The sequence below is a fragment of the Gavia stellata genome, chromosome 21 (genome assembly GCF_030936135.1).
Source record: "Gavia stellata isolate bGavSte3 chromosome 21, bGavSte3.hap2, whole genome shotgun sequence".
Taxonomy (NCBI): domain Eukaryota; kingdom Metazoa; phylum Chordata; class Aves; order Gaviiformes; family Gaviidae; genus Gavia; species Gavia stellata.
In genome coordinates this window covers 870,718-942,428 of record NC_082614.1, presented here as the reverse complement: position 1 = coordinate 942,428, position 71,711 = coordinate 870,718, and the positions used below count along the sequence as shown (strand labels likewise).

Genomic DNA, 71,711 nt, shown 5'->3' with positions numbered 1-71,711 from the left:
GCCTCGCTCTATGTGGCTGCATCCTCTGTAGATGCCTAAAATAACCTTGCACCTTCAGAGGGAGGGATGGTTGCTGAGGATTGCTGATGTGAGCAAACAGGCTTTCACCTCGTCTTAGCCAGCAGGGATGTGATTAGATGGAGGCAAACTCAGCCGGGTCTATCGTGATACTCCACAGAGGAAACAAAGGCAGGAGAGGATTACTCATGCGGCAGTGGGTGGGATGCTGTGCGGTCCAGGTTGAAAGCACCTAATTGTTGGTCAAAGAAAAAGAGAGTCCAGAGAAGGGAAAAACTCTCTTGCAAGAGCACTAACACGTTTCCATTCCTCTGCCTGAAGCAATGCTGAGCTGGACAGACACCAAAGTACTCTGGGGCTTGCTACAAAGAGCTCCATTAGTGTTGCATAGGTGGTTATAATACCCTTGGAGGGGTCTAGCTGAACTTTTCGACCTACCCATAGAAGTGCTGCCCCCATAGACAGGGACAAGGACACATGACCTATGAGGAGAGAGGTAGCTGAGAGGTTTCATCTGGCAAAGAGCAGGCAGCTAAGTGGAGGGGGCAGATCTGACAGTAACCTTTGCTTGAAAAGGAGTTATAAAGATGATGCAGCCCATTTCTTTGACAACAGATCAAGGGATAATGGCCACATATTGCAACTTAGGAGGTTCAGGTTGGACATTAGGAAAAAAATTGTTCCCTAGCATAGTGGTGAATTCCTGGGACAGGTCACCAGAGAGGTGAGGGAACTGTCCTTCAGCAGCTGAATTGTCCTAGCTTAACTAGACACGGAAGCAGCGACCAGATCTAGTGTTGGTAACAGACCTGCTATGACCTCCAGGGATCCCTTCCAGCACAGACTTCCAGGACAAAGTGATCCCGGAGTAATTCCTGAGGGTAAGAGGTTTGTTGTCAGGAAAGGTGGTCCGAAGGAGGCAAAACATCAGAAGCGTGATGCACATTTCACCTCTCCTCCCAACTCCAGTATTAAATTCTGATGTCAACAGTTGCCCCTCCACGGGCCTGGCGGCTTGACTGGCCAGATGAGGAAGGTTGGTGATGGCACAGTGAAGTGTTCCCAGGAGCACTTGTTTTGCATAACATCCTGGAAAAGAAGAAGGACAAACAACCTGCAGAACAATTGCTTTTTTGGTGCTGCCACCAACGCAATGTGTTGCCCCGTGCCTAAACACTGTCTACAGGGTGCCCCGCTGCGCCACAAACACATGGTCTGATGGGTGCTCACATTCTAGTTTCTTCTCCCACTTTCTTCCCACTGTGCACACACGGGAAGTGTCTCTGCCCCATTTCTCCCAGGGATTGGATAGTTGGTATTTTCCAGGTCCCACATCTATCCCGAGCTTGCAGCAGCCAGCCCATGGCACCCAGCCCCTTCTTGCTGGTCACCAGCCGCTGCCTTCAAAAGGAATAAGACATGCAGACATGAAAAAAAGCTGAGTAAAGCTGTCATATTAGAAACATGCTCTGAGATCTTAAGAAAGAAGGTGGAAGACCAAGTTTTAATAATAAAGCAAGAGATATAAATAATTAAGCAGCAATCTAGCTGTTTCTTGACATCTTGTTGGGTGGTGCCACATTGCTGTCTGCTGCAGAAGTCCAGAGTGGGACTTCACAGTGTGTTCAGCTGCCTGATCCCAGCATCTCAGCCATAGAACAGCTTTAATGAAAATGCCCTTTCAAAGTGAACGTGCAAATTGAACCAACTTTCTGAGAGGAGCCGGGTCAAAGGCACTGCTCCACAGCATGAGATGCGTTGCATAATTCCTGTCAAGTCATTGCCCTCCTCCTCCCCATCTGCTTCCCTGCTCCCTCTGCCTCTGTCCTCTGCACACCCTGTCCTCTCACAGCAGCAGAGTCCCCAGCATACCCCAGCCTTCCTCCCCCAGGGCTCCTATATGCAATGCTCATTTGATTATTATGTATGTGACCTCTCGTGCTCAAGCTGTTGGTGAGCTTTGGCTGAAGGGTAGGCTCAGGAGAGAGTTTCTGCCGGGCATCTGTGACCTTTCTTGTGGCCTGAGCTTTAAGACACTAAAAAGCAAAGCATCTTTTGCTGATGAGCTGGTCCTGGGCTGGAAGAACAAGTCATCTCCACTCTTCTTGCCTCCCCCTCCCTCAGCCCCCAACCAACAGCGGCTGGAGCTGTGCTGAGTTGCTGGGCATTAGCATGGTGCCACAAGCAAGGGCTGGTGCAAATCCCAGACTATGTTGTGTGCAGAGACATGATACATGCACAAGGTTGGTAAAGGGCTAGAAACCCCAGCAGACCACTTGGAAAATCTTTTTTTTTTTTCTTTCTGATGATAGCTGGCTGCAGAGGTTCACCTTGTGGAAAAACTCAAATGCCCCATCTTCCTTGTGACTCTTCTTGAGGATTTTACCCTGAGGTAAACAACCTCAGCCCTTCCAGAAGTGAAGACAAGCAATAGGGACCTTTGAGGATGCTGAAAGTCATTTATGAAGCAGGATGAGTCACTCTGTGTTTTGTGGCTTCCCAAACTTTTTGTGTTGTAGCACCATATGTCCAAATAAATCTCCCAGGCCAGCACTGTGGGCATATTTGCTGATGTCCTTTTCAGGCCTGAAGTAAACAATGGCCAATCAGGCACCAAATCCCAAGACTTCCCAAATTGAGAAATCAAGTAACTCGCTCCCAAAATGTAGCAACTGTCAGGCAAGAGCCCTGTAATGACTGCGCCGTAATGTCAGTGTCAAGGAGCACAAGAACTACACAGGCTGGATGGTGAAAGGTTCTGAATGTAATACACAACATGGGTCTTTACTGACACACACAGCTCCACCATATATCCCTGTTTGCTAGGACATTGTTTCTCAGCCTCCTTTAAAAATGTGTGGCATCTCCAAAGGCCACAGTGTGGTATGGACCACAAGGGCAATCGTTCTCATGTTTTCCCTCACAACACAAGTATGTGTGACCCACATAACCTGTCCAGCCCAAGGAGTTAGGAGGAACAGATGGGACCCACGGCCGATCTGCAGGTGCACATACCAAGCTAGCAAGAGAGGCCTCAAGAGGAGAGGACACTGTCATCAGTCTCCAGAAAGAGCAGCTACATCCCAGAGAGGTGTGAGCATTGCATGGCCCTTCTGGAAGCTGCGCCTCAGCCCATCACCCTGAGGAACAGTCTGGCTGCTGCTCTGCTGCTCATGGTAGACCCCTGCACTCTTCATGCAGATCCTAAGCAAAGCTGTGACCAGAAAACTCACTGAAGGGGAACCTGCAGCACTTCTCCTTGCAGAGGCGGAAAGAGTCCATATTCAGATATCTTTTCCAGCTGCTGGGAGCCAAGTATACCTCCTTCCTCCTCCTTGCTGTCAACACCTAGGAAATGCCTTGATTTCAGGCATTACTAGAATGCCTTTTTTATCTTTGACTTGCTCCTTCAAGTTGATCCCTCTTAAATGATTGGGTTTTCTTGGTTTCCCCAGTATTGAAGACAAAATTCAGGGCTCCTGGAAACTAGTGTACACTGTTGACAAAGCTGCCATGAGGGTTTCTCCGTGGTACAAGGGTCCAATAGTGCACTGGTAGATGTGACATTGTATTGGGCGTGGCTGAGACGGAGTTAATTTTCCTCATAGCAGCCCTCATAGTGCTGTGCTTTTTATCGGTAGCTAGAAAGGTGTTGATAACACACCAGTGTTTTGGCTACCACTCAGCAATGCTCACACAGCACCACGGCTGTCTCTCCAACATTCCCCCCTCACTGGTAGGCTGGGGGTGGACAAGATCTTGGGAGGGGACACAGCCAGGAGAGCTGGGGGTATTCTATATCATATGACGTCCGCTCAGCAATAAAAGCAAAGTGAAAGCAGGAGGGGGGGGGGCATTAGTTATTATGACATTTGTGTTCCAGAGCAACCACTACGTGCACTGGAAGCCCTGCTTCCTGGGAAGCGGCTGGAAATTGCCTGCCGATAGGAAGTTTTCCTTTGCTTCTCTGCATGGCCTTTTCTTTTGCTTTATTAAGCTGCCTTTATCTTGACCCACAATTTTTTTTCCATCTTATTTTCTCCCTGTCCTCTCCTGCTGGGAGGGGACTGATAGAGCGGCTTGGTGGGCACCTGGTGTCCAGCCAAGGTCAACCCACCACAGACATTCTTCCTGCAAAGGCAGAGACGTGCAGAAAATAGCACATACTGTAGTACTACTGAGTCTCCAACTACAGCGCTTTGTGATGGTGAATGTGTGGTTAAGGTGCCTGATCGTCTGCCCCAGCTGTAGTATCTGGTATCTTTGCTTCTTCAGCCATGCTCTAGTTTTTCTTAAGGAGACATCTGCCCACATGATGGAAAACATTCATGGATGGCTGCAAACTTGCTCCCCAGAGATCACCTGCTAAGTAAAAGGTGCTCTGGGGACTAGATCTTGAAGATCTGAGGATGGCTGAATCCAAATTCTTCAGGTCAAGCCCCTCTCAGCACTCAATACACATCTGCAACATAAGGTCTTTGCTCCTGTGCAAAAAACTAACAATCTGGCCTTGACATTCTTGCTGGTGAACAATCCTGAGCCAAGACATTGGAGGCAGTGTAAGAAATAGCCCTCTGTTGCCTGGAAATGCCCCTTCTGCCTCCTCCCAGGCTTTTTTTGCACTTCGGTTTGCTTCTGCTGCTGGGTGAATCCATTTTATTAACAGCTCTTCATAAAGCCTGGCAGCATTTGAAAGACTGCAATGTTTGCCTCTGAATATCAATAAGCAGCCGCCTTTCCAGCCTAGGGAAGATTTGATGGAAGAAAGAGTGAAGCTCTGAGGATCAGTGATCAATGCCAGGCCCACGGGGAGCCCGAGTTTAGGAGATTTGTTATTGAAATATTAACTGAATTCCCGCCCAGAGTGGGCTGAGCGGGAGCTCTGAGCTGCTACGCAAAGCTGCCCGGCAGCTGGGAGGATTGCAAAGCGCCGGGTCTCCAGTCACGATGTGCACTTCAGTGCCGGCAGCATCCCTGGGGCATCTCCTCCCACCCACCCCCTGCTGCCAGCGCCCACAGCCGTGGCCAGCTGGGCCTGCAACGCATAGAAATAGGTCTCTTCTTCCCATCCAGCCTGTTTTTTCCAGGTGAAGTGTTGGCAGAATTAGAGGTGAAATGGCCCTTCCTTCTGCCATCGAAAGGAAGAGGGGGTCAGGGACATGAATCTAGACAATGGCTAGCTTGGTTTCAGGCTCCTGTTGCTTGGGCTTAGCTCCAAGAGCCTAGCAGGACTCAGGAGGGCAATGGAGCCATGGCAGAAGTGGGGATGGGCAGGAGTTGTGTACTGAATTGTTTTTTGATGCAGCATGTGTTTGTTTTGTAGAAAAGACCATTTCTTTTTTTTTTTTTTTTTTTTTCCTTCCCCAGAGGAACACATTGGTTTCGATGAAATATTCATCGGAAAACAGTTTCTCTGGTCCAGGAGCAAACTTTCAATAGATGAGTGACCGAACCACAACAACATGTTGCTCAGTGTTTGAGACATTGACACAAGATGCAAGAGACCTAAATTTTAATCCCCCAAAAGGGACTAGAGCACAGAGCTCCTGCTACATGGCAAATCCTCTGCACGAGATACTTGATTTTTAGGCTAGCTCCCCAGCACATTGTTTTTGACCTGAGATCCCATCCCAGACCTTGGCAGCCTTCCCAGTTCAGGTTCGATGGAGTCTTTCCAGCAAGACATTTCACTTTTGACAAAAATAAACAAACAGACAAGGCTGGCAAAAAGATATTTTATTTAGTGAATTCCCCTATCAGCCTCTTGGCTGCCTCCATCCCATCCAAAATCTGCTTCTGTTCTTGCAAATAAAGCCTGCAGGCACCCTCCTTTGGCGAGCTACAGAGCTGCTCGTGCTCATACTTCCAAATGGATAAAGCTACAGCAATTAGGCATCTGGTTCTTCTGAGTTGCTGGTACCCCTGAGAGTAGGGATGCCCTGCTAAGCCTCTCTGCAGAGGAATGATTTGAGCTTAGTCCTGGACTGCAGAGTCTGCTTGGCCAAGAGGGGGCAACAACTTGGAGGTGATGAAGAAGGTCCCCTCAGGAGCAACCCCTTGCCTGGGGACATCATGGGGAGCAGCAAACAGACTGTCCTTGCTCACCCCTCTCTGAATACTTGCTGACTCACAGGTGCTGCTCTCCTGGTTTGAAGGGCTCTGGCAACAGAGGAAGGAGGCACTGATGACACAAGAAACACTGCTACAGCGGGATGAGTCTTTAGGGAGCCAGGGACTATGAGCTACAAGTACCAGGCTGGTCCCCAGTGTCAGAAACACATCTGCAGGGCTGCTTCAGGTCATGTCAGCTCAAACTAGTACCTGCTCCCCTCTGTGCAGGGACGGAAGCTCACAGAGTGAGTGTTTGTGCCAGCTGCCTTTGTGTCACCTGGAATGATCCCAGTGTCCCACTTAGACCACCTCCAAGGCCACATGGCTCTGCTGGAACAGGACACTGATATGGCACCACTGGGATGTGGCGCTTCTTGCTTTGCCTGTGTTACTAACACCACAGTGCAGAAGTGCTATGAAAGCCTGATGCCTCTTCCTTTCCAGCTATTTATTATCTTTTTGCATTTTCCTCATTGCAGACAATGAAAATAATGCAGTCAGGTTTGTTCTTGCTGGGAGCTGCTTCCTCTTTCAGTCCCTTGGAGCTCCAAATTGTGGTTTCATATGCAGCTGGAAAGATTTAATCCCTCATGGGCAGCTTCCTACAGTGGAATGTTACGTGAACATTGTGGAGCCCTTTCCTGGCATCCAAGGAGCGACACCTAAATGCTCTGCGTTGCAAAGGGTGAAGTGCCAAAGCACTATAATTGAAAATTGCAAAATGCCTCAGGGAGGATCAAGAAATGGAGGAGAAGATAGACATGGAAATGTCTAGACAGCTGCACAGAGAACATAGAATAGAAAAGCAAGTAGTAAATACAAAGAGAAGAATACCTCAAACACTGTTATCAAGGGCTGGAACATGAGCAGGACTGTAGACACCCTTGGTTTGGCAATGCTCAGTGATCAAAGAATCACAGAATCACTAAGGTTGGAAAAGACCTGTAAGATCATCAAGTCCAACCACCAACCCAACCCCACCGTGCCCACTAAAGCATGTCCCGCAGTGCCACGTCCAAATGTTCCTTAAACACCTCCAGTGATGGTGACTCCACCACCTCCCTGGGCAGCCTCTTCCAGCGTTTCACCACTCTCTCAGGAAAGACATTTTTCCTAATATCCAGCCTAAACCTCCCCTGGCGCAACTTGAAGCCATTTCCTCTTGTCCTGTTGCTTGTCATTTTGTCTCCTTTCAGCGAGTTGTAGAGAGCGATGAGGTCTCCCCTCAGCCTCCTCTTCTCCAGACTGAACAGCCCCAGCTCCCTCAGCCGCTCCTCATCAGACTTGTGCTCCAGACCCCTCACCAGCTCCGTCGCCCTTCTCTGGACACGCTCCAGCACCTCAATGTCCTTCTTATAGTGAGGGGCCGAAAACTGAACACAGCATTTGAGGTGCGGCCTCACCAGCGCCGAGTGCAGGGGCACGATCACCTCCTTAATGTGATGCCCAGTGATGGGCATCACTCCTCTGTGCTTCCTGCTGCACTCAGCACCTGGCAGAAGTGCTTCAACACTTCTTTCTGCCACCTTCTTCTGCTGCTGCTGGGCCACCCAAGGTGACAGTATAGCTGATGGCAACATCTGGAGGGTCACTGTTTTGAGGAACTGGACCAGCCTTTCCTCAAACAGGCTCATGCTAATCTGTCTCCCCACCAGCACCAAAAAAAGGAACGTATCAGCAGAGTTTAGACAAACTATATTTGGATAAGGAGAGGCAGTGGCAGTATCCTGCTTCCTCTTCCCTCTCCAGGTCGGTCCTGCTCCTCATCCAGAGCACGCACAGCTCGGAAATGCCGCCTGTTCCAGCTGAGTCTGCTCCGCCATCAACAAAGCAGCCAGATCAATGCCTTGCACAATCAGGTGAGGTACCTCCCTGCACAACATGGTTTCCCCGGTTTTTGGAATGGCTGAAGCATCCCAGGCTGCCGAGTTGCTGTGCTCCCCCTGTTTCTAAGAACAGCCAGCATGAAGAAACATCAAAGGGGACTTTCCAGTCTGCATTTCCTAAAACACAGCACTAGGCAACTGCAGATGGGAGCTGGCGTTATTAAATATGCATAACCTCACGGATCACAAGGTAGCACTTAGCTATCCTCTAATTAAAAGGCAGCTGCTTCCTAATACAGTGGAAAAAGCTTGCTAGAAGACACTAGATTTTTCCTGCGTGACGGTTGATTGATGAGGAGCCCTGTAGCTCTTTTCTGCCCAGCTCAGAGATGCCAAAGGGACCCTTCAACCTTCTGCAGCCTCCTTCCAGAGCCGCTGAGACCCTCTTTAGCAGAGACCCTCCAACCGGGCAGACAATTGGGATCTCACTTGATTTGCTAAACCAGTACTGAAAAGGTTAATGTGAGAATAGGTGGAAGGACTTTTGGACATCCATGCCAGCTACAGAGCTGCTTCCTGCACAGAAGAGCTTGGAATGAATAAAAGAAATATTGTTGCACTGAATCAGTCCCTCTAGCAATAAGCTCTGGCTTCCCACTAGTTATTTTCATTAATTAATTACATTTGTATTCATGGAACATGCAAGCGTCCCAATCATGGTCCAGGATCCCACTATGCTGGGGTCTGAAGAAACAAACAAAACAACATAGCTCCTTCTCCAAAGCGCTTCAAGTATGGAAAAAAGAGATGAGATGACTGCAGCGAGATTGCCTTGGCCTGGATGGTGCTGCGGTCTGAACATATTTTGGGGCACCACCGTGCTATTGCATGTCAGTGTAATGCCAGAGGTGCCTTTTGCATCATTCCCATGTGCCTGGGATACAGAAAACCCAAGTGGATCCTCCAAGTAATTTTCCTCTAAAGGACATGCTCCATGGGCTGAGCTGGGAGAGACAGGGCTTGCCCCCCAGGCTCAGCAACCCTTTTTTTCCTCAATGCAGAAGGCAGGTGGTGAAGGAGGCATTGCACCAGCTTTTAGGACCTTGGCACCTAAGTGCTGACCAGAGCCCAGGGGTGCTACCCAGAGCATCCCTCCTTGCCCCCCACCGATGAGCCTTCCAGAGGACAGAGCAGGTTTGAGATCCCACAGGAGGGAACTGCATACAGGTTCTCATGCTCAGCACTATCCTCTACGGCATTGTGGGATCAAAGAGACACTGACTCACAGTCAGCAAGATGCAGATTGCATGTTAAGTGGCTGCATACAGCTCCCAAATGAAACTTCCTCTTAAGAAGAACGGAGTCATTAGGGATGAGCCAGTTATTTATGCTACAGAAGAACAGAGACGATGCTGAGATAATATTCAGAGGTGCTTCCCTTTCTAGCAATAATGAATCACAACCTCTCCCCTGCCTCCCACTTTTTTGCCTCAGTTCCCAGCCCCTAGCTGAGAACATTTCCTGGTGGCTGGTGAAGCTAACGTGCCCCCCCCGCCCTCTTCCACCAGCCGTGAAACAATGCCTAAAAACCAGGCTTGGGTGGAGAGGGATAGGGAGGGTAAAAGAAAAAAAATCAACCTTGAATCATATATATTTTTAATGCGAAAAATTAAAAGCAAACAAACCCTGATCTATTTCAAAGCCAATGGGATGAAAAGAATTTGCAGTATAAATATACTAGGTCTTTTTTCCTGCCTTCCTATTTATACCATTTCAGCTAAATCAAGGGATAAATTCTGCCCAGTATCTCCCGGCGCCACAGAGCCTTCACGGGTAATCACAGGCACCCAGGAGTGTGCGGTACTTAAGGTAAAGCACAGCTAAAGGCTTTGCAGGAGCAAGGCCTGAGCTTGTTAGTAGATCTCAGATACAAACACCGTATGTGAGGCAGAGAGGGCTACAGTGATTTTTGCATAATCCCTCCCAAGGATGTGAGCTACTAAATCTGCAAATATTTGTCAAAGGTAAACAAAGAGAAAAGCGTTACTTAAGATGAAATAATGCAGAGTGAGGAGCCATCCTGGAATAAATTTAAGAGGGAAGATAGGCTGAAGCACAGACTAGAGCCTGCTGCAGAGATCAGCTCCAGGGAGCAAGGCTGGGTTCTCATCAACTGCAGCACTTAGCGCTGATGGGGATCCCATGTGGAATATGCTGTATTTCTCGGGTAGCTCCTGTGATGACCAGGGGAGTCCTCTCCCCTTGCACACGGGGGTGTTGCCCACCTGGGCAGAAGCTGTAAGATGGGAAGCCAGGTCTCCTGTTTCCCTCTTCACAGCTCCCCACTTCAGAGGGGCTGGCCAGACAAACAAACAAAAAAAGGATGGGGCTGCTTAGGTAGACAGCAGGGCATTGGGAGATGAAGCCCTTGGGACATCACATCATCACCGTAGGACTAGAGGGAACACTGCTAAAGTCCCAGATCAAAACAACCTTTCTGACTGGTAATAGCATTCTGGTGTGCATCCCCTTGCTTTGCACAGGTAGGTGAGCTTGCACCTTTCCCTCTCTACCACGTTCCCTTTACCCTTCCCACCAGATTAAATTTCAAATACACTCACTGATCTCCCAGCAGTAATCCCGGATGCATCATACATATCTTGACCAGCTTCCCTGCACCCAGAGGCAGGAGAGAAGACGTGGAATTTATGAGTAACCTTTTTGTTTTTCTCCTGTGAACTGTTTTCAACATTTAGAAATCATTTGAATATTATGCAAATGGAAGTGACTTGGCTTCTAAATATCATGAAAAATGCCCACTCCGGCAGTCTGTGCCATATGGAAATTACCTCTGCTGAGATGTTGTGAAATAAATCACCATTAAGGGAAGGATGGATTGGCCAAAAGTGAACAGCTGACGTGTGAGAAGCGAGGTTTGTGGTTAAATCGTTCAGTCCGCAGGTCGACGGGCCCCCCCAGCACGGATCCTGCTCCGGGGGAAGGACCGGGTGCTCACACCGCAGAAGGGCCCTGCTCCACCCTGGGCAGGCAGGTTGCCTCTGTGTTTGCTGGTTGCCTCTGTGCGTTGCAGGCTGCTGGCTCGAAGGCAGGTCATGGGAAGATGCTGGTTCACTTCCATTTCAGTAAACCGTGTGACTTCAGCGGGCGAAGTCTGGAACTGCTAAACCAGCTGATGTGCTGGGCACCAATCAGTCTCCTCAGGAAACAGAGATGGTGATGGTCAAACTGCAGTCTGGCGTCGTAAGCACAGATGATGATCGCTGTCAGCCCTGCATCATCCATCCATCCGTCCGTCCGTCCGTCCATCCATCCACAACTGCAAACAGCGAGACGCTGCCCATGCGCAGGGCCTGGCAGGGTAAATGACACCCAGGAGGGAGGATGCAGATACAAGTGCTAATAGCTACGAGGAGATTGGGAGAGAGTGCAGAGGGACTCAGGAGTCCCCATGAGCATGAATCAAGGCAGGAGCGGGAGAAATGTGGCCAGTCGTGGTGCAGCTGCTTCCGAATACAGGAAAAACCCTGCTGGAAGGCACTAGATTTTCCCCGCATGATGGGGAGAGCAGAGGAGGATGGGGGGCGGAGGAGGAGCCCTGTGGCCCTTTCCTGTGGAAAGGGATGGGGGATCCATGCCATGGGGCTGCCCGCATGCAGAGCAGGGCCTGCAGTGGGGAGTGTGAAGCACATTGTAAGTGGGACCGCTCATGTGCTTATTTTTATCAGGGAGAATAAATGTATCTGTTTAGCCCTGCTGCATTTGAAGTAAACATTCTAGGAATAATCTATTACAGAAGTAATTAACTCTCTCAGCTCTAGAGATCCATTAAGGAGATTTTCCACAAGCGCACAGAGATTCCATTTTTTTTAGACACGGGTAAAAACTGTGTTATTTACATGCATGGGATAGAATCACCAGCTTGGTCTGCACATGGTAAGTGAGCTATATACAGAATGAAAACTGATCACAGGTCACAAGTCCTGGGTTAGTTCTGAAACTGCCCAAAGGACTCTGGGCTTGGGTAAGCTGAATCTGGGAAAATGGCTCAGGAGAAAGAAAAGAAAATGGTTTGGAGGCTAGGGGAACAGCCATAGTGGGTGGCTGAGAAGCTGAGGACAGAAAGAAAAACCTGTGATCTAGCTGCTGGTCCTCTGTAGAACTAAATGCCCTGAAGCGTACCGAGGCAGTCATACACAGTGGGAAGGGCTTTAGCCCTGTCCTCCATGAGGGAATGATGAATGAGCAATCGAGTAGATGGTGCAAAGAGACTTTGGACAGCAGAAGCCAGGTATGGCTTCAGGAAAATATGCCCGCAGGGGTGAAATTTTCTCAGCAGGTGTGGGCAGAGACACCGAATCCAGGTGAGAGGGAGAAGGTTTGGGACGAATGCTTCTTTCAAGGGGAAGAGACATTTAGATGGACAGCCCCTTTTCAGGGGTTGCCTAACCCTTGAAAGACCCCCTGGTAAAAGCATCTCACGTTAGGAAAAATTCGGGAACTCAGCAGACACGTGATAGATGGACAGGTGTGCAGGCATCCAGTGCTAAAACTGGAAGCTGTGCAATGCTGTAACCACTGCCTGTGCCCCAACAGTAGTCAGGTATATGGAAATAAAGGCGGAGCAGTGAGCAGGGCTCAAGGTCTCCTGAGATGGGCTTGTGTCAGTGGGCGAGCCGGGGTGCCCTACAGTTGCAATCCCTGGCCTCAGTGCTGCCGCTGAGGTGCAAATGCAATGGCAAGTGCTGATGGCTGTGGGCAGCAATGCCAGGCTTTTCTCCAGGCCTGGCAAAGTTGTTTGAAGTTCGGAAGTGCTCAATAAGAGCTGAGGATTATCAGGCAAGTATTTCTATGCTCATTTGGTAATGAAAAGCTTTGCATTCCCTTCTAACTGGAAGCCCCTTTGATGCAGAGGACACCACCGATTCTCTGCTTCATTAAATCCCATTATAAACATCCCCCTGCTCTGCTTAGCAGCTGACTCTGAATGAAATTCAGTCTGCCCAAACCATCAGTGGAACTGAACTCCCCCCACCACCCTCCCCTGCCTCAGACTTGTGAGCTGCATTTTCTGCAGTACCGTTTTACCGGGAAAGGCAGGGCAGAAGCCTCCCTGGAGAGCACACCTAGCCAGATGCCTTTTTTCCCCCCCCTGCTAACAAGCATCAGGATGCTAAGTTGACTGCAGGCAGTGAATCAGAAATTGTAATTCCGTTCTCTTCATCCCATGGGAATTCTCCTCCCTCCTGACACAGGCTGGGTGAAAGCAGCCCTTCCCAACTCCACCACGACCCGGGGATTAGAGCAAAATAAAGGGCTAGAGATACGCAAAAGAAGAGGGGCACTGGAGTCTATTTTCTGTCCCTTTTCTGCCCCCACAATATCCAGCAGGCAATACTGCCTTATAAGGCAGAATTTCTGACGCACTGGGAAGGAGAAAGGTTTATTTTGAGGTTTCCAGCAATGGTGTGAAATTCAAATCTCATTCAATAGCAGCTGACTCGCTCAAGTATTAATTGATTTTGCTGCAAGGCTCCCTCGTGCCCCCTCGCTGCCTTCCCCCCCTCCTTTGCATGATGTGTGCACCCGCTGTATTTGCCATAATTTCTGAGCAGACAAATGCTGTCCCAGGACCCCCGAACCTCCCCTGCTCTCCTTCTCCCTGCTCCTTTCACCATCTGCTTCCTCTCTTCTCCTTTACGTCTCACTTGTGCCTTCACTGCTGTATCTCCTCTGTCCTTTTCTGTTGTCCACCTGAGGTGGCATCTCTGCCTTGCAGTTCCCATTTTGTCTGGAGAGCCTTGGCCTTTTCTCTTGTTAGCTTTGCCCTGCTCCCAGAATATCAGACAAGTCCTTCAAACCGCCTTTGCTACACTGCTCACCAGAACAGAGTCTGACCATATTGGCAGGTCAAGGAGCAAGTAATCCAGAAAAGGCAATAAAACGGGTTGTTGTCTGGTAACTCATAAAGCCTTGATGAAGCTTATTTTGCAGTTGTATCATCTTCGCATGCCTCATTCGCTTCCTCCCCTTGCTCATTTGACTTGTGCATTAAACAAGTTCCTCGGGGATGGAGCTCCAGAGCTGCTGGAGCACTGAGTGAGGCCCTACGGTTGTCCACAGGCTGCTGAGCATCCGCCAAACACGTAGTCATACACTCACACAGCCCTTTCCTGATGCTGGAGCATGGTGCAGCTTCTGCCATGTGGCTTCAGCCTTGCCGTGTGCAGCCTTTGCCTCCTGCACTCATGAGGAGAAGCTATGGGAGACCCACCACTGTGTGCGAGTCCATCAGGACTTGCCTGGCACAAAGGGTCTCCAGGACCTTTGGGTTTTTAGGCAGTAGCAACTTTATAGAAAAATACAGCCTAAAGAGGCATAAGCAGCGAGGGAAATCTTGCTTTCAGGGCTGTTTGATTGATGGGTTTCCTCTGAATGAAAATGTCGATGGGAAGTGATTTTAATGTTTCCCTAAGCATTTTCTATTCTTCATTAAAAAATTAAAAAAGGGGGTTTATCTGAAATGTTTGTGTTAGAAGTTCAATAGTCAAGGAGAAACTTTGGAAAAAAAAGTAGTAGTTTAGTAAAAAATATTCAATTCTCCATCAAAATATAGCTTAACTGGGGAAATATTAGCCAGCTGTAACAATATTGGATCAGGAGGGAAATAGCTGCAGATAGAATCTTATTTCTTGGAGCTGACTTTTCATCAAAACTCTCAAGTTTTTTCTGCCTAAAAATTTCTATTGAAAATGTGATTTTGTATCCCCAGAGGAATCAGGTACTTTCTGAAATCAATTTGGTTTAGTCAAGAATCCAACTTTCCATCCAGAAGCAGTTTGGGCATAAAATTCTTGCCTTTCTCTCCACATTTCAAGTGACGCCCTCTTCCCTACCCGCCCAGATCCTTCTGCACATCACAGAAATTGCTGTTGAATTTGTTCTGAAATACTTGTAGTCCCTGAAGAGGTCATTAAGTAGTTCTTGGTCTTTATCCCCTCCTAGCTGTTTTCTTTTTTTTTTTTCTTTTTTTTTCCTTTTCCTTTATTTTTTTTCCTGAGCAAGATGAAAGTCTTACCTGAGTGGACTGCAGTTCGGCACATGGACTTCCCATATTTACTGGGACTTGGAGCTATAGTGAGTATAATAGTCTCCCTCAAATATTGATCGTTATCAAATTAGTTGCATATTAATGGAACAGGCCTGAAGGAACTGATTTTGCTATAAAACTTTGGGCACTGTTCTGTGTACAGAATAAGTGATGGCATGTTATAAATGTTTGATTGGCGTGCCTTTGCGATGGTGCATTACAATGCATCAGCTGTGCTAGTTATTCCAAATGAATGCCTGTTAAACACCAGACCACTTTACACTATGGACACCATCAAGAGAGCTGCATAAACAGGTTTTAGGCTTTTCAGAGGTTTCCCTGATCCCTGCATCTAAGTCTGTCCCAATTCTTGTAATACCCAGGCGGAGTTCCCAGGACACCAAGGCAATGGACAAAGATGCCCTTAGCAGTCCCTAGGAAGAATCCACATGGATTCTCCACATGTAACGTTTCAGGTTTCTTTAACATCAAAGGGACTGTTTACTCATTTCTTAATTTGACTTTTTTTCTGAGAGCAAAATCATCCCCACTTTGTGGTGAAAAGGGAGGTAGGGGATGCTGAGGAAAATGCTGACTGCTTCATACTGCCACCAAAGGCTTTACAAAGAAGCCCTGCCAAAAGCAAAGATCTGGTTAGCTGGGAGCCCCTTGCCCTGTGCAGAGAGTTTTGGCCTCAGGCTTCATGTACGGGGGCTCCAATACAAATTTATAATTGGAGAATTAGGTGCCGCATGAGCAAAAAGCAAATAGTAAATGCCTATTTCACCAGGTCTTAAAAGCACAGGAGAGGTGGATTCATATAAAAGATAATGAACCATGGTATATTTGTTACAAAGCTAAGCAGCTAATCTGACATCCCCACGAAGCGACTGCTGTGTTTGCTACTGCTGCTGACAGGGTAACGTGCTGTGTTTGCTAATGAGACTCTGTATCAGGGTGTTTACCAGGAATCCCATTCAGCACAAGTGCCATTTGAATGAGTGTCAGTCCCTGCAAGACCCTGACTACTATCATGAGTAGAAGTAGTAGTAGTAGTACTGTGTGCTGCCACGTGTCCCAGCCATGCACCAGGACCATGGTGCTACGTGACATACAGAGATAATGGCAGTGGAAACACCACAATTGGAACATCTCAGCACCTTAATGCTGGGATTTGCCCATGCCCTCTGGCTTTGATTGCACTGACTGCCACACTTGCCTTGGGGCTCGGAAAGCAAAATGTCTCTTGTATTTGGAAAGTTGCTCCCCTGAGCTGCAGGACTGGCAATGGCCTTTGGGAAACTACCACTTCCACCTGACCATCACCTCCCACCCAATACACTGGGACCATAAGATGGATATGCCCTAAGACTTGTTGCCATCTCCGCTCTATGGTGATGGAGCCAAAGCGAGAGCATGCCTAGTGCCAGAAAAGTTGGAATTTGCTTGCTTTGCCTTTAAGTAACACAGCCTTATCCACGCAGCTGAATCACAGAAAGGGCCCTCCCAGACCAGGACTGGACAGACCTGGACTCCAGCACTGCCACATGGCTTCATCTTATTTAGCTGGTCCTGCTTGAAGGAAGAACTGGTGTCTCAAGACTAAGCGTTTCCCTTGGCTATGAAGAGTGGTCCTGGATGACCCAGATACACGTATCTTTACTGGAGCCATCTCCAGGCAGTGAGCTGGATCCCGTCTTCAGTGCTTTTGTCTCCATGGAAGTTTGGATTTGCCGTGCTTTCAAGCATGACAACTCCCAGCGTATCTGCTAAATAAAAAAAAAAAAAAGAGAGAGAGAAAACATTGAAATTACTATATGCAGTTTGGGCTAACCCAACCCCAACAAATGTTCCCCATTCAGCTTCATCCCTGCTCTACACACAGCCATCAAATCCCTTCTTTGTGAAGCTGAAGTATTTTCTGCCCATATGAGAGCTGATCTGTATCTGTTCATCCTTGCTGCCCTTTTCCAAACCTTTTTTTTAATTCTACTATAGTCTTCTTGAAATGAGACAACCAGAAAGGCACATGGCCTTCAGGGTGTAAATGCTCCCTGGGTGTTTCACTTTATGCTGCTCTGGCCCTTATTCCTTACACTCACCAAGTGCCTCCTGCTGATCAGAGTGGACTAATGCCTTCACAGCTGTGCCAAGCTCTTCTTGACAAGCAAAAGCTCATTTGGAGCTCGCCATTGTACTAATGTGGAAGGGATTGATTTCCCCGTGTGCTTTCCTTTGCCTTTATCAAAACTGGTTGTGCCATGTAACTCCCAGCCCTTCTATATTGTCGAATACTGCCCCATTTCCTTACAGCCAGTTTCAGATTTCACTGTTCTCAGTAACAGCACATATGCAAATGCTGTCTCCTTTCGATTTGCTCCCTTTTCAGGTAGTTTAGGAACATTATACAATCCAAATCTCAGCACAGACCTTTGGGGAACTCTACTGGCAACCAGTTTCATTTATTCCTGCTCTTTATTCCTCTCCTTTAACCTATGATATGCTCCCACTTATGCCAAGGCAGCCAGTTCTTGAGGAGCTCCTAATGAGAGAGCATGCAGGATGCATTTAGGAAATCCATAGGCAGTGTATCAAGCTGGATCACCCTTCTCTACATGCTTGTCAGTTCCTTCAAAGAGCTCAGAGAAATGTCTGAAGCATTTCTTCCCAGTGTACATCCATGGCTACTGATTTATTCTGCACTACAGCTTTTTCCAGTTTTCCCAGTGCAGAAGTCAGACCTACTGCTCTGTGCTTCCCCAGGTTCCCTGGGAGTTCGTTTTAAAAATTGGCATCTCATTTGCCACCTATTCCTTTGGCACTGAGGCCAATTTAAGCAATAGGTTACAAGCCACAGTGAGCAGCTCAGCAATTTCATATCTGAGCTCCTTTACAATGCTTGTGTGAATACCAGCTGGTCCTGACAATTTGTCATTATTCACTTCATCGATTCAGTCTAAAATCCTCCTTACTGACACTTCAGTCTGAGGTTGTTCCTCTGACTTGTGTCTCCCACCACCCAAAGGCCCCAGCGAAGGACTGTCTCCATATTCTAGTGCAAAGAATGAACAGAGATTTTCTGCTGTCACCTTACCTTAATGCACACTTCTCCACACTTTCGTAATCTCTTGGCTCCTCCAGGTCTTCAGCAGGTTTCCTGGTGGCCTCTCCTTATCAGGTTATTAGCTGCTAAAGGACTGAGGAGAACTGAGGATTAGAGAAGGCTTTGCCTTTTCCTGCTTTTATTCCATGTGAGCCCAAATGCCCAGACAAGTAATAGGATGTCCCCGTGAGGAGCCGTATGAAAATAGTTCCTTCAAGTTGGCCTTTGCAGCCAGCTGGGACAGCCTCAATCAGCCACGCATGAAAGAAGCAGGCTATATCATCTGGTTAGAATTCCTACCGGTCCCTGGTGACCAGGCTTGGAAATGAAGCATATGGCAGACAGGAGCTTTTTAAAGAGTTTGAGGAGTCCAGTGTAGTTGTCTTTTAGTTTGGACTCCGCCCCCCCCACCCCCCCCCCCACCCTGTAAATTCAAAAAAGCCTTGGGGGTAAAATGTGGTTTTTCCCCTCATGTTACCTGTTCCCCTTGGCATCCCTCCTGTGACCAGTCCCTTCTGGCAGACCCTGGAGTTGCCTACAGATCCAAACCAGACATTTTCCTGGACTCAAAATAGTATGTACGTCTCATTCAGATCCAGCTTGCTTGACGGACACTGAGGAGGGGAGTGAAATGGAAGTACAGCTTTTAAGCACTATATATGCACCCCAATCTCCATGATTCCACAGCATGCTTGGCCCTCCTCTCCACCATGGTATTTCGAAAAAGTCTTTTAAAGGCTGGGAAAACCTCTCCCCTCTGCCAGGCTGTGTTTAAAACACAACTCTGAGCAACTTCCCTATCCAGAACCAGGCCTTTCTGGTGCACAGAAGTCTGTAACCCACAAATAAATATTATTAGAGAAGTTTTCTGCACCTGTTTATGAGCACTAAGAAGAAATGACCACTGCTCACTGCTTGCCATGACAGTGACTTCATGCTCTATTCCATGTGAGCCCCTCCAACCCGGGCGCTGAGCGCACTACACAAACTCCTGGAATAAAGGGTTTGGACTGGCATGAGCAGGGAGCTGCTGGAGCTGCACCATACTGGCATCACACGGATAGCCATTAGTCAGGTTCCTCATTAAGGTTTAATGATGAGAAATGCTTACTGAATTGTAACTGGAAAGAAACCACCTGGACTATTAAAGACACTGTCCTGAGCCTTCAGCCTGCTCCATTTCCAAGGAGACTGCCAGGGTGAGTGGGTTGCAGCAGCAGAGGTAGACAAGGGGAGAATCTCCCCACCTTGCAATCACCCCCCCACCCATCCATACTCACACTCTCACACACAGACCCTTCTGAATATGCTTGGTCAGCAAAGCTAGGAGCTTGTGGAATTCCCTGTGGCACGATGGCAGCACCCTGCAGAAACCCAGCATCGTGATGATGCGCATCTAGTGGGATGCTGTCAGTGGGAGCCACAGTCTGAAGGTCCGGCCATAAAAGCTGGACTCTTTCCCAGGCAGAGCTGCAAAGCAAGGATGTGTTTTGCAGTGCTCACTCGGAAGGGCTACTGAATAATGCTGCTTTGGCCAAAAGCAGCTTTAGCGGTCCACACAGGTCACAGATGCCCTGTAACAGAGCTGAAGCTAATGTCCTAACACTGGGGAATCGAGCTGTGAAACAGCCCCAGCTGCAGATCTTAGAGCATTTGCCACCCTGTGGGTAATGGCAGCTTTTTGTCTGTCTTCATTTTGGCCCAGACGGGTGAGAAGGGCCCTTTGGTGGGGGACAAGGGGACCTTTGCAGAAGGGTGCCGAGGAACGTGTGCCCTGGTGGTCAGTGCCTTCGACCTCCCAGGTTTCCAGAGTCATGGCTTTTGCTACCATATCAATTTATTTGTGGGGATAATAATGACTTCCCTTCCTCAGTTTTACACCACCACCTCCCCCCACAGCATTTATTCCTCTGGACAAATTTGCCATCCCTGGCTTAATAAAAGAAACAGAGCGTTAAACACAGCCCCAGCAGTGTGAGAACCTCCACACAAATTCCAAAATGTCACTTTGGAAGTTAGCACTTCATCTTTTTTAGCTGTGAAGGGTAAAGATCCTCCTCAATGCAAATTAGCACTGCAGCAAAGATGCCAAACCTTCCTTTCCTCCCCCAGTCGTGGTAAGATTCAAGATTGCTGCATGATTAAGCCCTGGCAGCTTTCCCTCCCCTCCTTTTTCTAAAACAAACATTAAATTATGAAAATAAATGTAAAAAATTCCTTATGCTACTGAAATCTGGATGTTATGGATCAAATGGACCGAAGTCAGAATATAGAAAATCAAAAGGTTACAGAGAAATATTACCTCTTCATCCTTCATTTCACAGACTTTAAATCAGTAGTAAATGATTGCATTAAGCAGGCAGAATATTAGAAAGGGAATTGGCTGAAATTGTGTAGGAATACTTATAGTCAGTGAAAATGCAAATGTGTTAACAACAAAATGTTTTGCAAATCCATATTTGTTTTGCAGCCTGTGCATTTATTAAAGACACTTGGGCAATGTCATATTCTTTGGTTTCCAATCATTGTGCTTTTTATAGTTCGAGGTTAATTAAAAAAAAAAAAAAGGATGTTCCAATTTTAAATTGAAATGTTTGTGGTTTGTCAAACAAATTTTCACTTTAGCTGAAACAAATTCTTCTTTGAGTCTCTGGTTTTCTAAAAATTTCAGTTTCAGTTTTGCTTTAGCTTGGACTTAAATTCTCTGAGTCCGTGAAAAAATCTGGATCTATACACAAGCTAGGACAGAGTTAAAGTTTTCACCAGAACCTCTCCTTTTGTATTTTCTAGCTCTTCAATTTACATTCTAACTTTGGGGAACTGTTGACTTTTATTGCTAAAATCTATTTTAGTAAATATTTAGTCAGCAAATCAGTCAGAATCTCTTCTTCCTTTCGTATTCCTTGCAAGTGCAAAGTCCTTTCGTGATGGAATCTGCAGTAGTCAGTGCTCGGAACTAAAGGACACATGCAGGGGCATTCTCCATACTCAGCTGCTTAGCCCTGTTAAAAGCCTTTGCCAGACTGGAAAATTGTCATGTTTAATATTTTATCATGTGCTACCGATGGGCCATGTGTCGGTTGTACCTCTACATCACTCTCATTAAGTTCCCAGTATGTTAGTGCTTTCTTCATGATCACGTTGCCGTCCTCGCTCCCCCAAACGTACTCACCATCTCCATGTGCTTGGGATGGTTGTGATGGACCAGTGCTCCACTGGGATGTCCTTGATGAAGCCTTTAAGATTCATGGGTGTGAAGTCCCAGGGGAAAATGGGAGAAATCAGAGGTCTTTAAGGATGAAGCCAAATACCTTTAGTGCTGAAGGACATGGAAGGGGATGGACACGCTGCGAGCCATAAATATATGGAAGCACTATGCTGCGTGCCACACACTGATGGAGACCACTGCAACCAGTGTGTAGTCCATGGGAGAAGGCCAATGGACATCACCACTGGCACTGCTCACTGCATCCCTCACTTCTCTCTCACAGGCAGCTGAGCATCTTGGGTAGGAAGGAGAGACCCCCGCCTATGGAAGACAGTCCCCAAGCACAGATGTCTTCACAGTACAATACAAATCCCATCTCTTCTCATCAGACTTCCGTCACACAGGAAGGCAGAAGAGTATTTCCATTTCCTGGGCAGATGATAATGAAAAAAAAAAAAGAAAGAAGGAAGGGAGTAATGCCCGACTGGGTAAGCAAAGCTTCTGGAGCTAGTCCTACATTTATTGTGGGAAGAGGCTAAAACAAATATTTCTCTTTCCCAGGAGCAGACAACCTTATTCATACTCCCAACCCTACCAACAAAGCAAGGCTTCCAAATAGAAAACTTAACAGTCATGACTGGGATTCAGTGAACCAACCACCAAGTGGCAGAGGAAGAAGAGGAGCTTCCAAACCATGCCTACAAGTGGCTGTGTTTTGGGAGTATAGCTGTGGTCAGTTAAACTATACCAGAGCATTTGGTGAGGAGGACACACTCCCGGTGCTGTGACTGACCATGACGGCCATGTCTCAGGGCTGGGGAAGCATCATAAAGCATGCTTGAAATTCATGAATTGTACTAGCTGAGAAAAAATCTGCAGCTTTTTCCAAATGAGGATGCTGGAGTCCTGAAGAGATGCAGGTATGAAACTGGAGTGAGTGTACATTGACACTGAAGCTGGAAAAGGTGCTGTCTGTGCTCTGGGGTGCAGCACCCAGACGTGCATGTGAGTGAACATTACCCCTCGCACCTCAACCCAGCGGTGGGGCATTCGCCAGGGCTCTTCCAGTCCTGCACCTGGTGTTTCAGGAGTAAGGCTGGAAACCAGGGGAAGAGCAAGGGAAGGAGAAATTTATCAGCCCAAATTTATACTTCTACAGTCTAGGTGCATGCAGTCAAGCTAGAGAAAAAATACAGATTTCAGCATGCAAGTCACTGCTTTTGTCTACTTAGATATCTCCCTTATAGCAAGACTGATGGCTTTCTGGCAGAGATGATGTCTCACTGTTGACCATAATGGGACTCTAGATGATTACTCAGATGGAGACATCTCTACTCCGCATCAATGTTCGGGCAGATGAATCCTGCAGGGTCCCAATCGCTCTAACACATGCCTGTACACCAGGAAGGAGCACTCTGCCTCACATTTTAAAGGCTCAGCGTATTGGATGAGTTCAGGAGGATAAGGACCCTGTCTTTCTTGCCCCATAGCCCAGTGTAGGTTGTGTCCATCCAGGCTACAGCTCTCTTGTGTCATAGGAGTGCTGGGTTTCCATCCCAGCTCCAACACAAGCCAGGTGAGCAGCTATGGAGTAAAAGTCCCCTCCTCCTGTAAATCAGACTAGAAACAACTCCCCCAAGATAAAACAATTCACTTCTTGTTAGAGGAAGTGTTTCATTTGGCATTTTAACCTAATACGAACTGTTTCACTTTACCAAAATCTCTGTAAAGTTGTAGTTCTGAGTCAACCCCGAACAATTATTTTTTTCTAGATCACTGGCCAAATCAAGGAAACAATTACTTGCATATCTCTGCTCATGACAATCAGACAAGGCAGTCTTGCCCTCCATTTGCAAAGACAGCAGAAGGAGGTGAAAGATCTGAGCCATCACTAACACACACGCAGTGTTGCCAGCTCCTGCCTTCCAGGGCCCAGAAAAACAAGTGATTTTACAGGAAGCAGTAAAGTTAATTATTTCTTGAGCTCCTTTCCCTGGAGCAGTGAGGGAGGGATGGGGCTGTGATTCAGACAATGCACGTGGCTTGGAGACTCATGGAGAAGTGTGCTCTGGTGCAGAGGTTAGTGAAGAAAAATGAAATGCAAGTAAAACCACACGTCACAGCCAGCATTGATGTTTCTAGGAAAGTGAGTGTAACCCTTAGAGTAGGCATGAGCTGAATGAGAGTCCAGCACCTCTAACAAGGGCTGTTCCCAATTAGAATTATTACAGAAGTGATCTAATAATGACTGATTCTGTCCTGAAGATGTTGATGATTAAATATTTGCAGTTTCTTAGAGAACATTCTGGTGATTTTTTTTTAGTATATTCACTGGAGGACAGCTCTGCTCTTGTTGCTGCCATTTCTTTTAGTAAATGAGCGCACGTAAATCAGGGAAATTCAGAAAATGGGAAGCAAATGTATTGCAAGTTCAGCATGGTAAAGGAGAAATCCTTTCCAAGGCTGTTAGCTGCAGGTTCACATCTTCTTTCTAGCAAACCTTAGAGCCCCTCTTTGTGCAAGGGGATTCACAATTGCAGGCAGCACAGAGGATGCAGTGTGTCTGTTCGAGCCACCTATCACCTGCAAACTGATGGTCAGGGATGTAGCTGCCAGGCAGGGTGCGTGGGAATTGTGGTTTCTTGTTCGCTGGTCATTCTTGGGGTGATTTCCATTGTGGTTTCCACTATGTCTCTTGTTGTCTTTGATGCAATTTCCTTCTCCATGGAAAGGGACAATCGAAGCAAATTACCTCTTGGAAGGACAGGGCTGAGACTAGCAATCTTGATCTTCACTTGCCCTCCTTGACTTTTGTATCTGGGATCAGGAACTAATTTCTCACGGTTTATGAAATGATGGCACATTTTACAGCAGGCTGCGCCCCATGAGCAGGGAACATTTGGGACACAGAGTAAGAGAAGCAAACCCAAACGGGCCAGCCCAACGTCCCACATAGCAAGGTTTTCTGACCTTGCTATTTCTGCCTGAAATGTGAACTTATGGGTTAGCATTTCCTCCTTCTCTGAACAGACTGGAGGATTAAGGGCCACCAAGGCAACACCCAAGAAAACGTGGGTGTTGGACATGCCTCTGGGTGTAACACAGGAGCACACATCCTAAATTTCAGTCCTCAAATGCCATCTCAGGCTGCTGCCTAAAAAATTTGCTTCTTTGGACTTTGTGCAGCCACAGGGCTCTGGATTTCTAAGCAAGATCCAGCCCTTCCAAACTGGACCCCACAGTGCACAGCTTCAGTGTGTCTAATTTTTTAGTGGTTCTAGCAAGAAGGCCAGCACTTCTTAAATAGCTAACATTATCATAAATTGCAGTCTGTACGTCATTTTCGGATGCAGTCTTCCATGCCTGCAATTTCCTACCACTGGATCTTGATCTGTCCTTATCTGCAAAATTAGACACTGTTTTGCTATCAGTAATCTGCACCCCATGGGTGGATTTTTATGCTGTGACTATTATTCATAAACTTCACTTTAATAAACTGAAAGATGGAGCTCCTTCTGTTTGTCACACTCAGGCAGGTTTTCCAAACCTTGACTCATCCTGGCGAGTCTTTGTCTACCTTTTCCGGCTTGACAACATATTTTAACAATGTGGATATCAGATATAGATCCAGTAGTTTATCTTGCTCTCCCTAATATTGTATGCAGAAATCGCACCACCTCTTTCTATCTGGTTAGCATTTCCCTATGAATTAATTTTTGGCTCACGTTCACCATCCCAGTCTCCTTGTCTTAGGGTGAGCTTCTATTAGGTGGTTATCTCAAATGATCTCCAAGTCATTTGTGGGGTCATGGCTCTACCATTTCTCATATCACAAGTATGATCTGTGCTGTCTTTGCCTTGATTTAAGTCCTTGTGTCCTATGTGTTAAGATGCGTATCGTTCACTTGAGCCTGCCTTACTATGTGAACAGGATTGGCCCTTTACATGCCATCTCTCCAGTTTTCTAAGATTACTGTACCTCATTCCAGCTCAGCCGTGAAGAAGTTGAATGGTTTGGGGCTGAAGACAGACCCCACCAGAACAGCTAGGTTGGTGGGCAGCTCACTCTGCGGGGGCTGTGCAGCCTGGGTGAGGGTTTGCTACCTGGCACTGTCAAAGATTTGTTATGTGGGATGACACCACATCACAGGGCAAGCAAAGGACTGCCTTACCAGCTTCCTTGTCAAGATGGGAGGAAGATTTTAAATCATTGCTGTGTGCTTTGAGAAAGAAGCTGCTAATTACAGTATAATACAGTTTTTTCCTCTACTGCCCTTACATTTTCCATCATCAGTGAAATGTGGCTTTTGCCAGGGTACTCGATTCTTCCCTTGTCAGTGGAGAAGAGCAAGTCAGAGAGCACCTGACCAGTTTACTTGCTACTTCCCAGGCTTTTGGAGGAGGACAGAGCCACTTCACAGCTAGAAACTTACACACAGCCCCTGGTGCTGCAAGCTGGTGCCTGCGGTGCTAACAGAAAGCTACTCTCTTCCCATAATAAAGCTATCAGAGCCTCAGTGCGGGCTCTCTCTGCTCTTCACCCAAACCAGGGTGGACAGGGCTGTTGTGTTTACCACACCACTGTGCAGGTGTGAGATTTGGACGCTGTACAGAAAATTCATCCAGCAGCTGGAGAAAGATGCACCAGAGGAATTTCTAGCTTTGCTCCGAATGGGATAGCAAGACAGGCTGTGCAGCAAAAACATTTTGCAGCTTGCTGAGTGCATCACCACTGGGGTATGATTAATGGAGGCCCAGCTGCGATGGGACAGACACATGGCTCAGATGGACACAAAACCGCCCCAGCGGTTCTATGAACTCTCCAAAAACGTGCATGTCAGCCAGGTCTTTTGAATTACCACTTGCAAAAAGGCAACAATACGGCAACTACTTGGGGGAAGGCTTGTGCAGAAACAACAGCCCTGGGAAAGTAAAAGCACCGAGGGTGAACGGTGCAGCAGCAGCGCAGCACCGCGCCTTCCAGCTGCACGGGATCCATCACATCAGCACCACTGCCAAACCCATCTCTCGAGATCAGAACGAAACTTGAACTGTATTTTAATCAAAATTCAATCACATTAGGAAAGAAATATGCTTTTAAGAGAAATACCTGCTGCAGAGGGAAATAGAAGCTAATTGGTTTGCAAAAGACCCCATAGCCAAGGCCAAGAACCCAACATGTGCCCTAATGGGTGAACTGTGGGTCAAGCAGCAGCTATAGGCACAATCCCAGCGGTTTGTTACTCGTCTTATGGGCTCCTCCTGCCTGGCATTTGCCAGTGGAGGCCAGTGAATGAAGTGGTTGTACTTCCCTGTTACAAATTCATAACCACAGGGGACTGTTATGCTCGTCTTTTCTGACCTCCTGCTGATCACAGAGCAATAGCCATCCAGCCCCTTTTATGGCTAAAGAAGAACAGATGCTCCAGCAAGTCGTTAAATCTTCACCTAAATGCTGTATCTACACAGAATCCTCCCTGTTTAGAGGCTGTGGGATAAATTTTGTACTTTGCTAGGGGAGTGGGAGAGAAGGGAAGCACCCTCTTTACCCTGGAAAGCTGGTCTTTTTGCCTGGAAAGAGGATAACACCCCCTGCACACGAAGCATCAACATTCTGGCCAGACCCCAGTTTTTAAATCTCACTAAATATGAATATAAAAGAAAGATACAAAGAGGGAAGAAAAATTAGAGGGGTCAGGGCACAAAACAAGATGCAGCTATTGGGAAAACATGAGAGCCACCAAGCATTAATTCCCTGCATGGCCATGGCTGTGACACTGTGAGGGCTCTTGCTGTGCCCCCATGGAGCCCCACAGAGCTCGACCAGTGCTGTTGCAGGGAGGCTTTGCACTGTGCTGTACCGTGCGTGGTAAAGATGCCCCAACACCCTCATGGTTTATGTGGCTGGGAGTATTTTGTGGTGTGCAGGGTACGCGGTGTGATGCCGTTCACACTGGGATTTTCTCATGTCCCATGATTTCCAAGTGCTCTCTCTCAAAAACCCAAGTATTATGATGGCTTTCTGCTACCCATCCCTCCAAACACGAATAATGTGGGTATCACAAGCGTGTCTAATTCACATGAATAATTTATGCAAAGTAATAAGTTCCTGATACCAATAAACAGAATAAATACAACTCCCAGAGACCACATTACAAACTAGAATTCATTTCTACACAGATATAAAACTGTTATGATCAAGTAAGGGGAGAAATAATCTCCATCAATAACACTTCCTTATTTCTTCATTGTTTTATTTGCACAGTGCTACATCTCTGCATAGTGTACAATCCATCCAGCTGTCCTGGGGATGCCTACGAAGCTATTCCAGCAGGTATTATATTAATCATTTCTCATCACCAGACAGACATTGTTGGAGGCTTTTCTTGTTTCACTTGCAACATTAGATCACTTTTAGCAACAAGCAGAGTAGGATCTAAACATATTTTCCCCTGCAGATATTGAGACACAGTCTTATTTGTAAAATACATGTTTTCGCTGTTAATTTCATACTGGCATTCACTGCACAAGAGATAAACCAGCATTATTGGACACCAGTAGCATGTCTGAATTCAGGAGCTAAAAGTCTGTGAAAATACTCTGTGTCACTGGTTGTTTGCTTTGATTTTTGCAGATTATTTTTTTCCATTCAGGTCCAGATCAGCTTTTCCCATTTTTTCCAGGATTCTACCATTTTATTATTCACAAAAGGATTTGAGAGCTCAACAGAAACCTTTTGATGCACCATCTACTTAGCAATGTTACTTTTACAGCTGTATTCTGTGGACAACCCTAATATCCTACCGTTCATGTAGCAACACTTTCCTTAAAGTGGATGGGGGAAAAAAATAATTTACTGGGTATCTACTGTTTTTTCTTATTGTTTACCTAATTTTCTAAACTGCTTAGCAGCTCTGAAGAGCACAGACTGTGCAATGATCACCTAAAATTAATGTACTTTAATTTCTGACAGGAATTTGGGATTGTCAGTAAATAGGTAAAAAAACCCTGATTTAATACTTTGCAACTTTTTAGACTTAGCTAGCCAGATTACTGCCAGGACAATATTCAGCTGCATTTACTAAGCAGCACAAATTAGCTCTCTCAGTAGGAATCTCTCTCATGCTCGGCATGGAAAACATCAGGTCCCTTTGGAGGGGAAACACCTACCTCTGCAACTCTTAATTGCCACTGTTAATTGTTGGGCTGGAAGTGCTGGCTGGCTACAAACGAGAGCTGTAGATGATAAAGGGAAAATGAAAAGAGAACAAAGGCAGCAGCCAAGTGCAAAGCCCGCGTGCTTCGGGGGGCCAAGCTGTGGGGACGGGCAGCCTGGGGACACAGCAGGTCCCTGGCAGAAGGGCCAGTCCGAGCAGAATTTGGAAAGGCAGAAGGTTACGTGTGGGAGAGCTGAGTTTGGAGGCAGAGGGTAGTGTCAGCTGGGGGATGAGCCCAAAGCATCCGCAGGACTGCGCTCCTTGGACTCTGGGCGCATCTGCGCGTTCTTCTCTTCTCACAGATTTAGGCTGTAAGCCAGGTCTGGGATCAACTACACGAAAGGGTGTCGTGGAAAGGTGAGGAGGGAGAAGTTTGTGGTCTAGCCCAGCCGTCTCAGATGCCGGGAGGAACCGTGCGGGGTGTGCATGGAGCTGCAGGCTCAGTTCTGGCAGAGCTGCCTGTGCTGTCCAGCCACGGGCGCAGGCAGGGTCTGCTGCACGGGTTGCATTCAGGCCACCCTTCCGAGGGTTTAATCACACTGCAGGAGATAAAGGCTTTTTAATGATGAAAGCTTCGGTGCCAGGGCAGGCTTTTACTGAAAAGAAAGGATGCCATAGCAATTATCTCGGACACCTATCAGGGGACCTACAGCTCTTTGCCACATTGTACAGGTGTTGGGAATAAATTTAACTTGGTTCATCTCCATCACTAGTCTGAGAAAAACCTTCCAAAATGGCTCAGGGAAATAATAACATTAAAACTGCTAAGAAAACTAAGGAGGTCTCTGATTGTTTTTTTCAATTACTGTATTTTCAGGAAGAAAATAAACCTCTTTCTTTACAATTACTTTCATATGAAGATTTCATTTTCCCACACAGAGTTCGTGATTTTCCCTCTCATTTGATCTCTGTCCAGTTCAAAATCATGGGCAAGTGGAGGAGACCGTCTCATTTTTAAAAGGCAAAGCTTTGTTTTTAATTATTCATGATTTAATAGAGAAAGCTACCCTTGGAAGAGGTTTGATTTTATCAGGTGGCAGCAGCTGGGAAGCCAATATCCACATGGGAGAAGTTGAGTTTTCTCCATTCTCACAGGTTTTTCAGTGGCCAAAGAGAAGAAAAAGCCACACATTCAACTAAATGCACTTTCAAAGTTTCTTAAAGAAGTTTTGTTTCCCAAAAACTTTACTTAAAAATAGAAGCAGAGAATGAAAAAAGTAATTGAAAATTAGTGTCACTCCTTCAAAAGCAATTTCCTTCAGAGAAACACTGTTTCGTGAATAAAAAAAGATACTTATTTTTGGAATTTTTTCATGCTACTCCAATTAACACCGTCTAGACAAATATTCTTGTTTCTGAGTACAAGACAAATCTAGCCAAATCCACACATGGTTTTATCACATTCCTATGGCATTGGATATGGATCTTTTCTGTCCTCTAGCAGATCTAATGTCACTATTTAAAAATCCCGATGGCATTTTCCTGGCTGAAGCATATTTATGACCCACCTCAACACAGAAGATGATATATTCTTCTTAGACATTTGCTGATACCACTACTTTTCTTGGCATGCTTAGCAGAAACAGGTTGAACAGCTCCTGCCATGAATCCGCCCCCATTTACTTTTGCTTCCCGCGCCAGAGTGGGGACCTTATCTGGACGGTGGTTTTACCACGCAGCCCCAGAAGCACGGCTGGGGGAAGCCTTGCTCCTTACAGCACCAAACGGTATTTGCAGTTTGACCTTGGGTTCCTCTATACTAACTTTGGCATCTGGGTACACACTGCCCAAAAGCAATTCTTTTTATCTTAAAATAGGTGGTTCGTATGGGTTGTCCTCTGGAAGTCCCCGGTGCTCTGGGTTCCTCTGCAGGGAGCAGCTCAGGTTTGGGTAGCTACCTTTAATTTCTCAGCTCGTCAGCAGCGCTGTGAGGATATCAGTGCTCCGTGGCCCATGCGTATCTGTTTGAAGTGCTGGACGCGAAGAGAGGACGGTCACTGTCTCTGGACAGTCCCGTCATCTGAACAGGGGTCTCTACGCCAGTGTGAACATCACGTACACAGTTCCTCCTGGGATTTGGTTTGTGCCAGAATTCAAAGCAGCTTTTCTTGCTCCATGAAAGCATGATCAAAGCCTCCCTGCCTTGAGCTGATTCCAGCAATATTCCTCATAAAAAAGCAGGGGGAAAAAAAAGTATTTGCCTGTGGTTGTCTTCTAAATAAATCCCCCTATCTCAGGAGGCTCGGGGCTGCTTTCTCACCCCCAATCAGCTTCAGTGCTGCTGGTAAGAGTCTTCTTTTCTCTTCATCACCTTCAGAAAAAATCCCCCTTGTAGGAATTTGAGATGTTTACATCTGCTTATCTTCCTTCTGATCTCAGGATTCGGCTAACATTTCAACTCCCTCTTTAGCTGTATCATTAGTTCGGCACAGATCACTGAGAAAAGCTTTGCCTCTGAAGCCAGCCCAGCACTGGTGCCGCAGTAAGAGCATTTCCATTTTCTTCTCCTCTGGCCTCAGCTCCCTTTATTTATCTTGATAGCTTGCAAAAGCTTGTTTTATTAAGCAAACCCAATGGCAGTGTTTGCAGCCAGACCCTGTTCCTCCTGCACCCCTGTGCATAAGGGAGGTTACATTGCCTCTAAGGTCTGTATGGGCAGTTCCTGTAAAACACCACATTTCTACTGAAGTTTCTCTTTCAGAGGCACTTGCACTGTTTCCTTTCCAGGCAGCCACCTGGCACCTGCCTGTGCTGGAGACCTGCATCCATGACAGTAAATGTCAGTTTCTTTCCCTCCATGTGCTGATCAAGCAGAGTGGAGATCCAGTTCTAACCTCAGAGCTAAGCAAGTTGTGCCTGATGGCACATAAACTCCCTCATGGGACATTTATAACCTCCGCCAGAGCAGAACCAGGCTTACAACACACTACGAAATTCCAGGGGACCCAGGTGCCCTGATACACAGCTTCAGCCAGGGATGTTCTTGCTCAGGTGCAAAGCTGAAATGATCTAAATGCAAGAGAGCCGAGACAAAAGAGACTGTCCAAAAGCCTCCAAGGCTTACTTCTGTAACTGGGTGCAGCCGAGCTGAGACCAAAGTTCTGACTCCAGTGGGTGTTGCGGTCCTTGACCCCACTCTGAATGAAACCATGCCTTTATTGTCTCAGGGAAGCTACCCATAACATGGCTGTTCCCTTTTGTACCTGTAAGACCACACTACCTGGCCTGATTTTTATGTTCACTCAACTTACTTAGCATTGTGTTAGGCAGGTGAGGCAGGAGAGCATTTCAGGGGCAGGAACTGGCATTTCCATTCACCATGAAGCCTTATGATGCACCACGGGATGTTTCTAGAGTCAGCTGCATCTGCAGTGTCACACTGGAGCATTCCCAACTCCTGCTTGTCCTCACTGCCCCCATATTGATGTCCACTCGGGTCCTGCCCTGATACACATTCCCTTGGGAACAAGACTCAAATGCAGCTGAAAAACTATTGTACGTTTGACTTCCACCTCCTCACCCTGTGAGGTCCTGGCACACCAGATACGGCTCCTGCAGTGGGGATCGTGCGCCAGTGCGAGAGCCAGGCCCAGCGCCCATGGCAGCGTGGGGCTGAGTGTGGTGTCCTGGTGCGCCCAAGACTGATGGAGGTCTGCGTGCGCTACCCTGGGCACTGCCCTCTGCTTGTCCCGGAGCATGCACAGCCCATCACCAAACACCCCCTCCATGGCCATCTGGCAGGAATTTCGGGGTTGAAGTCATCCGATAATCTCCTGCATAACCCAAACAGCAAGGGGAACAGAGTGTTGTCCAAAGCAGAGGGGTGGCAGTGGGGCTGCAATGCCCCAGCTCGGCGAGTGTTCAGGTCTATGTGCTGTAAGCACGTGGCCATTGCCTGCCCACCAGTAACACCAGTTATGATGTTCAGGGAGACAGTAATCCCACAGCATCAATATTCCTTGAGACTCACTAAGCAGAGAGTATCAAAGGGAGACCATCTTTCTAACAGTCCCATCAGTGTCTTATATAAAAGTTAAAATTACCTTCTCTACCCTATCCTCGATCCTCTTAAATCCTACCCCAATTTGCCGGCCAGGGAATGACGGCCAGCACGCTCACCTTCTGCAGATCCCTGTCAGAGCTGGTGCCTTCAACAGCTCACGTCTGCCCTGCACCAAAACAGCTAACACTCATCTGTCTGTGCGAAAACACATTTTAATTGAGCAGCCCCACTCACCCAGGAATTTAGCTAAGTCTGTAAAGCTGCTTGCTTTTATCTGTGTATGCCATTCTGCCAGCTTGATTTTATCTGCAAATTTTAGATGTATTTTTAGATAATTGATAGGAATGTTGAAAAGTACAAAGGCTTCACTGTTTCCTTGAGATCCCGACAGAAATGTCCCCATTCAGTGACAGTTTTGTGTTGATTACTAGTGTTTTGTAGTCTGTTGTCACTTCCCAACCCATTTAACATGGATTAGGTAATGCCCAATACTAATGTTTAAAAACAGAATATGATGTCAGATCCCCTGCAAAAGCCTTTTATGGGTTATATCTGTCAGCTCCATGCTGAGGGAGACTTCAGGACCATGAAGCCCAGTGATTTTGTCAGTGCATCCTGCTTTATTCACGCCATACACAATGGTCCTTGAACCTCATGACCAGAAGCAAAATTCAGACTTCAAGGCCCAGCAACTTCAGTCCAAACAGGAATTCGCTCTGCCCTGAGGACTGGCCCTGTTGAAGCAGAGCTCCTGTATTCCCAGTCACTGCTCCTCTTGGAGGAAATCTCGCGGTACTCCAGCCCAGCCTTTCTGCAAGATGTTGACCTGCTCCTGCTGCTTTCCTCAGCACTCTCCTATGGTGCTATCAGCACAGTGAATGGGTTACCCACAGGGAGAGGGGAAAGGAGCTCTGCAGGGACCATGCTCAGCAGGTCAGCTCTTGGCCTGCTCCCCAAAGACATCCTGGCTCCAACCCTGAGAGCATTGCAGTATCAAGTGATGCCTGATGCATCCCTGCATCCCTCCGGCCCTACAGTGCCCTGCCTAGTCCCCTCCCTCTGCGCAGCCCTGCTCTCCCTCTCCTGCCCACCCGCCAGGGTGGAGGGATGAAGGCAGCTCTGATGGTCTGCCTCTGACAGCCCCGTCTGGCCTCATTGCAATTCATTCTCCCTCCTGTCCGCTGAATCTTTAAAGGTGTAAACGCTGGGCTGTATGAGTGCTTGGCAGCAGTCCAGGAGCAGCTCAATGTGTCAGGATGCAGTAGGCACTTGCAATGGGGATTTTTTTTTTTTTTTATCATCAAGCTGAGCTACAAACAAACCTTTAATTAATTCCTCCACAAAGTTCTGCTGAGCTTGTGGCCTCCAATTCTTCTGGGAGGCTAATTAACCTGATCCTCTCCCTCCATGCTCCTTTCTCAAGATTGTCAGTTTTCACTTGTTGAATCTTAATGCCTTTCACTGGTGTAACAATCTGCTCTTTTTCACCAGATGCCTCTCGCCCCCAGTGCACAGGCTACATTTCTTTTTTGCCGATATGAGCTCATGCTACAGCTGCTTGAAAAAGAGCACAGCTCACACTTCTTTGCAGGAAAAATTGACTTTTTGCAAAATTTCTCCTTAGCACTGGAAAAGGAAACCGCCCAGGAATTTCAGTTTTCCACTAAAATTTTCAGTTTTCAAAAACTGTTGGGTTTTTTTTCTGTGAAAGGTAAAGTGCTGTGGAACATGTTCCTGTTTCAATGTTTTCAGCGAAAACTTGAGGAAAAAGAAACCAAACTGATATCTGCACAGATACAGATGTACGCAAGCATTTTGGGCAAAAGCCCATTTTTTGGGGGGCGGGGGCACTATTTCACTAGGCTCCATCTTGATCAAAAGCCCATTGATTTCAGGCGTGAGGCACCCAGGCTGTTTTCAACATGCATCTCCAGCCTTGAAATACATTCCCTGAAGCTGAGAAAAAGAAGCTCATAAAAGTAATTGAGATGTTTTGGATACTGTGCTTTTAGTCTTCTTGTGACTCAGTTCCCTGAGATTGATGTAGGAGCACTAAGCTTTCCAACCTGCCCCAGGGAGGAGTGACACTGGGGGCAAAAATGCTTGCAAAGCTTCAGGACACCGGTGTGCACCGTGAGCCAGTGGCCATGGAAATGCTGAAGGCAGAGGTGTGGGGTCCAAGTGCAGGGGAATGAATTGGCAGCCCAGAACCAGGGAGTCAAGTGTGGGGCATGGCATCCCTGTGGGATACGGGCACAAGACCCATGTTTGCACCTTCTGGGAAAGCCACAGCCACTTGGTTCTTTATAAAAGCAAGGTTAGGACAAGGTGCTGCAGCAGTCCCCAAGTACAGGTGGGCTTGTTTAGTCAAGACACACAGAGATCACCCTCTGAGGCAAAGCATACCAGCACTTTCCATGGGGGGAAAACCTTGCATGATGCTGTAGCCTAGGGACAATGACCCCCATCTAGGAGGGATTTCAGGGATTTCACAACAAGCCCAATGTACAGCATGAGAAGGAGCAGGGGGGACCTTTCTTCACCTCCAGCATCCCTCTCCCTGGCTGGCCACTGGTGAGATCACTCTCCTGAGGGACAGAAGCAGAGGAGGGACCAGACCCGCATTCCTCGTCCTCAGCAGTGATCCCAGGGCTGGGCTGGGGGGAGAAGAGATGGCCTCTGCCTGACTCTCTCAGGGACCGGTGCCTAAGTGCAGGTTGCTATTTGCAAGCTTTTGCTTCCACTGGAGAAACCTAAAATAGAATCAGTTTAACAGATTTTTTTGTTGAACACACAGTTTTCCTCTTTTCAGCCCTCTTGAGGAAAAAAAAAAAAAAGTGGAAAACCACTGACATTTCTGTTGGGTCCAAACTCTTCTGGCCACTTAATGCCTCAGAGAATATTTGCATGGTGGTATCATTTATACCACTCTCACTGGAGATGGCTGGGAAATGCTGCCTGTTAGCTAAATATTTGGGAAGGAAAAGAATAGGGTTTTTTTGTTTTTTCTTGGTTTTTCTTTGTTTGTTTGTTTTTTAACCTATGTGGCATCCTCAAAGCAATCAAATCATAGAAATGTTGTTTGCTAAAAGGGAGGAGGTTGGGAGTGACTTTCTGGCAGTTCGCTGCTTTGACAAGCCAAATCCCATATGTGTTTTAAGCAGATTAGAGGGCAGCAGCACCAAATTCTGCTCTCCAAATGCCGTGCTCCCCAAGCACCTGGAAAGTGCTGCCTACAATGGTGTTAAAATAATCTCCTTATTTTACAACGATCTTGAAAACATCCAGGACCGGCTGGGAAGCACTCAGATACCATCGCAATAAGCACCAGGCCATTTATAGTGCTATATTCCGAGCAGGGCTGGGTGAAACAGGCCACACATTAAGCAGTGCCCGTGGAAAGAACAGAGCAGTCGTTCCACCCCAAGTGCTCTCCAGGTTGAGTGAGGTCAGGCCATGTGGGAAAACCATGAGATCATCTAGCGTCATCCAAAGGCATGCTTGCAAGGAGTCTGCAGCAAGACTGCATGGGGAGGCAGCCCTGGTCTTCCTACTTCTACAGCATTTGATCACAAGGTTGCTCTTCAAGCCAGGCTTTCCAGCTACAGCTGCTCATCTTGTGTGGGGGAAACGAGCATCTCCAAAATGGACTCAGACCAGCCAAATTCCACTGTTAGTGAAACATGAGACTAAATGCAAAGAAGAAACTGTATATAAGTGAATATCAATTTTCAGTCCTATTCAGGACAGATGCCGGTTGTTGCTCAGTTAAGGATTTAAATTCTCTGCATAGTATTTGATGAGCCCTGGACAAAAATGCAGCAGTTTGTGTCGAAATCCCACTTTTGCTATCACCCTTTAAGGCCACCTGCATCGTTTTACCCACTCAGAGCCTCCATTTCTCCCATGAGTAATGACAATATAGGGCTGAGCCCTTCCTAGAGAGACTGAGGTCTAGAAGAGAAGTGCTGCACAGGGAGTCTGCCTTTCTTCATAACTTGTGACACAGGGGGCTAGCGACTCTGCTGACCTCTCTGCTTTGGCTAGGTTTTGCTGTTGCAGGTTGTGGCAAAGGGTGGAAAAGGTCCCAGGATTCCTAACGTAAGAGCCTGCCCACCCAGCAGCATGGTCCTGGGTCTCAGGGTACAAACACCCTTCCAGGGACTGGCACTTGTTCCCCAGTGAACCTCCTATGGCCAGCATAGCACCTGGACTTTGTCCCCCCAGGCAGCCTGCAGCCCCCCCCAAAACAGGAGACAGCACCTCTGAGTGCAGGTGCCCAGATCTCAAGTGGGCTAACACAAGGCAAAACAGACCTGGAGGAGGGAAGAGGGGGAGGACAGACTTAAAATAAGATTGTTGGGGAAAGCAAAAAAAGAAAAAAAACCCACCACACACCCTCTCAAATTGGCACGCTTTGAAAATGTGTGAGTTTCTCTGAGGCTGCAGAGATGACGAAGAAGGAGCTCCAGGGAATGGGTCTGGGGAGGGGGCCTCCACGGAAATAAGAAAGCCCCATATAACATCACCACTTTGCAAAGGCCCTGCAGGGTGGAGAGGGATGCCAGTTATCCCATCACAGCATATTAGTGCACTTTGTTTCTATATTATTATCCTCCTGTTGCTAGAGCCATTAAAAACTGTCTCTAAATAGCTCGGCATGGTGATTTACTAATTGAGTTAACTTGGCTGCAGTGGCTCTGGAGCTGAAGGATGTGGTTTGTGATTAGATAAGACCATTGCCCCTTTCAAAATGAACAACACATTAAGAGGTTTTTCTAGGTCATGCTAGACTGCTCAGCACAGCGCTTTGCCAAGCACTGCGCAGCCCAGGGCCTGTGGCCCCAACCCAAGACAGACAGTCATTACAGCTAATGAAGGTCTGTGCTTTTCTTCCCCTGGAGGAGGCATGGAGCCTGAGAAAAACCCAGGAGTATCTTCAAGCTGCAATCAGTCTCTTCTGCCTCAAAGTCCAGGGAAGGCCAGCTCAGGCTGCTTGGACTTTCCAGGTCCTCCTGCACAGGTAGTGATTGAGGGGTCCCCATGCTCCCAGGGGAGGTATGTGCTCAGATCTCCCCACAAGACGAAACCCTGCTTGTAGACCTCAGCTCAGAGCACAACAACGCTGCGGCATGATGGTCTTTCAGGGCAAAAACGACTGGTCCCTCCCCTGCATTTTTCTTGCTGTTTCTCCCCCAGATCTGCCAGCGCCATGCTGACCCTGGCGAAACCACCTGTTCCAGGAGCAGCAAATGCTGGGTCGGACTCTTCCTCACTAGGACACATCTCAGATGCATCTCCCAAGTCGTTGAGAGCCAGCACAGACCCACACCAGGGAGGACCTGGCAGCTCCGCTCTGTCTCAGTTTTGCAGCAGTTGACGCACAGAGGTCCTGGGCTGCCCACAGGAGAGTTGGTAGAGTTGATGGATCTCATTGCTCTTCCATGCACATGCCTATAGTGTTAGGTGAGCTAGTTCTTGAGTTCACATACGGGCCAGCCTCCTTGGTTGTCCACACCAGGCAGCACTGGTGAGCATTTAGCTCAGTTTTGTTGAACCTTCCCTTGGCAGGAAGATACAAGGCTGCGTGGAGCTCAATCACAGCAACCAGTAGCGCAATGCAAAAGCAGGTTGTGTGATGCTGAGGTCCCACCAAACCTCAAGAGCTGTACCACTCCATAGAAGGAGATAGCCCAAGGAGACAATAAGATGGCAGCCTACCAGTATGTTCATTTAGGTCTGCCCCATTGTTTCTCAGAACCTTGTGTCCTCCAGCTCAGACTGACAAAGAGTCTGAGGCAAACCCTACATTTCTAACATCGCAGAACTCAATACAACGGGATTCTTCTTCCCTCAGTAGTGCTGAGGCTTACAGCTTTGCCTGTACCACTATCCGAAAGAAGCAGCCAAGGGAACTGCATGGGACAGGCATGGGGGAATGCAAAACTGGAAAAGGTCTGGGGAAAAACCATGAGGAAAGACCGCTGCAGCCAGGGTCCTGAAGGCACCTTTCCGCCAAAGTGCTTTCAGACGTGAAGATGCGTTTGAGAAGACCTCCCATGGGTGAGCAGCTCCTGTGTCACACCTGCCTATGCCTGCATTGCTCCACAGTGGCGGCAGCGGCTGAATCTGCCCAGCTCAAAGCAAGGAGGGGAGCTGCAACACATCAGAGGAGACAAAGCTGCTCTCCTTGCAGCTCAGGCACCGGCCAAGCGGGTGTACCGGAAGATGAAATAAAACCCCATTTAACAAGAAGCCTGAAAGTTTTTAAAAAGTGAAATCATCTCGGATGGAGCCTGGTTCCCCCCTGTCAGCTGAGAGCTTCAATCGGCAGCCAGACGAGCACCTGTCAGGGCTGGACTGGAGTCATTAGCAAGATCAGAGTCCTGGCAGAACAGTGGGAGGCTGGACTAGATGACCTAATTTGCGTCCCTTCTAGCTCAAAAAAGTCTGTGATGTATTTTTAATGAAGCACACACAATAAACTGCTAACATAATATTAGAGGCTCACTTCAAAGCTCAAATAGGCAGGGAAATCAAGGTGAAAGTTTCTGAATTCATCATTATTATGTGTCACTCATCTTCACTATGACAACCCCTGGGCACACCAGATGCTTCCTTTCCAGTCTTTGGTACACGGTTTGGAGCCCACCATCCTCCTCATTTTTTTCAAGCAAAGCAGAAAGAAACTGGAAACTATAAAGCTTGACGAGACACCCTTTATACATATATGCATTGTTCCAGCCCCACAAAAGGTTTTGCAAGCAGCAAAATTTAGTGACTTTGGAGAAAGCTGGGGTCATACTTTAGACAAGCTTCAGGCCACCTGGGTTGCCTTTTGTTCTGCTGGCCCCTTCTTATCATATTGCTGGTGTCTGTAAGGTTTATGATTTCATGAGATGTGTCAAGGAGTAGCAAGAGCAGGGCTGCTCCCTCAGGGAAGGCAAGCCAGGAGCTGAGCAGGATCCCACAGCTGGAAGGAGCCCCACCAGCCACAGTCTATCCCACAGGACCTGAGTGAGGAAACGAGACCAAGAGATGGTGGCCAGGTCCAGCCAAGAGTCCACATCATAAGGCAATATCGCAGCAATGAGGCGGGTCCAAGGTGAAGCCAGGAAGTCAATCCACAGGTCAGGACCAGGTCCAGTGATCACCAAGCAGTTCCATAGTGAGGTGACAGGTCCAAGGTCAAGCCATGAAATCAGCCCACAGCTGGGATTCAGAGCAGCAGGGCCCCATAGCCAGGCAGGGACATGACTATGCCCGAGCTATAGACCAGCACTCCTCCAGCATGACTCCGACAGCGACTGAAGGCACCAGGCTGAACATAAACAGAGCTCCTGCCCCCCCGGTTTGGGTGGAGACCCCAAACAAGGCTGTTCAGGACCATTAGGACCTATTAGTTAACTCAGGGCCCTGGCAAGATGTATAAGCTGCACCAGTGATACAGAAACACACAACGGAAAATGGGATGTCCATGTGTCACAGTGTGTCCCAGAACTATTAGGCCACTCTGGCAGGAGAAAACAATTTTTTTTCCCACAAACACCCATTCCTTCCAGGATGGCCCCTGTTTTACCCAGTGGTTGGAAGTAATATCTTAGGTTGTTTGAAGACCACAACTCTGGTGGAAGTAAGTAATATGTTTTGAGGCTGGAAACAAACCAGAAGCTGAATGCTCCTCTGATTGCACCTAAATATTCCTGACCTCTCCAGGTTACAAAAGTTGGTCAAGAACAATCTGGTCAAAGACCAAAGCACCTCTCAGGTCCAACCAAACCAACAACGCCGCAAGAACTTACCCACTTGGAGCCTGGAGGACCTTGGTATTGACCCCCTCTGGTGAGCTGCCGTTGCTGGAAACGCTCCTAAAAGTGACACACAACCTCAAAACATACATAGTAAAGTTAAACATCCCGGTGTACTTTCCACCCCTACCCCTAACTCGTAGAAATTAGGTGTGCATATGAATGCATTCCCAGACCTCCTTGTTTGGGAGACTTCAAGTTGCTTTCCCTTCAACACCCTTCGTCCCCACCAGCCTCATCCCCACAGTCCCAGCAAGGTCAGTGTGGCAGCAAGGGCGGGGCAGTGAGGAGCAAAAAAAAAAGCATTTAGCAAAATACAGAATATAATAGTCTTGCTTGGAAACCTTGTTAAAATTTCAACTTTTACTGCCCAAAGCAGGTGGGAACATTTAGTCCTAGTGTCTTGAAGTCAACTTGAAATTCACGTGAATGTCTGATATTGCCGGGTGAGGAGCATGCCTGTTACCCAGCTTTGCTGCATCTTGTTTGAGCTCAGTCTCTAATTGTCATGCAGAAAGGCATTGAGCCTTCCAGGTAACCTGGTGTTAATTTCACTGCAGGGCGGAGGGGAGGATGGAGACAGCTAATGAACGAGCAAAAGTGATTGATTCCTGTCTTAGTGTCAGGACACTGAACGGCTGTTTGTCAAGAAACAAGAAAATGTCACTGGGATTTGTAAGCGCTTGTAACTATTACATAAAGCACTTTGACTAAGAATCACATACGATAACTTTCGAGACTGCTGCTCTGAGCGTGTGTTAATACAACCACTGGCTCTTCCTGACATTTCTGCAAACAACTTATAAATATTCCATGGGAGAGGCTGCTCCTGCTGCTGCTGTTGTTGTGGTTTGAATGGAAATACCGGGGCAGAAAAGAGCAGCTCTGCCCTTATTTAGCAAGCGTGCAGTTAAATAAGAGTCCTCTGTCAGCCCACTCCAGGGCTTTGCTCCGGTGAAAACAAAAAGCAGTAGAGCATCCTCCCCTTCTCCTGCTGAAGGAGAAGCTTGGGTGTGCATGAAGACCCAGCACAGCCTCCTACCACCAGCCCCTCCGCACCCAGACGGGTGCTGGGAAAGAGGTTAAATGACTCACCCAAGGTCTCATATTGTGCATGTGACACTGCTGGAAATTGCAGCTCAGCCAGAGCTGTCTCTGTTGCTTTACCCCAGGGCTCAGAGGCTAAACACAGAGTTCCTCAAGCAGGGCAAGGCAGCCATGGGGAGGCTCATGTCTGAGGGTCTGGAGGGGGCAGCTCCATGTGTATTCAGGGACTGTCCGTGGTGGGTGCTGTAAAAGAAAGATGCTGTGCCACTCCCCCCAGACACGCTAGTGCGTAACGCACCCTGCTCACGGGCAACAGGGAGGATCCTGGGCCCATTGGGGCGATGGGAAGGATCATGCAGCAGACCTGGTGAGAGATGCTGCTGTGCTCCTGGGCCATATCAGCTGTCCATGCCGTGAAGCTCCTCGTCCTTCTCTAGAGGTGCTGGATCAAACTGCACTTAGAGAGGCTTGTGCAGAAAGCAGAGCAGGAACTTACAGCTCTGGCAGCAGCAGGCACACATGCAGTGAGTTGCAGGAGTGCCGGTTCAAACCCCACTGACCACAAGCATCTAATATGTGCAGCTTCAGTGTTTTAAAATGTTAGCTACCCGCTCACATGGAAAAGTCCAGCACTCCCTCCTCATCGCAGATTTTGCAGTCGTTCCCTTTCTGCTTTAAATCCGAGCAATAATACTCAAAATCAGCCACAGAACAACAAATGAAAGTAGGAGCCAGCCACAAACACACCACCACAAAGGAGCTGAGCCATGAGCAAACCACTGCCAACAGACGTGACCCACAAATAAACCACTGCAGATGGACCCTGACACAAGTAAACCACTGCAGATGGAGCCACCCACAACCGAAAGGCTGTGAAGAAGCCCAGCCCGTGACTCATCCCAGCTAGCACGCCTGTCTTGGTGCCATGTGGAGTGTGGCAGCCTATCAAAAGCTATGATTTCATCCCAAAAGACGTTACTGTTTTTATGCTTGATGACAGATGGGCCTTTTTGGTACCTGCTGACCTAGAATAAGTCTCTCAAACTGTACTGAAGGTGGGTCATTTCAAGATTTGAAGTGCCTCATCGTGTAGTGAGTGGGCAGTGGATACCTTTATTTTCATCGTGCCTCTCTTTTGCAAAGTCTCCATTATCCCTATTTATAGATGCCCTGGGAAGCAATTCCATTAAGTCTCACCTGCCTCAGCATTTCCCCATGCGGTGCCCTAGTTATGGCACAAATCAAGGGGTCTCTAATTAGTGTTTCTGTCCCTAGCCAGATTCAGATGTTTGGGCTTGGCTTTATAGGGAAGGTCTTTGCATAACGTCACAGATTCCTTGCCCTCACCATGGTTGTACCCAGAGTTCATACTATCTCCGGAGCTTCTCCTCAGTGATCGTGACACCATGGTCCAATATCATCCCTAAGAAACCTTTGCCTCTCTTGCCTGCTCTCAGTTCTCCTGCCTACCCCCATCTCTCAATGACTCTGGGGTTTTTTATCCTTTTCTGATTTTGAGGAGGCAGAACAGCAATAGCTCTTCTCCCTCACTGTCTAATGATAAGGAACTAATCCAAAAACACAGCTTCGAATCAGAAAACCTTCCAGCCTTTATTATTTCTATGCATCATGTTTGTTTGTAGCAAAACTCAGCAGCTCAGATAATCTTCTCCATGTCAGAGCAGAGAGATGTAGAAACACGATTTGCTCACAAAGTTTAGGAGATACTGTTTAGGAGCAGAGATCTCAGCCCTGTGGAGCCACAGGCAGCTGGGCATTTGCCCCATGATCTTCTATGAGCTGTCAGGGAAGGATGGGACAGAGATGCCATCTGCCTGCAGCCCAAGGCCAGGGTTACAAGCAGATACTTGTCCTCAGACAGGTAACTGCAGGCACTACTGCCAGAAGCAGGTTCCAGTCCCTGACGCAGCATTGCCAGCTCTCAGCACTGTTCTGAGTCTTGTGAGATTTGGTGTTTCTCTGATGGTTCCCTGACTCAGAGGAGGAGTGGAGAGACTTCAGCCTCAGATGGGAAAAGCTTGCAAACATGGTCTCCAAAACCAGTATGCAGCTAAGCAGAACTCAGATGAACTTCATTAAGAAGTGCCACGTATGTAAGTTGATTTCAGTTTGGGGACCTGAGTAATGTTTTTTAGCAGTTGGAGAGTCACAGTGCTGCTGTGTGGAGGACCAGCTAGAAAATGGGAGTCCCCTGTCTCAAAGGAAGGGCAGGAGAGTCAAAGGCAACTTGCATGTCCTCTCACATCCAGTGAAAGAGGGGCAACAGGGGAGGAAAGCAGCTGCCAGAAGGACATTTGAGGCAACTGTAGACTCCTAAAGTCTGAAGCCAAGAGAGACCATTAGCTCTGCCTCAGCTTGTCTCCCTCAGGGCATTGCACTTCTCCTAGATCCCCTGCATGCAGCAAAATGACTGTTCCTGAAACACTGTTGGGAATGCAATCTGCTGTGTGCAGCGGGCAGAGAACAAAGCTACCAAGGTCCAGTGCCTGGCCATGGTCAGCTTTGGCTGGTCTTGTCCTACTTCCAGCCTCTCCTGGCCATCTGATGATGTGTTTCTAGCAAGGCCGATTCAGCAGCTGTAGCAATGAGGTTTAGACCCAGCCCTGTGAGGGACTTTCAATGCACAGACCCAGACTGTTCCTCTTTTGAACGCTTGGAGGGGGTCTGGGCAGGGAAAGCGAGGAATCCTTAGGGGACCACAGCTTACACTAGAACAGCTTGAGCTACATGTGTCAGAGCATCTAAGTCCTTTCCAATCAACATCTAGGATTTCTTATGAACCAGGCCATTAGTGGGGTTTCTTTCACACTTTATCGTCCTCCTTGGCTTTGATCGAAAAGGTCTTGCTGATGCAAATGGCATCAAAGCCACAGCATCCCTGTACAAAGTTTTGATCTCAGTGAATCACGGTTATCCATTAAAAAAGAAAAAGAAAGCTTTCAAAACCAGTTTGATGAAATTACTTTTACATAGAATGTGTCCATGTCAGATGTTGCAACTTGGCAGCATGGTAGACAGAGACGGGGACCTCTGGAGTGAGGCTCACCATACCTGTGTCAGCCACCTCGTTTAGGATGGGACAAATCACCACCTGGGGACACACACTTTTGGACTCCACTTCCCCATCCGTAGGCAGAAGTACAGTCCCATCTCCCTGCCCTCTGCAGGAGGATGGGAAGATGGAGGGAAGGGGCAGAAGATAAATATACTTCACATGTTACTATGACAAGGAGGGGCATAATCATCTCCTTGGCTAGCTTGGAGCCTGGCAGAACTTACAGGTGTAGCTGAAAACCTGGAAAAAGTGTTTCTCTTTTGGTACTGTTCATGCTTGTTGCAAGGACAGGTGTGGAGCTGGCAGCAAAGGATAAGTGTGGATCTGCAGAGGCAAATGCTGTCAGGGAAGCAAGCATGAACAGAATGTCTTTCCACCACTGCCTGAAGGCCTGTGTTTCTACTGCATCTTCAATAGTGGGCACTGCATTATCAAGGGTCTGCATGGTGACAATATGTAGGGGACACTACGTGCTAAGTTGTGCAGCTCTGCGCTCTGTGATGGGGAATCCATTCTTCCCAGGACAGTCTGGACTGCATCCCTCATCCATCCAGAGCTGTTCTGGCTCCTCGCTGTTGACTTTGTTTATTTTATTTCACTCCTGGCATCAAGGACGTGAGCAGAAAATTGACTGTGACTTGCACAGCGAGAAAGGAAGAGAGAGAAAGCATCATGAGATGGGGAATAGTCAACAAGGTCCTGAGGCCTTCTGGGTAAATCCCATTTAACTCAGTAACACCTTAGTGTAAAATAGGTCTAGGAATATCTGGAAGACTTGTGCCAAGCCCAGCAAAGCACTAAGCAGAAGCAAAACTGCCTTCCTTCGAAGTCCTCAAACCCTCCCTGCCCTCACCAATACCAGAGCTCACCCTTTGCCTCTTCCAACCTCCTGCAGGTGTTCCTGCTGTCCACTGCATCCCCTTCTTCAATAATTTGTCATTCAAATGCCCTTCTAATGTCTGTAAACACAGAAATTGGCATCTGGACAGCAGGAAATCTAGGAAATTAGCACAAGGGACTCTTCTGGGCTTGTGGCCAATATATAGTCCTAGGAGCCACTGAAAGCACTGCAGAGGCAAGCTCTAGAAAGCAGGAAGAGTGTCACTGACTTGGCATAAAGCGACTCCTAGTCCATTCAGGGTAAGTGACAGTAATGCACTCGTCTGCTTTGTGTTAACCACAGGGAGCATCAAAGCCAAACTCCCTGTGATACTGATTTGGGCATAGACAAGCCCAGATCTCAGCTCTGTTCAGGGCCCATTTAGTTGCTGTGGGGAAATGCCACAACATGCAGCTGTTCTCTTTTTTCTTTTTTTTTTTTTTTTATTCATCCTATTTTTTTTGCCACCTCGTCCGGTTTCCTCATGCCCATAGAGCTGTGGGCACTGGTCCAAGCATTTTGACCACAAGACTTACTAACTACTCTACAAGGGAGACAAGTGGTGTGCCCTGAGACTTTGACCAAAACGGGAGTCTCCACAGCAGCCTGTCACAGCATCCAGCAATTCTCCTTCTGGCTTTTCTATGGGCTTTGGAGGGGGGCTGACCCTGTGGCTGAGCCAGGCTGAGCTGCTCTCTGCTACTGTGCTTCATCTTCAGGGGTAGGTCTGAATCCCTCAAGAGTCTGAATGATGCTTTTGGATGAGTAGGAAAGGACAGGGCCCGCTTTGGGCACGCAGGACCTCGGAAAATCCTTCAGCACTAGCATGAAGGGGACAAATCCTAGCAAGTGTGGCAGAAAGCAGCTGGTAATGTACTGAACACTCACCTGCATGTGTGGATAAGTATGCACACAAACTGGACATGCATGTAGGCATCAGGATTGTCAAGGCTGTCTAGCTTACCAATGCACTTAGGAATCCCAGCACAGGGCACTGACTTCTTGTTTGAGCCTTTGGGCAGGACACTGTATTTGCAGCAAAACATGCCTGGCTCCTCTTACAGAGGCTGATGCTGGTCATGGAGCTGGGATGGCAGCAATCAGATCTGCTGGGATCCTAGGACCATTCTGCACAGCATCTCCTGCCCAGCGATAGAGCTGATACTGACAGATCAGTTCCCATCTCAGTGCCAAGAGTGAGCTGTTCACTAGTACCGGTCAATGCCACATCTTTTTGGCAGCCCCAGTGATGGGTTTGGAGGAGATAGATCACAAATTCAACAGTTCGGGCATTGCCATCCCTGTCATTCACACATAGAAATTGGCTGTGGCAGAGGTAGAAAGTATCCAGCAACACCCCATGAAGTTGTTGCAGGTGGGCCTCAGATACTGCCATGCTGGCTGCCCAGCCTGCAGCATCACAGTCTCTCTTGGATGTGAGCCCTCCAAGCATCCTCCCCTGCTTCTTCCCATGGTTGCTATTCTTTCTGCATGAACCATCAAACCTAGAGCAAGGCTGGCACTAAGTCATGGCCCTGCTGATGTCCTTCACTCCCAGCTTGTGATGGTACCTCCTTCTTCCATGCGTGGTTGATCTGTAAAGCTGAGCACCAGTCCCAATGCTGTGAACCCCAACGGTGGCCAGTGCAGCCTGGAGACCCTCAGCCTGACTTGCACACATAGTCCTCTAGCGCATGTTCCCAGGACCTTGGTACACCCATGACACTGCTCTTGCTCTTCTCTGGCCCACACTACATGCGACCTGTATGTGACAGGCTGGTCTTGCATGCATAGACCTCAATACCTCAACAGTCTTCCTGAAGAGAGGAGCACAGAAGAAAATCTGTAGTTTGATAAGGAAAAGCAACCTCCTGGCAAAGTCCCTGCATAACCCTACCATAACCTGGAGTACACGCAGAGTGCATGGGGAACTGTCTGCGGTACAAGGAGTACCCAGCTAGATCTAGGTAGGTGCTTTATGGCCCACTGTGTTGTATGAGGGCACCCAGACATCAATGGTTTTATTTTCACAGCATTCCAAGGTCAAAGATGGGGGCTGTACAGAAGATGAAGTCACTTGCGCAGTGACTCCATGAAGCACTGGTGGCACAGCCAGGACTGGACACCATCTCTCCAGCACATCCAGCCTGAGCTGCAAGGCCAGGAGCTGTGTGTTTGAGGAGGTACACCCTATTTCATAAATCCAAGCCTGAGTGCTGCTCCACCCCGGAATTACCTTCTGGTTCATTATTCACAGAGCTGAGTCTAGTTATCTGTGCTTACCAGAAGAAAAATGGCCCTGCCCGACTTCTTGGGATTGCTTACTAACGTTCCTCTACCTGCAACGTGGAGTCCTCAGCTCCAAGGGGCTGGGCTAGTATTTCCTGCTATTCTGAGCATCCTGAAATATGAATGATGTTGGGCGAATGCATGGGACAGTTCGAAAGGAAACAGGAGCATTAGCAGAGCATGTTTCATGCAAGGAAACCCTTTGTTGGCACCAGTTAAAGATTGCATAACCATGCCGAGTATGTCTTATTTATTACTGTCATGTTAAATGCTCAACCTGCCTTCAGATCACAGATTACTCAACATCCTTTTAATTTTTCAGCTTTTTATCTGGTTAGCGTACTTCACCCCTTGCAGATGACAACCATTTAGGAAAAAGAAATCTTTATTTTATATTTTTTTGTATACTTGTACACAAATAAAATAAAATGCATATCTATATATACTGCAATCTTGTGAAGGAAAAGGTAGCATTCTTTAACAAATGCTGCCCGTAAACATGGTGTGATGGAATGGATACGGAAAAACTGCAATATTCATAAACATAGGATTAAAACAGCATCAAATTCATTACCTCTGCAAATGGGAACCTGCAACATTGTTCAGTGTGATGTCAAGTTACAAACAGATTTTAGACATTCTTTTCAGAGCATTTCTTACACTTTTTTTTTCCTTCCCTGTAAATAAACCATATTTCTTTACCATCTGCTGTAGCAAAAGCTGCTTTGTGGGCAAGTGCAGTTCCGAAGACCAAAGGTATAATTCACAGGTTTCAGGACAAATAAATTATGTACATCTTGGTGTTTGTCTTTTTTGTTGGTTTTTTTTTGTTTTTTTTTTTTTTAATAAAGGCATCCAGTTAACTTTTGTGTAACAAAGCTTTCTCAGGGTGGATGGTAGTTTTGCTTTTGTTTGCAACATTTATGGAGGTCAGCAAAAGTCTAGTATTAAAGTGTCATCAACCCAGGAAAAGAGTTAATTTTAGCAGAATAACAGTAAGCTCCACACCAAGGGGGGGATCAAAAGGCTTAGGCTGAGCTGTAACGTGGAGCTGTTTCCTTGCTGGGTGAGGCGGCACTGGGCTTTTGATTTGTTCTTTTTAGAGCAGCCCTGCCTCTTTTTGGTTGGGACTGTGGAAGGTTCAATGGGCTCTAGAAATTCTGGTTTCAACTTGGTCAATGGAGGGTCTACAATGCTGGGGAAGGTCCCAAAGGGGGAATCGTTTATCTGCTTGTTGCTGCCATTTTTGGAAGGGTCTGTCTCAATGTACTTGGTTTTGGACATGTTCTCCTTATCCTTGAGAGGGTTGTTGGAGGATGGTCGGCTGCTGTGGGAAGAAGGACCTGCCTTGCCTTTAGCTTCGTAAATAAAAGACTTATCTGTTTCTGGCTGGCAGCACTTCGGGGAGCCATCGTGGGAACCAAGAGGGGGAACCCCGGTTGGCAGTTTACCAGATCTAGTCTTAGTGCTAAAAACACTTGTTCGTATCTGGTTGAAGGAGTCGACACATCCTTCCAAGTCGGCGCTCTGCAGCCTTTTGAGGTCTCTCCCTGCCAAGCGGGGAGGAAGGTGGCACTCTAGCTCCGAAGACGATCCTTTAAACTGCTTAAACCAATTCCAGAGAGACCGAGCCTGGCAGTCACAGATCCACTGGTTGCCATTCAAGCGCAGGTACTGGAGGGACACCAGGGGAGCCATGGTTTCCCCCGTGAGCACGGTCAGGTTGTTGTTAAACAGATACAAGGTCATCACTTTCCCAAGGTCATGAAAAGACCGGCGGTGAACAAGGCTGACCCTATTCTGGTGCAGAAGCAGCCGGTCAAGGTTGATTAGCCCGCGAAAGACGTTCTCTGACAAGGTCTTTATTTTGTTACCATGCAAAAACAGGTAAGTGAGGTTTGCGAGATCTATGAAGGTGTCATCCAGCAGGTTCTGAAGATTATTATCCTGAAGGTAGAGATATTGCAAGGAGAACAACCCTCGAAAAAGCCCTGTGGAGAGCTCCAGAAGCCCACAGCGATCCAGGTGTAAGGTGTGGAGGTGAACAAGACCCCGGAAAGTGACAGGGTTGATAGATTTCAGGTTCGTGTTGTCGCTGAGATCTAACTCCTCCAGTTTGTTGAGTCCATAGAAGGCTCCAGGCTCAATGAGGCTGATGTTGTTGGAGTGGATCCAAAGAATCGTCATGTTGCGGCAGGAGGTGAAGCTGGTAGACCTCACAAGGGTTATCTTGTTGTTGTGCAAGAAGATGCGCTGGCTCTGGATGGGTATCTCAGTGGGGATTGCTGTCAGTCCTTGCTGCTGACAACTTATTGTAATCTTCGGTTCACTGTAGCATACACACGCCCCAGGGCAAGACTCCACTTCTGACTGGATGTTCAAGCAAAGCACCAAAATCAGCAGTTTGCTTCCTAAAGGATAACAAAAATAGTATGCAAATTAGCTAGGGTCATGGGAGAGCGCTTTACTTTGCAACTAATAGATGAGCCTGAAAATCACCCTTCTAAGTGCGTTGCCAAGGGGAGCCAAACAACTAAAATGCAGAATTAAAAATGCTCTACTGCTCAACACAATAGCTAAAATCAATATACACTTGTAGTGACAAAGTCCGAGCACCTCCTCAGCCTTTCACACTTCGGTGGCGAAAGAGAGTGATCATTATGTATTTGTGTCGTGGGTCCTGAATGCACATCTAATATAAGCCTTGTTCCAAAGAGCTTACCTCTGAACAAAGGGGCTGTCTTCTGGGGGGCCGTTTGTCTCTGCCACAGGCACATTTAGCACAGTTCAGCCTATGGGAAAGCATCTGCCCAGCTGTGGCTGATGCCTGCAGCCACAGGGTTGTACTAGGCAACTCTGCATCCCATTCCGGCAGTGCCACCAGCTCCTTGCTTTTCGGGATCATTCAACAACTCTCCAAAACAAGCATGTGTCCCCAGACTGCACTCAAAATGTAAGACAGAGATGTGGCTTTTGTGACTTTCCATGAACAAATTCTGACTGATTTGGTCTTCCTGTAAGAAATAACTGTGAGGGATTCCCAGAATAACTTAGAGGTCAGACCCGCCTGTAGAGGTCTCGGGGCCAAGAGCATCCCTTCCTTCTCTCCGTCAAACCTTTATGCCACATAACCTTGCTTCCCTTCCTCTCTCCCCTTTTTCCCTTTGAATCTGTGCAGCCACTGAGGAAGAGGAGAAAACAGCATGATTTTCCACAGAGGGAAGTACTGTTGTTGGAGGAAATAATGTGCAATGCTTGATTCAGGGATTCCTCAAAGTTTGCAAGGCAGAAGTAGGCTTCGTGAGTCCCAAGCGCGCAGGCAGCCCACTGGGGTTGAGGAGTTCCTGAGAGGAACATTTTTTCATGGCTATTACTACCTGCTTCCCCAAGAGCTGGGCTTCACAGGCATCACAAGGAAGCATTTTGATTCACCGAATTCACCAGCCCCAGCTGGGCTGCTGGGAAAGGGCCTGGAGGCTGCGCAGCCAGCATCATCTTCTGAAAGGGGACCTGGGAGGGAGGGTGAGCGTGAACCTCCAGCTGAGAGACCCACAGAGAGACCTGCTGTTTCCTAACCACGGTGGGGAAGGCGGGGTGGAGAGGCAGTTTCAGCAGTGCTTTACCAGCAATTAGCAGCAAGTAATTAGATTGCTTCCTCTAAACCACATACGGGACCTAAAATGAATGGGCAGCAACTGTAGCAGCGGGAGGCTCCGTTTGTGAAATAGCATGTGTGAGCAGGGACATGTGTGTCTCCTTCCCAGATCATCGCAGCACCTCTGGCAAAAAGACACGTTCCTCCCCATCGCTGGGGATCCCCAGCCCAGGGACAACAGCAGCTTTCCCTCTTCGCTGTTGTGGGAGGTTTTTTCCTTCCTTGAAAGACTGAAAATGTTGTTCAGGCATGTTGATGCCTCATTACACCTTAAGGTAAAATAGCAGAGTTCAAAAAGTCAGGCAGAAAGAGACAACGATGCAAATCGGGGCAAACTGGAGAGAGCCTGGTCCCTTCCAGCCACACGTGTATGATGCAGCACACTGGCTCCCGTGGGGCCAAATCCTGGAGACAGCAGTTGCATCTCACAGAAAAGCCTGAAAGGCAGTCATGGAGCTAATGAAATCACATCATCTCTGTGTCGAAGTAGCAACTTCAAACCTCAACAATAAAGGAGTAAATCATACGGAAATCTCACCAAACTGTTTACTGAAGCAATAACAAAGGTATTGGAGAAGCCAAGGCAGGAAAGTCGCTTTTCTGTGATAACAGGCTGGGATCCCAGGCCTGAGTTTCACTCTAGTCAAAATAATTCACCATGTGCAGCTAATAAATCCATGGTGATCCAACAGTCCAATAAAGGCGGGAGACTCCTATATATCATAGTCCACATGGGAGAAAAAACAACAGCTCAGCATGCAGAGATAATTTGAGCCTGATATTATTAGCTGCTGAGCATCCCTGGAAGGCAGTGTGTTGAGTGCAGTATTATGACACATTCTGGCTGGCTTGTCATGTTTTGACATATCACGTCCCATTGTATGGAGCGAAGTAACATGAGACAACTGAGATACCCTGTTGGAGACATGTCACACTGAGAGGAGCCTCCTGGGAAATTAAAACCATGCTGGCAACTCTCTGACCAGCACAATTCCTCTCCAGCTGATAATGAAATCCTGTAGCCAGAGAAATAGGACTTCCTGGAGCCTCTTTCTTCAGCTTCGTGATTCAGATGGTGGGGGCCGAGGTGGCACTGGAGCAACAGGATTCACCTCGCTATGCAACACCACCCGCTCCAGCAAAACAGCACTCGGACTGCGGACACTGCTGCAGGCTCCACGGCTCTTCCCAGCTGCTCCTCCCCGCCTTGGCAATACTGCAGGGGCTACAGCCTGCTCGTGGAAAACCCAACCACAACCCAGATGCATCCCACATGTCTTATAAATATGTGACACGCTCACAGCGGAGTGAAAGCAAAGAACCATTCCTATGGGAGAGGAATCACAATGACAACACTCCTGTTCCAGCTCCAGCCAGGGGAGGCAAGTGCATAATAAATATATGTATACACGGGGAGAGAAAGAGAGCACATGAAGCAGCTGGCAGAGAACAAGCCATGCATATGAATACCACCCTGCCCTGTGCCACCCCCTCCTGACAGCCGTGCTCCTGCACCCCCTGGATCACTTGATGGCTTGTACCCCAAGCATGCACCACCAGCTCTTTCCTATGGACAGAGCTGCCCGGGCTGGGCAGCAAGGTCCTGTCCCAGCTTCTGGGTGTGTGCAGCGCTGGAGGCACGCGGCGGCTTCCCCTCAGCACAGACGAGCAGAAGGAGAGGGGCAAATCCTCCTCCACTCTCAGCCACGGCTTTTTTTCTGCTGCTGCCAATGCCTCTGAGGCTGCCGGGAGCTGTGAGTCGGTGGCACTGATAGCTGGCTGCCAGTAGAGCAGCATAGGGAAATTAATTACAGGCAGGGCTAGCCTGTGCGCTTTAATTAGGGACCTGGTGTTCATGAGCTGCTCCGATTAGCTCCTTCCACTGGAAACAGTTAGTGTCAATCATCCCCCAAAGCTTTTTTCCAGTTAGTCTCCTGCCGTGCAGCTCAACCATGTCCCGACTGATCCGTGACAAAGCTCAGCAGCCGGCAGTCGTCAGAGGGTCCCCAGCCAGCGCAGGGCCTGGAGGAACTGCAGGAGTGAGTGCAGCCCACAGACAGCCTTGGGAAGTCAAGGTGACCCTTTCTTCCCAAGCCAGACTGTGGCAGAGACTGGAGGGACCATGTTTTGGCCTTCCCCTCTCCTCCAAGGACTTTCTCCATCACTGGTGTTCAACCGGTACCTGTGCCTTGTGCTCAGTTACCAAGTGCCATGAGCCATCCAGACCTTGCACCAGGATAATTTAATCTGTCCAATTCCACGCAAATATTACCTTGCTTTTTCTGACCAGGTGCCAAGTGACCACTTTAGGACAGGGATGAGGACAAGGCAGGGTCCTGGGACAGGAAGGTTGCTAAGACCTGGCATCAAGCCATGTTAACACAGCTGCACCGTTTTAGGATGGTTTGAAGCACAGCAGAGCTTGTTTCTATCTACCTGGAATATATCCCTGTGGGAGATTTTCTGGTAAGAAATGGACATCCTGTGAACACTCCAAGCACTGAAAATCTGTACTTAACTTGTATGTAGGCCTCTGTACTCAAAGGTTATGAGCGGACAAGGATATGGGCTGAAAGGTTACTTTCGGGCAGCATGAATGCTGTGTGAGAAAAGGGAGGAAAGCATGATAAAGACAGAACTTCAGCCAGGATTTAGGCAGGAGCCACATTCGCATGGACAGCTAGCTTTAACCAATGACAGAATGCTTAGAGTCGCGCGCTTGCTTGCTGAAAACCAATCATAAGGCCGACGGCGCGTGTAATGCGATAACAGAATGCATATTAACTGAGCTATCTGTGCAATAAAGTTGGCATCAACCTGATCATATTGGTCATCGTGTTGTTATCCGTGACTTCTGCGTCAACATACCCCCATATTTTCAGGTAATCTCTTACTCTAGACCAAGCCCTGCAAGATCGAGACAGGCCAATGGTATCACTGCCCTGTACCCCCGTGGCTGGAGCCCACCAGTTGGAAACAGGCACCTGCTTTGGAGCCCAATGTCACGACGCAAAGCACAGACCCAAGCCCCTTTATGCTGAGCCGAGCACTGCAGCATGGTGTGGAGCATCACCTCACTGAGCCTCGTGCTCTAGCATGGTGCTGGGGCCATAACACAGAGGAAGGAGCTGGAGCGCTGATCTGGGGACAGTATCGCAAAGGTGTGTACACGAACTGAGCACCCCAACACCCATCAGTCGGGTGTCCTGGCACATAACCAGGTGCTCCACCACCTTCTGTTCTCCCCTCCACCTTACCTTGTTCCTCCCCCTTTTTGATGACTTCCTCCTTTCCATCCTCCTCCCCTCCTTCACAACCACCATGTCCCAGGGCTTGTCCAGCTGCAGTGAAGGCAGCACCCAGGCAAACCACTCTGTCCCCAGAGAGGCTGGGACACATCCTGGCAGTGCCCAAAGCCTGTACACTGTCCTGTACACCACACTGCAGCTTGTTTCCCTTAGCACAAAGCAGAGAGGAAGGATGAAGACCTTCAGAGGGTGGCCAGGCAAAGATCACACAGACACAGCTTAAAACTTGCCAGGAATAGTGTGAGTGTCATGGGCTTCTGCTCCTCTTCCAGCACCAAGTATCCATGATGCTGAGGGGTCCCAGTGGGTGCTGCCCTGAGCAGAAAGGTCAAAGCCCTGGTTGAGGGCAGATGACAAGGATCCAGAGGACCTCGGCAGAAGGAGCCCAGCTACTCCACAGCCTGGCTGGCACAGGCAAATGCCATTGTTTGCTCTCCTGAAGCGCTGGCTTCAGCTCTAGCTGTGGACTCCTTCCTTTTCGAGGAAAAACACACCCTGCCCTTAGGCCAGAAGTACAGGAGATATACACTGGTGTCACAGGGAGGAGGGAGGTCAGAAGGTCCACTGTCTATCCGTTCCCAGAAATACGTGCCAAGCCCAGCTCCCAGTGGGGGAACTACAGCGTCCTTCCCTCGACCTGCTAGATAAATCCATCGGGAGCTCTGCATACACACTCTGCTCCCACCACCACTGCCGACTGACTGGCGCCGGACCCTCCACCACCTGCTGGACTTTTCCACCTGCAGGACTCAACCTTAGTGCCCATCCCTGAGAAAAGAGGTCTTGGCATGACATCCATTCCTCACCTGTTAGATAAGAAGCCATTCCTACCCCTTCCAGAACATGATTAAAACTTAACTGGATAGTTCCAGTCAAAAGCAAAAGATGAAAGAAAATCCAGTACCTGGAACCTTCAGTCCCTCCAAGACTTTGGCTTTGAGTTTAGCATTTGTTCCTCCAGAGCTTTCTTAAAAGCCAGAAACCTCCCTCAGCCTAACTGCCGCACTTCCCCTTTGCCATCTCAGAAGTGTTATGACTCATGGAACTGGGAAGCAATTAAAGTGGGTCCATTATCTGTCTTTCTGCTAGTCCCCTGTGCGATCGCATTGTCAAACATGGCAATTAGAAAGAAAAGGCTCCGGGGGCCTCTAATAGATGCTTTGCAAACTTTTTAAGAGGCCAAAGCAAAATGCAATTTTCTGCAGTTTGCAGAGCTGTGGCCTTTCTGTGCCGCTCTGCACTTGTCTCTATTGATTTGGAGATATTATAATGCGGCTTTCCTACAGTGGAGGGTCAATAATCATTTGAATTCTCTCCTGGTTGGACATAAAGGGAGTACTTTACAATACAAAGCCTTTTGCTGATGCACACAGCATTTTGCCTTTGTTTATAGTATGGAGACGCTGTAGCTGCTTAATTCCCTGTTCTGAACAGATATTGTTTGAAATTCAGCACATGGCTTTGAAAGACACTCTGCAAAGCAGCTTCAGTATCTCCTGCTTTGTCCTGTGGCCAAAGGTGGGTCTGTGTGTGCGAGTGTGTGTGTGTGCCAAAAGGAAGAGGGCAGCACTTTTATGCATTTCAAGTCGAAGGCGAGTTGAGAGGTGAATGAGGAAGGAGAATTGGTTTGGACTAGTCTCACCCCAGGCTGGAGTTTCCCTCCCTTCTGCTGCCTGCTCCCTCCCTCTGCTGCAGAGAGGAAGGCTGGTTCATGATGGTGCAGCTGGAGTGGCTTTAGGGTGAGGAGAGGAGAGGAGTGATGCTCTACCACCACACAAGCACCAGGGAGAAGCAACCAGTGTTACAGCTCTGGGGAACTGAGGACCCGGAGCGGGTACGAGCAGAGCAGGTCTCAGCACACAGGTGCCCGCTGCCGTGCAAGCATCCTCAGGCAGCTGCCTGGCAGCCAGCTGCAGCAGAAAATTTTGGGGCTGCTGCAGGTCCTGTGGCATATCTGCAGCTCCGTGGGGATGCTGGGCTGTCAGGCACCCCTCTAGAGGCGAACAGTCAGTGGGGTCACTGGAGCGAGCGAGCTGACCGCAGCTCTGTGTCTGCTCCAGGGCGCTGAATTGCTCTCCAGGCTCGGCTGACGGGGTCAGCTGCATCTCCATGGGCCGTTGCTGGAGCTCAGACTCCCAGCTCACACCAAAACACCTACGCCTTGTTCCGGTGCCGAATCACAGCTGCCTAAAAAGAGGTGGCTGATTCCCTTTTAGACACCCTTGAGGGTCTGAGATGCCAACGTGAGTGCTGGCAGATTTGACACAGCTCCTCTAGGAGACCTGTGCTCTTCCAGCAGCTGGAGCTGGGTCTGATCTACACGGCAGCAGGCAGCAATGTTTAGGCACCTGAACCCCACACCTAACTTCTATAGGTACAGTCTCTGATCCCACATGCTCTGGGACTGCATCCAGATCCATTAACCTTTGGGACTGTGGTGCTCTTCACTCCTTTTGGCAGTACAGCCTCAGTCCTGCTTTTTGGTAGATCCAGCCTCTACCCTGAACGAGCCAGGATTTCAGCAGAAAAAATATCATATGCGGTCAGAAATGAAAGGTCATTTCCGTAATGCATCCAGGCAGGGGATGGAGGCGATAGATGTGCCATTTCCTAACTTCTAGGTGTTCATCTTTTCCACCTAAATCATACTCCCTTGATGTGATTTTTGGACTTAATATTGCAGGGATATTTTTAAGGGAAGAAGGTAAAAGCGAGTATATCATGTGCAATTCTTAGAATCCATCCTCACAAATCTCCAGAGGGGTTTGAATGCTGATTCTTCAGCACCGCTTAGGGCTGAGCTACATGAGTCATTACGTGAGCTGAGTGCAGCACAAACCTTAACCAGGGCAGCTCCATCCGTTCACAGGCATGTGCCAAAGCAGCTCCCGGCCGGTGGTGCTCCCCATCCCTGCCAGGGGCTCTCCAGCGCTCCCAGCATTTTGGCAGCAACTTCAGTTTAGCCTAACAACATTTGGGCAGGGTTATACTTTTGGTGGTTTGCCAGCTTTTTTCTCAGCAACATCAGGGAGAGAAAGGAAAACGTGATAGTTAACAGTTTATATTTCAGCCAATTTGAATATGAATTTGATGAGGAGCAAAAAAAAAAAAAAAAAAAAGTCTCTTCTCTAGCCAGAGGGTTTTCTTCCTGCTGAATTTCAAAGGCTTGCTGCAAACCACGGAGGTGTGAAAGAGTCTCAAAGAAAAGGTCACGAGAAATCTTCATAGGGGAAAATATCAAGGGATTTAAATACAGGAGTCATTAGGTCCCTGTATAACAATAATACTAATATCAATTATTATAGCCTAGTAATGCCCTCTGAGGCCAGGAAATGAGAAAGAGAAAAGCCCTCGTTATAATACAAGAACATGAGAAGAGCTGCAAGGGCCCATTTGGGCTGATCCGACACAGTAGTCAGGAGCAGATGTGTACGGAAAGGCAATACTAAATGGTGTGAGCGTTGCCTTGGCATCTTCTCCAAGCCCCGGGCAAACAGTGGCCCAGGGCCTGCCTGAGGCAGAATTTCCCTGTCTCCTTAACAAACTATGAAACCTTCCTTCCACTCTCTCAGGTTTTCTCCAAGCCCTAGGTCATTGTACGAATGCTGCTCCAGACATTTTTGCTGTACTTCTCTGCATCTTTTCCAGGTCCTCTTCACTGTAGGGGTGGGAGGACAATACTTGGGATGCAACTGCAGCATGGACTTATGCAGAGGTTTAGACGTCCTGCTCTGTCCCTTACAGCTCCTGCACTCTGCCTGCCATCGTTCAGCATCAAGCTGAGCTTTTCACAGAGCCCTCCACAAAGTCCCCAAGATCACTTTGCTGAGTGGCAATAGCTCATTTAGGGCCCATCGTTGTGTTTGTTTAGGTAAGGGTCTGGGCTGTTTGCCAGTGTACATTACTTCGTATTTATAAATGCTGAATTGCATCTGCCATCTAGTCTGTGGTTATGAATTTTGCTGTGAAACCCCTTGCTGCAACAAATCATGTGCCCAAATACCCACTTTCCTTCAAGCAGAAATATTATCAGAGTTCACAGTTGTGCCCAAATCTTAAAATGTAAGCTGGTTGTAAGCAGTGACATCTTCCTGATCCAGCAGCCAAGCTGCAGCAGTAGTTCACAGAAATAAGGACTTGGCAATCCTTACCTATCAACACAGGTTAAAGGTGCTCCTTAAAATAAAAAGAGGAATAAACTTTGCTCGCATCTTTGATATGAGGTTATTCTCTTAGGCATTAAAAAGCTGACCTGGTTATCACTGTTTCCTATGGAGAGGCATAGGAAAATCCTATGGATATCCTAGGCCATGCTTCAATTAGTGGTCTTGCTAGCTCTGTGCTCTGCCAGCTCACCTGGTGGGACTAAGTCTCTGCCAATTCTATCAGCAGAGGCAGAATTTTCAGCTGTTCTCGTGTAAGATGTAATAAATCTGCGTGTTTTCCACCTGTCCTGTTTCCAACTATCTATCACGTATCTGGAAGGGAAAAGCTTATGACCTTTTAAAGGGAAAAGCTTATGACCTTAAAGTAAAAACATGGAGAATTCCTGTAGAAAAGGTCTCTTACGTCTCTTACGTGGGTTTATACCACTCTGTCCTGGGCCTGATACTGTTAAACCCTGGTCCTTTCCATGCAGGTAGTGTAGGTCCCAGATGCTGCTGGCCCATCCAAACTCTCCCAGTATTCCCCTTTTCTTCCTCAGAGGTGAGCTGGTTTCCCCACTATATGCAGAAGCGTGACCCGTTTCAGGATGTGATCATATATGGCTGCTTAACACTGGAATAACCACGGCTATGTTCAGCTCTCCTAAAAGACATAATGCAAAGTCTTGGCCTTGCCTTGCTCCCGGCCCTCTCTGGTGTCCCCTACACCAGTGTGACACCGCACAGGTCCCTGCACCACAGCTTTCCCCAGGCCAACCTCAGCATCAGCCGCTGTACTCAGTAGAGCACACAGGATTTGTAGGGATCTGGCTCTGAGCAGGTGAGTTTGACATGATACTGTTCCAGTTACCAAATGCAATGGCAATAGCTGGAGGAAAGGCAAAAATGTCATGGAGATATCCAATGCAGGGGACAGTCTGTGACAAAGGCAGAAGTCCAAGGCAAATATCTGATGTGGAAGTCAGATGAGAGGCAAGAGGTCTGGGCAGAAAATGCCCAGTGCCCAAAGGGAAGGTGAAAGCACATGGCCTGGGACAAGCATTTGGAGAACCCATGGCATCCCTGGGAAAAACGAGCACGAAGGAGGGAAAAGGAAGAGGGTGGGCAGGAAGGCTGTAGGCTTGCTGCAGGAGAGCCAGCAGAACAAGGGTAGACGGACATCCATGAAAGCCTGCAGGTACAAGCTGAACTCTCCAAATCCACCTGTCATTAATGCATCTTGGACGACCAGTCTGAATAACTGTTGCGATCCTTATCCAGTACACAGAGCTGCAATGGTGCACTTACTGCAAAGCTGAGCTTGGCCAGACTGAGCACAGTGAGCCGAAGAGGAAGCGGGCTCCTTCCTCACAACCTGAGAGAAATTCCACATCTGCATTTTTTCCAAGTGACAGCCACCGATGGCCATGGAATTGTCACAGCTATCCCTGCCACGCTGTCTTTTGCGAAGTGTCATATGACTAAAATCCATACCCAGCCCAGTAAATCCTGACAGATCCCAGGTTGCCTAAGAAAGCAGACCAAAAGAAGCTGTGAGCAGTCCCCAGCACAGTGGGTGAGGGCATCATGAGTGGTCATGACCCCCATTTCCATTTATCCAGCACATTGCATGAACAGGATCACCTATGATATTGCCACCATTCAATCCTCATACTGTGAAGAATGAAGTGAGAAAATATGCATTGTGAATCACAACTAGCTCCTACAGAACTTAGTATTATCTGTGCCATATTTGTGAAAAATCAGGGACAAACAGGTGTCCAAAGGAAGTAAATTCTGGTTTCTGAGATGACTTAGATCTCCCGTGGAGCCCGAAGTATCTCAGGAATGCTTCAAAACAGTATTAGTAAGCAGCAGAGTTTCCTGCGTATCCAAACCTGGCACTGGTGAAAGCACTGTGCGCGAGTGACTCACAGAAAGGAGAGGTAAAGCTCCAGATGGCATTTACACCTGCTCTCCCCCAGCCATCTGGGACTGCACCCCACCTGGCAGCTGCAAATCCCACCCCCACATCTTCAGCACTGCAAGTGCCCCATTGCACTAGGCAGCATTTTTCTCGGTTTTTCCTCTAAAATGACACTTATCTCAGCTTTTGCTTACAGACTCAGCATCTGCAGATAATGTGGAGTGGAGGAATGAAGTCTAGGAAAGATTCTGGAAGGAAAAGTTGCTCTGAAAATTTCCCATGACCTCAGTTTTGTTGTCTGCATGGATGCAGACAACCCCTGCAGCTGAAGAAACAGCTTGGGAGTCAATGCCGCAGGCAACACAAGTAGGACAGGGAGAGGGAGAGCATTTTAATTTCAACTTTAGATGCAACTACTTTGTCAAAGAACAGCTAGAAATGAAAACATGAGAGCAGACACGGGTGACTGAAGATCATATTTCTCTACCCTGCTCACAACTTGATGCTCTCCTTCCTGAGCCTGGATGACCAGAGCTCTCCACGCCACCCCATGAGTTGTCACCTTGAGCAGTGGAGTAGCAGAGCCAAGCAATGAAATGTAAGGTCTCTCCCATGAAGCTGCCTTACAGCAGAGGACATTTCTCAGCACTCCCCGCTCACCTGGCCCCTCCATCCACGCAGTGGGACAGAAGCCCAGTCTAGCCACGCTCCCCCCTGCCTCCTTTCCCCAGTCCTTCGCATCCCTCCCAGCTCCTTGGCACGCATCCCCGCTACGTTCACATGGCTCATTTTTTCATTCCCAGATAAAAGCTGGGACTGAGTTTTACTAAGTGTGCAAATTCAACTGCCGCTGTCTTTATCGGGTGTCAGCTTTGTCTCCTTTGCAGTTTCAGCATTAGACATGCTTGCCTGCCCTTCTGCAGCTCCCTCATCCACTCTCGCCAGATAAGAAACACGACACACACAACTCTATAACCATATTTCTCTGAGATGTGCAGACTCTGTGAAGCCAAGCTAAACAAGAATACAATAGGACGCTAATGACACACCTTTCTGTTTGTGTGGAAACCGGGAAGCGAGCAATGGGGAAAGGATCCCAGCCTGCAGCCGAGGCAAGGCTTGAACCTCACTGAAGGCAGAGGCTCCTGGTGCCTGGCTGAGCTGCCCACATCTCTTACAACAGACATCCACCCGGAGTTCAGAGACCCCATAGTACACCACCAGGAATCTGCAGCAGACTTCCACACCGAAAGCCCTTGGTTCAACTTCCAGCCTTTGGGTCTCATTACAGCTACAGTAGCTTACAGTACCTTCCCAGTTTTTAATCAACGTGGATAAAAACTCCCTATTCAGACGTCAGCTTCCCCTCTTTATCCAGAGATCACGTTCATCCATTTCACCACTACAGGGCATTAAATGTTCATAATCACCTGTTATCCAATATGGCCCTTAAATCAATTTTAGAGTCGCTGCCCTCAAGCAGGCAGTCTCCCAGCCTGACGGAGTGGCCTACATTCTGCTGTCGGAGATGGATGACCAAGCATTTAGCTGTATTAAAATTCATGTTGTTTCACTGTCGCCAGTCTACCAAGCAATTGCAATTGCTCTGCATTAGAGACTTGCCTTCATCATTATTTATCATGGCAAAATTTGAGTCAGCTGCAAACTTTACGGGCAACTAATTTATATATATTTTCCGGATCATTCATGAAAATAGTGAAATACACCACGGTGAAAGCTGAATCCTGCAAAGCTACCATGCAAGCAGCTTGTTTGGCAATGATCCTCCAACAACAATCGCATTTTGAGAGCTTTTAGCTGCCTGTTTCTTAATCCATTTAATAACCGTCCATTGATTCAATATAGAGTATATTTTCAACCAAGTAAATCAAGTGCCTGACACAAGTCTAAATATATTATGAAAATCCAGATACTTGAGCAGAGACTGGCTTTTTTTTGTCCACGTCTAATACACCAGGACATGAGTCCATGCCTGGGGCTTGCTGGCATTGTGACAATATGATTAATAAATAATAGTGACAGCAATATCTTTAAAAACAATATCAGAAAAAATTGAGAACTCAACTGGGTTTAAGAATACTTTCTGGGAAATCTACCAGTTGAAATTAATGGTATTTCTAAGCCTTTGATCTTTAGCTATGTTAACATTCCTTCTTCCTCCCGCAGCATTGAGATGGAACCGACCAGCCTCTCCTTGCCTCCTGGGCTTTCCCACTTGCTGCTTTAAACCAGTGGTGGGCACTGGCCTTCCCTGCCTTTGGGACTCCCCTGGTCTTCTGATATTTATAAGGAATTAGAACTGGGACCTTGTCAGCTAATTTTGACAGCACTCCCATGCACATTCCTTAGGAAGAGGCTTGCACATCCATCCATGGCTGGATTACCGTCACTCCCCATAAACCACTCCTGATGGATGGTGTCTCACCTCAGCTGGGCATTCCTCTCTGGAGACGCTATTTCACAGCCTCCACAGGCAAGTTGCTTAAGCACTCAGGATCATTTCAGAGAAAATAAAACATTTCCCTAGCACTGACTCCATGAGACTTGTTTTTCTCCAGGACCACATCACTCTCTCCATTTTCCATGACTTTTCTCCATTCATGTCACTCTACCACCACCCTGTCAAACCAATAAACTTTCCTTACTCTTCCACCGTGGGCAAGGTAGGCATCGCTGTCCCACTGGTGGCCTTGTCTGAGAAAGGGATGTTGCAGCAACACATTTTTCTTCAGCCCCTGAAGCATATTACTCAATTAAAAGAACCAAACCATGAAGCTTATTGAAGGCAATCTTCATCCTATAGCCAGGACCTGCTAATCTCCATGGGGACACAGACTTCACACCCTGCAGTTCAGTCACTCCATGCAGAGTAGTTTTAGTGCAGCAGGACTAATTTCCCCTAATACTAAGTGGCTATTAATATTTCATGATACTAAGTGAACTTTTTTCCCATTTCATTTGCCATCTTTATTTGTTTAATTCACCTCTTCAGCACTGGGAGGGAGACCAAGGACCAACTGCTGATTTGGGGGAAATATGAATCATGTCATCAAAGGAATTAACTGAAGTGAAAAAAGGAAGAAATTGGTCAAATTATGAATAGAAATTACATCAGAATCACAAAAATGCACTTGGGAAACTCGATCCTGCAGGATACCCCTGAGGTTAAAAGCCGTAACATCAGGCACCAAAATGGCACCTGATAGGAAATATATACATTTACAAACAGAACATCCCATCTCTTACAGCCTGGAAAAAGCTCATCCCAGCATATACACTGTTACTTTCTTTGGGTTTTCTCACACTTGATGCAAGCCAAGGAAAGAGAAGAGTAAATCTTGTGGATTTGAAGACAGAAAAAAATTACTCCTCGTTTTCCCCTGCTCTCTTTTCCCTGCCACAGTGGAAGCAAACTCTCCTTTCTCTGGGGAAATAGCTTGTGCAACTCCTGACAGGAGCAAGGACAAGGAAAGCAAACCCTGCCGCTTCCAGCGGGCACTATCCAGACAACACGTTTCAAAAAACTGTGCTTTGTGCCAGCCTTGGCATACAAACCTCTTCAGTACTCTCACCTCCCAAAACCAAAATTCCACAAAAACTGCTCAGCAAACCATCTCAGCCCAGCAAACCCCCTCCAGCCTTGTGTGGGGAATTAGCCAGGGTTCTCACGCAGGGAAACCACAAATACTTCAGAGTAAAACTAGGAATTTCACATTGTCCTTTTCTTCTGGTGCCTCTGTCTCTGCCTTCCCTCCCCCAGGGATTTTTTCAGAGATGCAGCGTTAAGCGAACTCGGACAATCTCACCTTGATTACAGAGAGTCAGAAATGCTCGTGCATTACTATTCAGGTCCTCATGAAAACCTACTTCCACCCGGGATTTAGATCCTGCCATTTCTGTTTCACCACCCTTGGCCTCTGCCTTGCTATTTTCCTTCTAAGATGTTCTTTGGGGTGACATCCCCTTCACCCCCACCTTTTGCTGAGAAAACAGTACAAAACAGCTTCCCTTGTTAGATAGCTTGGTCAAACCACCACCATGCAGTAGCATCGTCTAACAAGCAGCATCCGCCTGACACACCGAGCAACTGGGGAAAGCACACAGAGCAAATCAGGTTGACAACAAAGGAAATTCTGGACAAATTCTGCACTGACTGATAAAACGTCACCTTAAGGAAGGGTGTCTTCCCAGTGCTTCAAGGACCAAGCCTGTGCTGTTTCCAAAGGAGGGCAATCTCTTCTTGACTTTGCACCACTTTTGTCCTGATCTGCTGATGTGTGTACGCAGCGTCTCCTGCCTGCATCCCTCTCCTAGTCATCATCACCACAGAGTAGCCTTTCTTCTTCACACTGCCACAAACCTAAGTCTTCCTCTGCCCTGAGCAAGGCCTTGCACTTCCCTTCGCTCACCATTTTGTACTTCTGCAGGGTCCGGCTGCCGGGGAGGTCTGTGTCCTGCCTCGGAGCCGTCCACGCTCCCTGTGTCTCCAGCCGTGTGCCCTGCTGGCTTCAGCTGGTGGCTTCACATAGGTCTTGCATTGATAAAATACCTTCTGGATCTTTATTCTTCCCAGGTGATAGCATTCTTTGCTGAAGCCACCATGTGTCCCTCATCCTTAAGATAATGCTTTCTGAATCCCTCAGTCCCCTTCACCATCAAAATATTCCAGCTCTTTCCCCAGCCGTCTAGAGGTCACCTTACTTTATTTCCATTCCCAAATGTATGGTTTGACATTTGCTAATGTTAAAATCCAGCAGCTATTTCTTTCTCCTCTCCTCTTACGTGTTTAAATCCTGTTGAAGGTGACGCATGCTTCTTAGCCGTCCTGTTAGTTGCTGGTGCCCAGAGGCTATTATCAGGGAACCGGCTAATCCTAGATTTGGAAGGTCCCTCTGGGGTTTCCTGTGACGGGGTAGGGGATGGGGGTGACTGATGGCTGGGCTTGTTCAAAATTGCTGCCTGAATTGAAATCAAACAAGTTCAATGTCCTTCTGTTCATCTCCCCTGGGACTCTGGCCGGTTCCCCCAGCACAGCATCTCTGGCTGGCCAGAGAGCAGCAAGGTGAGTGAAACAGCAACAGTGGCCGGTTGCTGGGACAAGGGTAGCTCTGGCAAACCTTCCACGGAGCTGTCAGCACCCAGAATGCGGCTGCCACAGCAATTCTCAAACTCATCTCAGCTGCCTGTGAAGCTGATGGCACATAAATTTTTTTGCCACCTACCAGCATGAGGGTGCACACTTCCATCTCCAGGTGTTGATGGACCTCAGCATGCAGGGGTTTTCTTGGCCAGCTGAGTATGGAGAGGCTCGCAGGGGTGCCCACTGGTGTATAGCCATTTCACCCATAAGCCCAATGTGGTGAGGGACCTGGTTTTCGTATCCCCCAATGCCTGACTTGAGGCAGAGACCTGCACCTTCAATTCCAGTTGGCTGGGCAAGGCAAGCAGAGGGACGACACACAGTACAGCATCAACCAACTCACTCCTGACACATTACATGAAACAGCAATTTGTACTGGATGGGAAGAATGACTACTACTAGCTGAAAGATCCCAATTGAAGCTTAACGTTAACTGGTTGATATATCGAGAGGAGGACGTGTGCTGTGATAGGCCATTGGGACCACTATTAGACCCAGACTCATTAGGCACTCTCATTAATGATCTAGATGAGAATGGGAGAAAATAGCAGGTTAATTAAATTTGCCCCTACTGAGCTGGAGAAGCTTTCAGCATTAGTGGGGATAGATAAATGACAGGGAGGGTTGTGGAAAAAAAATGGCAAATTGATAGAGGCTAGAAAAATGCAGCTACTTCTGGGGAAAATGATCAGCCTTCCAACTAATCAGTGTGAAGGGGAAAGACTACAGATAAAAGAGCCATATCTGAGGGGCTGCCAGAGAGCTGCAAGATGATGGCTGATAATGAGTGAAGGGAAGGTGGTTAACTTGGGAGTGAATTTTTGCTCTGTGCTTGCATCACCAAATGTTAGCTCTTGCCTGGGGCTCCTAGAGACTATCAGAAAGAATGCAATTGTTATTATCGATCGCTGTTACAACAGCTCTTAGGTTCTGATGTTCTTGCTTAACCAAAACACCAAGAAACTTATGCAAGTGGCAAGAGAAAGAGCATTATCCACAGGTGAACTTGGAGGACCAGCTCTGTGCACAGGTTGAAATGTCCTAATTGTGTGTCCTAAGGGTTTCAGAATCCTGGAAAAATACAGGAGGAAGCAGTGTAGCACAATAAATTAACTGAGCTGAAGGAGGAGCAACTGCCCTACCAGGCACTATAGCAAGGCTGATCAACAAGGAGATATGAAAAGACCACAGGGGAAAACATGTTGTCCGTCCCCTCTGTTTCAAATTTGAACCTCAGAAATGAGCTATGCAATGGCAGGCTACCCCATGTGCTCAGGTTGGTACCCACATGAAGACAGAGCTGCAGAGAGCCAGTGAACCAAACACACGCCAGGTCAACCCTAAGCAGGTTGTTTGCAAAGAGCTGGAAAAAAAAAACAAAACAGAAAGTTTTGCACAAAATAGTCCCATCTCAATTTCTGCATTAGATTGGAACAGAGCATCTGGATGTAAACCATCACTCAGACCAGCACAGCACCACAGATCAATGTTATCGGGTCTCCTTTTTGTCACCCTTATGCAAGGGAAGGGGAGGTCATTTGGTGCTCCACAAAAAGAAATTTTTCAGGAAAAAATGTTTGGAGAGAAAGGGACATCAAAGTATCACCTTTTAGAGGTACAAATACTCCCAGGCCATGACAGATGGCAATAAAAGTCACACCCCAGCTCTACTCCACACGAGTCAGAACTTTACCGAAATCTGCCAACTTATACCAGCTGCAGTCCGAGTGGTCTGTGAAATAACAGCAATGAAAGTCAGGTCCCAAGACACACAAGAAATTTCTCTCCAGAGAGGAAGTAAATGTGAGACAAAACTCTTTGAGAAAGAGGGAGACTAAGTACTTAAAACCATTTCTAAAGGGAGTAACTTCAAAAAAGAGGGAGAAGATATTCAAGGCAAATGTGGAAGTCTGACTACTTAAAACAGCTACTGAAGAACAGAGACAAGGCAACATGGCAATCTCTGAAAAAAAATGTTAAGGCTTCATAGTAGCATTAATGCACAAAACCAAAGCAATTTCTCTAATGCTGGCAAAACAATTTCTGCATGTGGGGAGGAGCAGACCCACAGCTTCCAGAACCACGGGAGCCCTCATGCCTGGAGGGGAGTTCAGCCATTCCTGATAATCACAATAATACGAGGGAAGACCATGGCTGAAAGACATTTACAAGAGACTGAGAAGAAAATCTAAATGAGAAAGAGAGAATTGAAAAGCACTTGCAAGAAGGGACACATAAGGTTTCTGCTAAGATGCTTGTAAGCTTTGGTGCATCTGAGACTTGCACGGCCTTGCAGAAATTGACAAATGGGTGATGTAGGGTACTGAATTAAAAAATAAACATATATAAAAATAAATGGTTGTCAGCTACAGACCACTCATTTGAATACAGATTGTGTAACCACTGATCAGATCACATCCAGACGCAAGCAATTCAGCAGAGGAGACAAATGAAATACAAGAGGCATGAAATCAGCATTTTTAACTTATGAGCTAGTTATAAACTACCTAATCCAAGAGAAGAAACCCTCCAGATAATAGGGATAGACCAAAAGGTTTCAATTTAGTTCTGCGTTGGTGGATATGGAAGATACTGAGAATGTGTGGTACTTTAAAGAACATACCGAATCGGCTTTGGTGGAGCGGAAGATCCCACCCAGCCTTCCACAGCAGTGACATATCCTCTAAAGGGGCACATCATCACCTCTGGCTCTTCTGCATTTGCTTCACCCACCCTTCTTGTAATAGGTCAGCTGGGCCCCGGTGTAAATTTACCATCAATCACCCTGTCTCTGTGGACTATATGAAAAAACATGCAAAGCCGAGGAAAGGTATCATAGCTTTGTCTAAGATCATTAAGAACATTTCAAATCATATTTGCATGAAATTCGAACTAAAGAATGCACCAATGTGACATCGAGGAGGACCGACCTTTAAGAGAAATTATCTGAGCTGAACTTCAGATGGGGTCACTGACCTGTTATCCCCAAAAGAAAGTACAAATAGTCTGACATTTTAAAGCATGGCCTCTCCAGTGACTCTGACGTTAGAAAGAGAAAACAACTTTAGACTACGAGAAGAGTTTACATCGGCTCTAGAAATCGAGGCTGACTGGAAACAACCAGGTCCAGTGCCATCCCAGTCACACTCACAGCACTGGTATGCCAGTCTGGACTCTGGAAGAACTGAGTTAGAGAGGGTGGCCAAGCACAACACTTTCCAAACAAAAGCAGATGTTGATGGACTGCCTACCTAAGCAAAAATGAAGAAGTAGATTGAGATATTCTTGCATATAAAGAGTACTATATATTTTTAGACACCTTTAATAACAGTGAGTTAGTGGACAGAGCATGACAGAGATCCTAGGAAAACGGAAAGACTATTTTAAAGGGTGGAAAGCAAAGCCCCTGTGTATAAATTGTCATCTTTTAACAACCGAGAACATCACTCTTAAGACTATCAGCTGAAGCTGTCACTACAGTGTCACAAGATGATGCTTTTCACACAGAGTGTCTAGACTGGCCAGGCTCTGAAAACTGGTCAGCTCCCACAGCAAAGTGGTGGCCCTGCACATCTGCCCAGGCAGAAGAGCTCTTCTTCAGCAACTACTCAGGGCTGGTCCAAGGCACATATATCCTGGCAGCAGAGCTGTCAGATCCCACGTGCAGGTTAAAAATCATCAGTTTCTAGCAAAAGGCATCAGAGGCATCAATTCATAACGATGATGACAACATAGGAGCATCACAGCACAAGGAGAGGCTCCTTCATAGACCTGGTGCCCTCTGTAACTTCAGTGTATCTACCTGCACCTCACTGGCAAATTCACAAGCTTAAAGCTATTTGTGCATCACTAAGCAGCATCTCAATGGTTGGTGGGAGACTCCAAAGAAAGGGGGGCAACTTCAGGCATCTGAACTCTCCAGATCATAACTACATCCATGTGACTTCAAGAGGAACCGATACGCACGCTGAAGGGCTGGATCAGTAACCTTAGCAGGAAGGACTGAAAAATGAAATGTGTTGAGCATGGGTCTGCTATGACAAATACAACAAAAGCTTGCAAAGAATGAGGTCGGAGATGAACCTGAGACTGGGACAGAGAGCAGAAGGGAGAGGTCTATTTCAGTCCCTGCTCAGAGGACTGCTGTTGTATTTGACATGACACATCTGGGAAGTAAAAATCAGAAAAGCTCCACTGAGGAAGGATGAGGAAAAGGGCTCCCTCCCCTGCTGTGTGCTCAGGCAATAAGCTCGTGCCGTCCTCTGCTTGCTCCCTCAGGATCCTTGCACTGCTGGCTGCATCTGGGCTCAGAAGTGGAAACTGCAGAGCACCACTCCCCCCCCCCCCCCCCCCAACAACAGTACATCACTTGAGGGTGGCCCGTGAAAGCCAGGCAGCATTGACCACAGGGCCTTCTGACTCAGTCTTGACTTCTAAATCTCTCTTTCACCCCTGATGGCAGAAGCATAGGCGGGCTTCACCCTCAAGGTCCCATGAGTTATTTGGAGTTCATACCTTGCTGGCCTGATTTTCAGAGGTATCCCAACCCCACAGCTGCAGGTGGGTGCCAGTGGGATTGACAGAGGTGATGAAGCTCATCTATGTCTGCATTTGCAGTCAGAGCTGTAGGGGAGCGGAGCATCCTGCACGAGAATGCCTCGAATACCCAAGAGCAGCCTGGGAGCTGCAGCCCTGCATGTCACTGTGCGTGGGAACACACCCTCCCTCACCCAAGACTGAAGAAAGTTATGATATCCACTAACTTCAGGACTTTTCATGTTCACTGAATACCTAAGAAGCTCTAAGACTGCAGCACGTGGATGCCACAGCCCCTAAACAGTGGGGATAGCTGCTCTGCCCTATTATACAGCAGGGTCATATGGCTCAGCACGCTGCAGGCAGGGGAGATGGTGTTGGCAGAGTGACTAGGGCCAGAGAGTATCTTCAAGGTTAGGCACCAAATATGGCAGGCTTTGTATTGAGAAATAATTAATAAATACTTGAGTAAAAAGATGTCAGGCCTCAGAGAGAGGGAGGTCAAGGGTTTGCCATCCTTTCCTCCTAAGTCATCATTTTCCAAACAGCTGCCACACAACTGTGCACTACAAATGCTACTGCAACCTCTCCCCCGTGTGGAACTCCAGTCCTTGCTCCACTTTCTGCACCCAAAAATGCCCCAGCCTCGCTCAGAAACCAAAACAGCTCTCATCTGCAAGTAAAATATTTTGGGGGAGGGATGACATTTTATTGCGACTCCTTTGACACTAGCATTACAGACAAAGTAATAGGGAACTCTGAAATGCTTTTAAACTAGAAGAATTCAAAGAAGGAAGTCAAAACATTACCTGTGGTTTCCTAGACAGAATATGACCCACACAATTACTTCCCCGAGTGAGATTACAGAGCTGTCACCCACTGCCACCGCACAACGTGGAAATGAGCGGATGAGGCTGATGATGAATGTCTTGTCTTCAGGTTAAACATAGGCTGCTCTGATCCCATTGCCACCCTCACTTGTATGGCTTAGGAAAGGCAAGGGGAGGGGGCCAAGGGGCAGGAGTCCCACCTGAGCCTCAGCTGGCTGTCAAAGGCAAGGAGATGTGCGGGCACTCATGTGCTGCAGATCTTGCTGACGCAGAATTTTATCACTGATCTTAAGATATTTAGCAAATTTTTTTAAGTCCCAGCTTCTGGACTCAAGAGTTCATCAGAGCTTTCTTTCTAATGCTTTTTTTTTTTTTTCCTGGCAAAGAAAATGAAAATGCTAAATCATCTATCTCCCCAAACCTCAGAAAGGAGATGAATAAAATGTCCCGAACTG

General features: G+C 47.6%; 1 protein-coding gene across 1 annotated transcript; it reads right to left on the bottom strand.

Moving 5' to 3' along the window:
• Positions 1 to 48,675: 48,675 nt before the first annotated feature.
• Positions 48,676 to 54,748, bottom strand: RTN4R (reticulon 4 receptor). The gene is made up of 2 exons (XM_059827889.1): positions 54,607 to 54,748; positions 48,676 to 50,105 (listed from the first exon to the last, which is right to left on the bottom strand). The coding sequence occupies exons 1-2, from the start codon at positions 54,746 to 54,748 to the stop codon at positions 48,676 to 48,678; spliced, it is 1,572 nt and encodes a 523-aa protein (XP_059683872.1).
• Positions 54,749 to 71,711: the final 16,963 nt, after the last annotated feature.

What these genes read in the sequence shown, in the direction of transcription:
- RTN4R (XM_059827889.1), bottom strand. Translation starts at nt 54,748, where the DNA reads ATGTGTCCCAGCCTCTCTGGGGACAGAGTGGTTTGCCTGGGTGCTGCC. An exon ending in CAAAAAGGGGGAGGAACAAG is followed by an intron (nt 50,106 to 54,606) that starts GTAAGGTGGAGG and finishes GTTATCCTTTAG; the next exon opens with GAAGCAAACTGCTGATTTTG.